The sequence below is a fragment of the Plectrocnemia conspersa genome, unplaced genomic scaffold, assembly GCF_051122295.1.
Source record: "Plectrocnemia conspersa isolate PC_06_02 unplaced genomic scaffold, ASM5112229v1 ptg000011l, whole genome shotgun sequence".
NCBI classification, from domain to species: Eukaryota; Metazoa; Arthropoda; class Insecta; order Trichoptera; family Polycentropodidae; genus Plectrocnemia; species Plectrocnemia conspersa.
This window is the reverse complement of record NW_028277175.1, coordinates 19,376,644-19,448,732: the sequence shown is the minus strand read 5'-3', so window position 1 is coordinate 19,448,732 and position 72,089 is coordinate 19,376,644. Positions and strand designations below refer to the sequence as shown.

Sequence of the window (72,089 nt, the reverse complement as noted above, 5' to 3'; positions counted from 1 at the left end):
GTCTTGAACGCTTTTACACAATGGCTACATTTAAAATTAAAGGAATCAATATGAACGTCCATATGCCGCGAAAGGTTGCTCTTAGTTTTGAACGGTTTTCCACATTTACTACATTCAAAGTCAAATTCTTTATGAATGTTCACGTGCTCTTTGAGGCAATTTTTATTTTTGAACGCTTTTCCACATTTGATGCATTCAAAATCGTAAGAATCGTTATGACTGTCCATATGATGCACAAGATATCTTTTAGTTTTGAACGCTTTATCGCATCTGTCGCATTTATAGTCGAGAGAATCGCAATGAATCTTCATATGCCGATAAAGATGACGTTGCGTTTTGAATGATTTTACACACATGCTACAATTGAAATTATAGGAATCAATATGGGTCTCTAGATGCCGTGAAAGGTTACACCTATTTTTGAATCCTTTGCCGCACGTACTACACGCAAAGTCATAAGAAACCGAATGAATAGAAAGATGCTGTAAAATTAGATGTCTATTTTTAAATGCTTTACCGCATATATCACAATGTAAAGCATTCGAAAGGTCTATTGCTTGTTCTTTCTTTGGAGCGGTAGAACACTGGGATGGTATGTTCACGTCGATAGTATTTTTGTTAAGTATATCTTTAACGTCGTGAGATTCTGAAAACAATTAACCGATAATTGAAACATAATGAAATGTAAAAAATAAACATTTATCTCTAACCTATTTCGATCCCGTCGTCTATATAATTTTTACTATGCTCTTCAATACTTTCCTTTTCTATTTTTACATTTTCATACTAGAAAAAACACAATTTTAATAATCAGTTATACATTTTGCATATCCAATTAATTCGTTTACCTTAACCATATATTCTATTGTATTGCCAGTATTACACGATCCTTCGTCATTTTCAATACCCGGTTCTACAAAGCAAAGAAATGTTTGTATCAATATTATATACATGATTTTTAACTTATCTTTAGGAGTCCTTAAGATTGCGCTTCGAGTTATATTTAGTTTAAATAATAAAATACGCTTCGTTTCCAAATAATATAACTCTCTTAAATAGCATTAACAGCTGATAATGCATAAAATACGACGAATCCAATACCTCCATAAATGTAGGTTGTCAATTACTGAAGAAATGAATTAAACGTTAAAAAGTTGTTTAAAATAATATAACAGCGAGGATCACATATAAATGATTTATTGAAAATATAACATTAACAAGATACCGGTTTTAATAAATGGCTGGAATGACATCCTAACGATTAGACATCGACTAGCTGTCAAAATAATTCTCGACGAACGAATGCGTTTGATTATTTGGTCTAAATGTTCATTATTTCGAGCAGGAGGAAAATAAACAAAATTACTTTTTGTTGATATAATAATATATTTTTCATTTAATAAGTGACAAGAACCAGATCTATGATCCGGTGATCTCAGCGCATTGCGGGGTTAATTGTTTTTTTTTGATAGGATAGGACTGATGGTATGAAACCATAACATATGATAAGCCTAGTATTTCATATATGCAGTATTGTAGTGAAGGGTATACGTAGAGATAGATTTATATAAAGAGAGGCTCTAGAACACAGTTCTTCCACCCGGGCTCCAAAAAAGTTTTTAAAAGGTTCCGCGTTTATAGGATAGACTACTGAGACGAAATTCAACAATTTTATTAATAAAACAGAAAAAAATCATATTGGATTTAAAATTTTGTTGATGAATCTTGTGATACCTCTCAAATTACATTGAGCTTATTTTATTTGTATTGTTGTATTCCGTAATAATTTTTCTGATTGTTGAATACGGATAACCAGTCAACTTGGATACCTAAAAATGCAGCAATATTTAGAATATCTTTTTTAGAATATATATATTTTTAATTACTTGTTTTTGAACAGGTGTCGTTAAAGAGCCATTATTATATTCTTCCGTTAAAACCAAATATACCGTGATTATAACTTGTTTAGTTTGACGATGTATTGGTTTCGATCTTGAATGATTCATTTTTAGCGTCTTGGGATTAATAGTAAGAACAGATCTGTCCGAACTTCACCACACTCGCAAACTGTCCGAATACGGACATCGGTCTTTTTTACGCTTCAGTTTAAAACAGTTGTCGGATGTCTCTTTCAAAATAGCAAAAACTTGTCATAAAGTAATAATACTTTATTACCAAAAAATCATTTAAGACGTATACCGTTGGCGGCAACTTTGGCGCAAAATAATAAAGGCAAGCGAAAATGGCCCGATTTTATGACCCGTCATAAAATCATTTGAGGGACAAATTTTTACAAAAAATACGGTTAGCTTTCGGGTGCGGGTATAAGCGCAGAGACATCTAAAACATAATTTATGGGTTGTACGGAACAGAATGTAAATATTTAATAATATATGTAAACAAAGAACAATAACACCGCGAACTTGTTTGAGCGCGAAACCTTATAGTTTTTAATGCAATTTCCAACGCATGGTCACCCTACTTTAAAAACAGCCACGATTTAGTATTGGTAACGTTCTCATATCGGTGTAAAAATATTCGTGGAAAACTGTAGGTGTGTGCATGAATGCGTACACGCACCCATATTTACAATACAACGACGATGAGCGTTAACATCTTGAACAGACTATACAGTCTTATTTGACAATTTTTCATTAAATATGTTTCCAAATGTTGAAGTTGGAAAACATTTTTATTCACCTCCCTCCCATAAGTAGTTTTATTAAAATAAACAATCTTTGTCTATAAAAGATTGCTTGTATTTTTTTACCAATGCCATGGTTAGTTAAAAATCATATTATTAACTCAATATTTGTATTTAATGTTAGCGGTCAAGATAAAAACACACCTTTAGAAATTTCAAAATAAGCAGTACAATTATTGTTATTTTGATATTTTATTTTTATTATTTTTGTTATAACGCTTTGTAATTTATCATATTTTTTAATCTGATTTTTCGTTCAGAAATTTACATTTTCATCTAATTATTCATTCTAGTTCAGTCAGTAATATAATACGTGACTGATATTTTTTCTTTAAAAATATGCTCGATAATTTATTTATATTTAAATACTATTAATAAAAGTTGATTACGTTGTTTAATTCAGGTTGAGTTCTGAAGAAACACTAAAGTTAGAAATTAGATTTCATGCGATATTTTTGGTATATAATTAGATGTTTGTAATTATGATGAAAATGAGGGATTAAAAACAGTTTTGTATATAGAAAATATATAGATTGTACACTCATTCAAAGGGAACATTCCTGTCATTTAAAATGATATATTTTTGTAAGTCTTGTTTTTGCTTATAGAAAGTCTGAATAAGACACGTTTTTAAATGCACAATAACAGACACTCGAATAAAAAGAAAGTCAGCAAAATATTTAAAAAAGTATTTATTTTATCTTTTAGACTCGATTTTATTTGCGCATGGGCGGTCATTCTCACAAGTGTGAAATGATCAGGGGTTTTTAAATTGTTATAAGAATTTTTAAAAATGTTTATAATAGTAAGAATAGTAGTGTTAAAAACAAAATAGGTATTAAGAAGAAAAAAGCAATTTGTGATAAATAGCTAGCTCTCATTTTAGCTCTTTCGGCGTTAAGCGTTAGCGTTCGGCCGTGTCGCTCAGTCGGGGTTGGGTCGAGATGCGGCGGCGGCGGTGTCATTGGTGACAGCGGGCGATATGGGGCGGCGATGGTCGGGCGCGCTCGGCTGCTGCCTGAGGCTGCGGCTGACGCCCGAGGAGCTGGAGCAGCGCGCCAACAGCAAGGACATCGACCGCGCGCTGGACAAGGAGCGCCAGAGGCGGCGCCGCCAGGTGAAGCTCCTGCTGCTGGGCGCCGGCGAGAGCGGCAAGTCCACCTTTCTCAAGCAGATGCGCATCATCCACGGCGTCAAGTTCGAGCCGGAGCTGGTGCGCGAGTACCGTCTCGTCATCTATCGCAACGTGGTGCGCGGCATCCAGGTGCTGGTCGACGCCAGAGACAAGCTCCAGATACCCTGGGAGAACCCGCGCAACCTCGACGTCGGCAGACAGGCCGCCCTCTTCTCGGCCGACGCCGTCGAGCCTAGGCTCTTCGCCCACTACGCGCCTCACGTGCAGGCGCTCTGGAGCGACAGAGCCATCCAGAGAGCCTTCCAGCGTCGCAGGGAGTTTCAGCTGGTATTTACTTTTCTTAGTACTTGTTCCTTTTCGACTGTTATTCCGGTACACAACATGCCATTTAATATTTATTTATATATGTATGTACAATTATATTTTCTTGTGTTTCAACACTCCATGAATAACTCTGCAACGAATCTTAAAAAATAGCATTTATAAATAAATATTTTTTTTTTGGAATTCATCTAAGATCTCACATGTCAAATAGTATTTACAAACATTTCATATTTGCAATGCGTTTACGTTCTTTTGGAAGTGAAAAAAATGTAAAAGCATAATATAACTAAAATTACGTTTTTAAAAGTTACAAAATATAACTATAACGGTAGTGAAACGGGCAATAAAATAATAATATCTCGAAAATAACAAGCCAATACCACCCTGTGTACTTGCACCTGCCAGTATATCCCTCAGTGCTACCGACTTATCGCTGACCACAAATTTTGCACTTACTATTGAAAATAAATAAGATACGCTATCCTTCTAAATTACAATATTTTGCCACGTTTCAATCGTAAAAATATTTTATTTTCAAAATATAAGGAAGGTATTGAAAAATCTACCCAAATATGTATTTAATATTATATTTTTGAATGCAAAAAGTATTTTTGCGAATGCATGAAAAAAAGCAATAGTTTCTTTCATTACTGTTTCGTAAGTGTTTCGTACACACTGTATCCTTACTGCATGTAGGGCAGATCCTTAAACTATGTTTCTTTTTCATTTATTTATTTGAGAAAATGATTTTTAATATATATATACATAGGTGTGTATGCTGGCGAATACAGTTAATATTTCAACTAAATAATTATCTAGAGAAGGAAATAAAGAAATTAAATATCGGCTATAAAACCTTCTTTAATACGTTATCGGTCTGTAAATCGACTACTTTCAGCTGTAAATAATCAGGAACATCTTCAATATTTATTTTCCCCTTAAGCTGCAAAAAATCCGCAGTGATGTATACTCAGTGTACATGTAAAAATTACTGATTTAAAATTGAAAAATCAATTACCAAATAAACAGTATAACAATACTAAGAGTCGAAACGTAACGCATATAGTAGTATAAGGGCTGAAAACGAGTTATTAAATTATATCAATTATTCTGTATAAATATAGAAATTAAAAGTACAAAAATTTAACATATCAAATATCTATTTACGAAAATAATATTGATGTAATTATCACAAAGCGTAGCAAAAAATACGTTTGTCTATCGCTGAATTGATACCTGATTTTGTGAAGAAAATACTTACTTTTGTCACTTCCGACAATACTTTTGTATTGTAATTATTTATTTTAATATGTAAGTGTATCACAAAGGGAAATCTAAAATTTGAACATTTTTTTATTGAAATATTCACATAATAAGATGATATGTATACCAAGTGTACGTACAGTAAAGGAATGCTTAACCGCTTAATTATTGACTTTTTTCACAAATAATTTTCCAAAATCTTGGACTTTTTCCGAATTATAAAAACACTGGGAAATGGTTAAGAATATCGTAAATTTAAATTTTCAGTTAGGGAGTAAAATCGGTTACGGGGAGTTTCGTCCATATTGTAAATCAAAGTCAATACTAAAACGTGTAAGTTAACTCCATGAGGAAATTGAATCAAATATTTTTGGCGAGTATACTTGTTCATGGGGATTAAGCAGTAAAGAACGAAAAAAAAAATGAAAATGATTAAGCACCAATCAATGCATTTTAACAGTACATTTATTGGTTCAACTTCTAAAAACCGTTTATGAATTAATTTCCATTTACTTTGTAGTTTTTAATTTAAAAAATTCATCAGAGATGTGACATTTATTAAAAACGCCAGCTGAAGAACGTAATCTGAATTTACCAGTTCTATTTCTTTACCCTTTTCCACCATAAGCATTTGATTAGTATTTTAACAAAAGCAACTGCTTAATCATATTATTTTTTTACTGTGTAATGTATAATTTCACACTGTGCTTCAATCTCGGTCACAAATTCTTTCAACTGACTGTGATACTTAATACAATAACATTCATAAATCAAGCTTTTGTTGTATTAGCTTTGTGTAGTAATTTACATTTATTTAAATGTAACTTATGACCGGTATGATTATTGCAAATGGCAGAGAATTTCCAGCTGCAATGCAGAAACTCAAATTAAGATATATAGACGCTATTGCTTGTAGAAAGATGCAGTAATGATCTATTCTGGGTGGATATACATACTCATAAGAATAATTCTCAGTAATTGACACCAGTGAAACGAAAATGATTCTAGATTATTCAAAAATGATCCAGAAGTATTACATATCATAGCAATATGATTCATCTTATTGTTTCATAAAGAAGTTTCTAAAAAGGTGTCTTGAATTTAAAAAGAGCACTGTAATATAATTCAAGCTATTCCTAGATTTTAAGTCTTGATTAATATCTGAATTCAGATTCACACCCAAAAGTCGTTGTAAATGAATCAGCAAGTCTTCAGAACATATTTAATGGTTCACACCAAAACTCCTCCAAAGTATTGTTTTCAAATTATATTTATCTTCTTTTAGTTTGTCATCAATTTTCGCTCTTCTGAAATATTCAAGACTCCAATACCAAAATAAACGAAACATTAACAAACCGCGATCCTTCTAGTGAGTGGATTATATGTGAATTGTGAAATGGTTTAACACATTTAGTTAAATATAAAACAGTCATAACACCAAGCCAGCAGGCTTTGAACGTAGTTTAGTTATATAATTATTTTTGTATATTGCTGTTTAATTTTTGTTGTTGTTAAAAAATTAAATTGCGGGTCATTTGAATTCAGAATGTTTACTAATTTGATTTGAGTTACACTTAAAAATCATTACACACTTTTTTATAACACAAAAATGTACACTTTCACAATCATCTTTGTTCTTTGGAAAGTCGCAGGTATAGGTTTATGTCTAATTTGTTAATCAATTCTTTATTGGTGGGAATAACAGCCAGCAAACACGCTCGATATATCCACATAAACGTAATATTTTATTTATGAATCACACCTTAATGTACATACATATGTATATAAATCAGTCATACATATCACTAACACTTATGAAAGTAAAATAATACACATTATGTGGTTACAGTACGGAAATATTTAACCAAAAATGTGATGAATTTCCCTCCCTGATTTCCTTTTGATTATAGTATCTAAAAATATATTTTGTATGTCAGAATTAACTAGAATACAGCTAAACTTTAAATCTGAGAATTTATATTTGATAGCTATCACATAAATAGTATGTCCAGTAAAAAATTTGCATTCATGATTGTTCCGAAATTGGTTTTACAACTACTCAATTGTACGAAACAAAATTTAAACCACCTCTATTCATCACCATCGTTCTCCAGTCATCTCTATTTATACGACTGGCACTATTATGGATCTCAATTGTTTCTATGATATATTCTATTCGATTCAAAGCTGTTATTTAAAACTGTTTGCTTACTTTCTTTTGCTATATGCTAATTCAAGTTTTGTATGAAATGAAAGTATATCCGAGAAAGGTATATTAAATAAACCATTCAAATAAGATATTTATTTTTACTTTTTGCCACAAACATAAGACAATTTATTATTTCATTAATTTTGTAAGATTTTTTTAGGTATTTTTAAAACTGGTGTTAAAACAGCACAAATTTAAGGCACTAGAGATATTATACTGATATACAAAAAATCGAAAAAGTATTAAAACATTAATATTAAAAACATTGACAATATCTAAAAAATATAATCTTGGAAAACTAATGATACGACTGATGTTAACATGTGATCTGTGTGGCAACCGTTTGCCAAACTAGGTATCAACGTCTATTTAATTGGAACAAAATTTCAAATTGTTTTTTAACAGTTCTCTGAATCATTTTATAACTGCTTTTAGAGTTAAAATAAGATAAAAAACTTTTTCTAAGAAATATTAAAAGTGTTGGCATATCACACGTTTCTGAGTGCTTCCGAAACCCCTCCTTCACCAGGCGCTATGGATTTTTGATCTTGGGTAGTTGACCAGGGCAGAAGACGGATGAGGATACTTTTTGCATTCATACTAAAGCCACTGCCTGCATCGGCGTAAGCACTAGTACAAGTTCTAACACAAAAATTTGGGCGCCTGAGCAAATACATGTTATATAATACAAGCCCAAGTGCAATACGAGTGCTAGCCCAAGCGCAAGTACTTACATCAACACACGGTACTGGTACCTTATGAGTCCACCTTATTGGGTGAGCAGCTGGATTCTTACGTCCTGGGAGCGGTCCTCACCCCTCATAGTACTGTTGATTTTAAGTTTTCTTAGTATATTCTCTGAGCAGTAGTGAATGGGTAAGAGGCAGTCTCTTCATTGCTATTGCTCTGACCCTCAAGAATTGCCCATGTGCTACTTTCAGGGGTTGTCAGGTACCATTAAGAGAGTCGTTAACACTACAACTATGTGCCTTCTTACGAGAGTCTGTTCACCTCGAAATGTGTTACTCATGATACTCTCCTACACTAGAATGACGGGTCAGCCGAGAGTTATTTTGTCCTCCTGAGCCCAATGATTTGCATCATTTTGTCCTCCTGAGGCCAATGACCTCATATGCGCCCCTCGCGGTTTTAACAGCCCCCTAAATGGCGCGTTGCTGAGGGTCTGTGCCCCCAGTGACGTGTGCTTTATGTAGGTATTATAATGTAATTCAAAAAGTTCTTTTCAAATTAAAAGTGGGTTGGATTGCAACAACACCAGCAACCCAAAATGCTCATATCTTTTTGTATTTAATTGGATATCCATATTGTATGTTATTTGAATCAAAATAAAAAATATTTCCTTATTTTTGATTTTATTTTTATATTATGATTTTCATAAAAAAAAATTTTTTTGCAGTGCGATTCAGTCAGTTATTTCTTTAACGAGTTGGACAGGATCGCCAGACCAGACTATGTGCCGACTAACCGCGACATCCTCCATTGTCGGAAAGCTACCAAAGGCGTTTATGAATTCACCATTCCCATCAACAATATACCGTTCGTGTTCGTCGACGTCGGCGGACAGCGGACGCAGCGTCAGAAATGGACACAGTGTTTTGACTCCGTTACGTCGATCCTCTTCCTCGTGTCTTCTTCGGAATTCGATCAAGTCCTTTCGGAAGATCGGTGGGCTGAATAAATAAATTTATTTATGTGTACATAAATATTAATTGTATTAATTCATTTCGTAATTTATAGGATAACTAACAGGCTAGAGGAAGCCAAGGTAATATTCGACACAATAGTCAATAACGTCAGCTTCAGGGGCATTTCCATCATACTGTTTTTGAATAAATCGGACCTGCTGGCCGAGAAAGTGGCTGATCCCGATAATGACCTCCGCAGATATTATCCACAGTTTCGAGGAAATCCTCACTCGCTTGAAGAAGTGCAAAACTTCCTGTTGGCTATGTTCGCCAACGTGAGGCGTGAGCCAAAGAACGTTTTGTATCATCATTTCACAACGGCCGTCGACACGCACAACATAGAAGTTGTTTTCAATTCTGTCAAAGACACGATATTGAATCGAAATCTAGAGTCTCTGATGTTACAGTGATGTGAACAGTGAATTCCAACTTTGAAGGCGGTTTATAACATGTCTATAGATTAAAGATCAATATTGTCATCGTTCTGTGATAGCATGTTCTGTGTCGAATTTTGCTGATCTTATTATCTACTGACGTTTCGTAAACCTCTCTCGTACCAATGATACAAATTTACATTTTGGTTCAACGTCAAAAGTTGTCTTTTTATCTAGTAAATTGTTTTATAAATATTTGAGGCTAGGTTGTTATATAAATTTATAAATATATGTATGAATAATAACCGTTCATAAAAAAAACGACTTGTATAATATTGACGATTACATAATTTTGCATTACGCTTTATACGTGTGAATGTTTAAAACATTTTCGAACTCTATATTATATTTATATGTTGTTAATATACTGAATATGAATTACAATTTTTTAATGCGAGTTTTTAAACCGAGTGTAAATAATACTCAAATTTTTAATTTATTTGTGAATATATTGACAATAGATTAGTCGATGAATTTGATGAGCGTTAAATTTGTAACGCTGTGTATTGGTATTTTTTTTATTTCGGCGATGTTCCAACTAGTGCCATGTTCAGATTTATTAGACTGATGGTTAGTTTTTCCATCATGCATCGTATTCAATATCACGTTTTTAGACGATTATTTATTATATCAAGTGTTTTATTATGGATATTTTAGCATGTAGTTTTTTATTTTATTTATTACATACGCAAAAGTGAATAGTTTATTTATTGTTAGTTTTTAACATTATACATATAACGATTTTTAATTAAATTTTTCGAATTAAACTTTGAGGACTTCTTGGTCGTAATGTTGAGTGAGAATACAATATATAAATTGAACAAAGGATTTTAAGAGCAAATTGCATTTTTGATCAAATATATTTTGGCTTAGATTTTTTGAATTAAATTGTTTGAAGACACTGTGATTGATAAAAAAAATATTTAGAGGAAATACTTAGAATTCTGATGAAATGCGTGCTTCAGTGCCTTTTTTATTACGATATTTATATATTAAAATATATCTATGTTACAATGCTTCGTTGGACGTTTCCGAAGAGTCTGATTATATACAATACGCATTCCTCGGATTTTTACACGTTTCCAAAATAAAAATTGCTCAACTTTTTTCTTTTATATATACATATGTAATATAGATTTTAACTACTTAAGATGCTACCGTCTAAATCTAAACGCATGTAAATTTTTACGCTGTATTCCTTATTCGACGTCGTCGTAATAGTTTTTACACCAAAAAAACGACTACGGGTATTCCATAGATTTGTAATGTATCATTTCTAAATTGAACTTTGTATTAACGTTGCTTTTTTGTGTTGTTATTCTATTTGTTTAACTTATCTGAAGACGGTTAGTCATTGTGGGCGTGAATCACTTTACAATAATAAAGCTGACCCACTGAGCTAATGCGAAAATTGTGGCGGTGAACAGAATGTCGTTTGTTACAATAACGTTTGCGATGAATCGTGATACGAGAAATTGTCAGTCAGGGGACCAAAAGATAAAAAAAATGTTGAGCAGAAAAAACGTATATTTTTGACTGAAACATTGTTTTTGGAAAATGTTGGTATTTTTGTATAGTGGATATTGTATAGTAAATTTCACCATAATTATCAAAAATGTTTAATTTTAATTATTATAATTGGTTTTATTGGTCGAGATATATCCGAGTCAATTTTTCTATACAAGTTCTATGAAATATTCATACATGAATTTTGGTTAATATATTATAGTTTAACTTGAACTTTAAGAAGTTATCTTATTTAAATTAATGTGTATTTACAATGAGTCATTTGGCAGTTAAATGGTCTAATAAAAAAAATCAATATATAATAGTTTATAATATAATATAAAATTTGGATTGTATGTCATCAATAAAGGTAATATTTTTGTAATTTTATAAAAAAAATATAGATTTCTGGCTATTTTTTGTACGGTTGTTAACTTTCTGGTATATCCATTTTGAGTCATTTGGCAATATACATTTGAATGCCATTATTTCACAATTTTATGCTTTAAATTGTTATGATTCAAGGGATATGTAGTTTTGACATCCAAATTTTTTTCTACTTGTTGACTCATTTCTACATATATTATTTTATAGCTGAATTAGTTTCGAGTGGACTATTTTTACAATGTGAAGCACAACATTTTTTGTGAAAATATCTTTTTAATTATACCGATAAGAAATAATGGCAAGGTAAATAAATGAGCATACTCAAAGCCTTGTTTATTTTATAGACTTGACATATATCCGTAATTATCATAATTTTTGATTTGATGTTATACACTTTCTACATTTAACACATTCTCATGTACCAAATGATTAATAATATACTTTTATCCGAGTAATACGTGAAAGGACTGCCACTCTTCATACAAATGTATATTTAACCTGATTATTGTTGTTGCATATCATATTGTATGTAATTTTTATATTTGTATATTCACCTTAAGCGATGTAAATAAAAGTACAGCACAAATATATTCTTATATATTATTATATGTATACACGTTTTATTATGTATTTATATTTATCGCATGTATTTAGAACTGTTGAATTGATATAATTATCATATGTTTTGTAAAATTTTATGTAAATAAATTGCTATTTTTATAGTACTTCAGATTTTGTTATCGTTAAATAATCAAGTTTGGCATTGTTTTATAGATTTATTCTCGCAAGTAAAGTATGTTATACATACCGGTAATGTAATAATGGCGACACAGAATTGTTACATTGACTAGATGATATTTAATTGGCTTTGTTTTTTATTATTAAATTATCACATTTATACTTAAGCATTTAAGATCTTTAAAAAACAAAAAGTACAGATATACATACATTATATAAAAACGATTCAATAATAACAATATAATTTATATACACAAATACATAGATAACAACATTGATTTATAAGTTTTAGCCTAAGGAATACAAAAACGATCATTGAAATTTTTGATTCTGATATTTTTTAATTTAATTAATAATAATGATTATAATAATGATGATATATTTTATTATTATATATACAAAAATACATACGTTGTTTATATTTAATGATGTATTATTTGCAATCGACTCATTTTGGGCTCATAAAATGAGGACCGTCATAATACATTTATGATAAAAACAGCGGCGTTTCTTGACAAAAAATAAGGGTTGCTGCCTGTGACGCTTATTACGTTGTTTGTCTGTGTTCCAAACTCAATGGATCCATAAATGATTTTGTATATGCGGAAGACGGTCTTATATAATGCATACAAAAATAGTTATAAGGTGCATAAAAAGTGCTCCATACCCAGAAAAGCAAGTTAGTTCGAGTTTGCAAGATTCTCCAAAGAAACAAATGTTGAGCAAGTTGAAAATTGTGACAAGGATATCACAATGGAGCGAATAAGGCCTGCAAGTACAATGGAGTTTAAGTACATATTTTGAAAGAAAGCAATCTGGCAAACTACTTGGCTTAGGCGATGCGCTCATTGAACTTGTAGAACATTAATGGCACAATTCAGTGGCTATTAACTTTATTTATTTTCGTTCACTATTCGATGAGAAGTCCTTATGAGAATCATTATATCATACTCGAGTTTGCCTATGTTATAAAATGTATGTGAAGCTGAATTAGAATATATCGAAACAAGATCGACGCTTACGGCTCAAGTCTTTATAAAAACACCCAAATTTTCTAAAAAAATGAAAGTTTTCATGACGAGTTGGTGGAAGAAAAAAGTCACAATTTTCGTCGCCGATAGATTTAAGATAGAGTCTGAAAGAAGCATCATTCAATTTTTAATTCCTTAACTTTTACATCAGCGGGTAATATAGAATATACACTCCGTATCTACCTAACGCTAATAGTGACTAGTATCAACTGAGAGAAGTTTCAATCTTAAATTAACAATGGTAAAATCTTACATACATATTTGTATAGCCTAGTATCAATGTCTTGCTGATATTATTATTAAATTGTGCCTATCTTGTATTTTAACTACAGTATGTACTATTATATGTTGTATGTACATATCTATATAGGTATTGTTTTATAGGCTAGCACACATTTATTTTTATATACAATTGTCCTGCATTAATGGCGGATTAAGGTAAATAGGGAGGGAAAAATGAGTTGCACAGGGTGTCGAAATTCATAGTTACTATATTTTAGGTGACCAGACATCCTCTTTTGTCCTTTGTTCACTTTCAGCAAAAAGTTTCAAAAAGATATTTTTTTGAGCGCCCGTAGCAATTTCTCCTCTTTTATTCTCCTCGGACAAAAAATCCATAATGAATTTTAAACAAAAATTTCTGTGATGACCTTTTTTTAGGTCCCATACCAATTTGTTCTCCTCGACCAAAAATTTCCGAGATGGTCTTTTTATTTTTAGTGTCCTCCTGTGATACTTTCAAAATCTGGTCACCTTACTTTATTATATTATACTAATGAGGTTTGGAGTATGACTAAAGTCCGCTTTTGAAGCAGACTAGTATACGTCACTTCGAGACGACAACGAAAGGCCTTAAAACAGATCCCCACCTTCGACACAGCGTAGCTTTATGAATTACTAGATTAAGTAAAAATCAATTGAATTAAATGTTGTTAATAAAATTTGTCCGGTAAGTAATTATTAATATAATTAAACGTTTATATTGTTATATTACTTGAAAAATAGAAAAATATGGCAATAAACGTCACTGACAGCACCCATATTTTTGTCACAACGCGCTATTGACATAAAAACATTTTTGGTAGAAAATGATAAAATTAAATAAACATATTTATATATTTTTACAAACACACACTATTCAATATATTTACACGCATGCGCGTTAATATTCAACATTGATACACTTAATATTATTAAAATCGTTTTGATTAAAATTGCATTAAAAATAATTATAACACACTCTTTATAAGCTCAATTAATTATTTAACAATAGCACATTTAATAAAACGTTTCAATTCGTATCTATCTATTTTTTTATTTATTAAAAGGCACTTGATTGTTCATCATTGTTTATGTCCGTCTTTTCGGTCGTTTCGGCCGAGTGATATAACGCAAAATGGCGGCGATTCAAAACCCATTTTATTAAACGGGCTCCGTGCGTTCGTAGTGCTTGTTCGGGGGCACCTTAGAATGCCGGCGCTACACCTGCGTCATGACGGTTTTGTCTTGGCCACCGTTGGCATCGGCGTCGCCGTCTACGTCTCTTTGGGGCAAAGGTAGCCATCTCGGTCTGAAGAGGTGAGCAAAAGTGGCTCTGAATTGTCGGCTCATCGTACAGTATAGGATGAAGTTGATAGCCGAGTTCACCAGCGCAAGCGCATCCATAAGGTCTCCTGAAAAATATAAAAATATCGTTAAAGCTAAAGCAAAAAGAAAGAAGAAAATTTACGCAGTTCATTTAGCTGACCATGAACACATTTTTATGAATGGAATTTCGTGCGAATTTTATTATGCCTCTTCAGCTTCAATTGGTAAAAATAAGGGCGAATAGCAGAGCATATCCCCAAATTAGGTTTGCAAGACGAGTGGCATAACACTATTCAAATTTATGTCCCTCGAATTTAATAAGAATCAGAGTGTTTTCGGCTTGGGTGGTTTCAATAAATTATATAATAATTTATTATAATTCTTTATGGAAGTGGGTTTTCTATAACCGATTGCTTTTCAGTGTAAATAAATGACACACAGATTGTATTTGAATGTATTTAAAAAATAAATAGTGCATTTTATACTTTTGGCCATAATGACGTATTAGCTTAACATATCAGGTCACGATGGTGATAATATTAATAAATAAATAAATAAATAAATATCATAGGAGAATGTGACATTTTGTGAAAAAGGAGTCTGGCACAATGTGACATCTTGTGACATAAAATGAGGGAGGGGGGGGTGGGGGGGGGGTGAAAAAATAAGAAAAACCTATGCACAATCGGAACGAGTCCCATAGATGCGCAAAAAAGTAACCGCCCTAATTTTGCCCATTCGATATGAACCAGCCAAGCAGTCCGGCTGAATCTTTAAGATTTTAATCCGATCTTTGGAACGACTACGAGACTACTCCACGACAGCAACATGGTAAGAATATAATGCAGAAACTCTACAGCCATATTTCAAATTAATTTATATATATATATATATATATATATATATATATATATATATATATATATATATATATATATATATATATATATATATATATATATATATATATATATATATATATATATATATATATATATATATATATATATATATATATATAAATATAATTAAAAATAAACGCATGTGTTATTTAGGAACCTAACATAAATTGTTAACCTTATTTATCAACATAAGAAACAGCAGTGGAGCAAGATTCTGATATGGCAAGTACCCTTTTGTGTAAAATCATAAATTCAAATTTATTGCTGGTTTTCCAAGTATTTATGGAAGATCATTGTTAGGTCACTGGAAATATTTTCGATTAAGTTTAAGTGGTTTACTTTGGATCAAGCTTTTTTGAAATCTATAGCAAAAAAAATGGTGACAGTGGAATGTGACTATTGTATATATAAAGTTGTAATTTTAATCAACGATAAATCGGATACATAGATGTATTTAGAGAAATTTTTAACAATTTAGTTGGTGCTGAAATAAAGCTTAAATAATTTTTCTAACGTAAATACATTTCGCTCAAAATTGCATTTAAAATTACGCGATACAGAATTACACGTCGGACATTTTGTATCAACTGAGTTGGCAATGCGCCACGAAATGGCGATTCATGAAAACGTGATTGATTAAAGAATGTGGCATTATAAAGATCCGCTGAAGGATATATTGCAATGTTTAAAATATAAGAGAAATGTTTTTAAAGCGATATATCGATATATCTGAGATCAACATTTATATAAACTTCACATGAAAGAGACTTAAAAAATAATTCGGTAACTATCATTAAGCGTGCCTATATATTATACATTATTAATAAATGCGTAGATCTGAGAAAGAAAAAAATAATTGTATTTTTTCCGCCATCAATGCAATTCTTTATTTGTATTTTTTTTTCCTGATTTCTGAATGTTAACTAGTGTTCAGATATACATGATACACTAGCAGCGGTGGGTCGGTGATTATATGATTATTATTAGAGGAAAATTTTAATTAAATATTATTGTGTAATTATTAAACGTATCATTAGTAATAAACAAGACCAAATAAATTAGATAAATGCAAATTGATTCATTACATAACCAAATTAAAAAATGTTGTAACAAAGTCGAAAGATTACCATTAAGTTTGCTTTCTGATTTTATTTGTTTTTATTCATAAGCAAACGTGGCAAGTTAAAATGAAATGCAACAAAATAAATCGTACCGCGTGAACTATATGACGCGTTTGCTCAGAGGTTCTGCAGATTCAACCACAAATATTTTTTAATAATTAAGAATCAATATTAATTTTTTTATAAGTAGTGACAGGAAAAGCGTTGGTCTAATATGATTTTTTACAGATTAAACAATTAAAGCATTATTCATTTAATTACCAAAAATATATTATATAATATTCGTACTAAGCCGACATTCGAGATAAAGTGTAGAAATCTAAAATAAATGAAAAAAAAGGTCAGACGAGCCGTATACCTGGCCTATAACTGTACGCATTCATTGCAAGTCGAGCCGATAATTATTTCTTAATTACAGCATTACAGAACAAATCTTATGATAAACTCAAAATCAGCGTTTCATTTTAGTATAAAATATATGTATATCGTACGTATGTGGATGGGGAGCAATACTTTCATAAGTACGTAATAGTTAATAAATAATAATGTTTTCATTGGCTAATCATTTTAATCGTCATTACGCTCTGGCACATAAAATACTAATTTTACCGCCTTTATTTCGTGAATTTTTATTCTTTGTAAATTTATCACAATTTACTTATATTTTGTATACCTAATTCCTAAAATATTCATTACTTGATTTTCTCCAAGTATTTTTGCGCTCTTATGACGTGCTCTTTTTTGTCAAACGCTCATATGACTGTCTGCGTATTTGACGCACGCTATTTTGTTACAGCGCTACTTTGGTAAACGCTCTTATGACGCAGCGCTTATAATGCAGCGCTCATATGACGGCGCTCATTTGACGCACGCTCTTTTGACCGGCTGAATTTTTTTATAATATATTTGAATTTTAAATGAAAATATTGTTTTTTATAAATAAAAAAATATTAATAATTATATTCTCTCATTCATTTATGGGTCAAAAATACCTAAGGGCCTTGGAGTGTATAGTGGATTTGAGGGACAGATGGAGGTTAAGTATAATTGGCAAACTTCATAATTGTCGATTTTATAGGAATGAGAATATATTGCGCTGTAAATTGAATATTTTTTCAATTTTATTGTTGTAAATATTTTATTATTATAGTAAATGTAATTTTCGTTGGAGTTTGTATTAAAAAGTAAATATTTCATTGAAATATATTTTGATTGTAATATATTGTAGAATTAATAAATATTGACAAAGTATCATTGGCGAAGAATATTTATATTGAATTATTGCTAGTCTAATTAATTTATATGACAATAGAGCAGTGTTTTGTATTATAGATTAAACTTAAGAGAATAAAATAGTATATGAATAAAGCAAAAATACTAATTTTTGTTGAATAGTTTATATAAATTCATTTATACAGTAATCCCAAATTTCTTTGATCCATCCAATTATGCTACTAAGAAACATAAATCTTCGTGTGCATTGGAACTTAACTGTGCATAAAAACACTGTTAACAAATTTACAGCAACAATTTTCACTGGATGTTCTAAAAGCGAAAATATCATTTGCTGTGCCTAATAACTGTTGTGACCATACATCATGTAATATAAGGTACAAGGTGCTTTATATTTATTATAGAACGCAATTATAAAATAAAAATAGTGTTGAAGCGATTTTTTAACAGACGGCTTTTGTAGAGCTTGTATGTTTTATAAAATGCTTGTATTAATCCAATAATCAGTGAATTGCATTGTGCCATTGTGAGTAATACTACTATTTCAAAAAATTTGGGAAAGCGTGAGAGGGTATACAACTCAATATTTGGGTGCCGCATCAATTGAACTTAGTATAACGAATTATGATTCGTTACTTAATCTTATTGAAAACGGGTTTGTACTCAAACAATAGTGGATTTATTTGAGTGTGCCCATATAAACTATTGCAAGATCTTATTTACTTCCAAAGAATATTCAGTAATTATCAACCAAAATCTAACATTTAAATTTTGTTCAGAGACAATCTCGAAATTTTTTAACAAAAAATCAATCCCAGAATTTTCAGAATTATGTTTACTACTGTAACTGCTACTCTTTCAGTGATTGGATTCCCTAGTCCAGACTTCGCACTTTCAGATTAACAAATATTTAAAGCTTTTCATAAATATTCAAAAATATTTTTCGCAAGGAATCCTTCGGCTACCAGAATGATGAAAGATAGTTTTTGAGTAAAATATCACATATACATGTTTAAACTTATTGAATAATTTTAGAAGCACTGAAAAAACGAGACATATATATGTACACGTATTCCGATCAAATATTGTGTTAAATATGTTTATCAAAATGCAAAAGCTTATATAGTTTGAAATTATTGGTATATTTACTTGATCTATGTATAATTTTATTTATAATAAAACATAAGTTTCGCATTAAATATATGTAGTTACACCAACAGGGGTTCTATGCCCTATGGTACACTATATATTGAAACAACATACATATGTACTGTGTAGTATTATAAAAATTTTCCAGTTCCTTTTTATGTAACGAATCGTAAACATGTTTTTTACCGCTAATTTTTTTGTGATGACATGATTAGCTAAATCCTCAATTTTATCAAGCAATCCGAAATGTAATTTGCTGCTGCTTCTAATTAAACCATGACTGTTTAATTGCACTTTACAAGATAAACCCAGAATTAAACATTTCCAAGATAATTATCGAATCAATGACCATTAATTTATCAACCATACAAAGCTTATCTTAAATTTGATTAAAATGTCATCTATTCTTGTTGCAAGGTCATACGAAGGAAGACCTTATGTTATGTCCAGTAATTTCAAATATTCGCACATGTTTTAATTTAGATTGGCAAGCTTCCTAAGACAATGTTGTTTTAACAAAAAATCTATTTAAAACATTTTGCGTTATTAAATATCGATTGAAGGTTAGCTTATTCACGAATGTGATCATCTATATTGTATTTCTCCTTGAAATTATTTATTAACTCATGCCGTTGATAGTGTACAAAAACACCAACAGTCAATCGATCATTACAGCTATAAATCCTTGTCGATCAATTCGTCGACATCTTTTAAGATCAAGACTATTATTTATTTTGCGTTTCAACGCCAATGACGAGCACCTGCTCAAAGTACTGTTCAACAGGAATAATCTGTTGAGGTAAAGTTTGAGCAATGTTAATGTTGGGAAAACAGAGTCCATAAATAATTAGAGACCATACTTTAAAATATAAGTATAAATAAAAAGTGTGTTATTTTTATTTTTAATAAATTTATAGTTTATTTATTTTGTTACTCCACACCTAGCAAGCGTATAAGACGATTTTTCTGTTAATTATCGGTTTTAGGGCTGCAATTGCAGCAAGCCTCTTGGATCTGAGCTCCACAATATGCTTAGTAAATTTAAGCTAGATGCTTACCCAGGTATTTGACCTTCGACCGCAATTTAATGCAGTTTCCTTAATAACTTTTAAGATGTGAAGACAATGGTTATTTGCTAGTTGTTAAAAATATTTCTTTAGTTTTCTTTCGGTTTATATTCATTTTATATTAAGGTTTTATAAGATGTGTGCACTTAATTACAATTGATTGAAGATCGTAAGAATAATTTATGACGATTATGTCGTCAGTGTAAAACGTCTTATAATATAAAAAAAACACTGAGAGATGATCCGATACAATGCATTCTTAAGATCTGAGGGTCACCCGTGACTAATACTATGTTTAAAATTGACGATGTAATGTTATAAGTAGGGCAGTGCGTTGGTGATTTTGCGTGATGTATTCTGCAAATTTCTAAACAGCACCCTTCCGGATCGATTCGCACCAGAATAATAACTGAGCTTCCAAGTCCAAACATGGCATCAAAATCGCTACAAAATTATACTTAAAATATGTTCTATAGTTCGGCACGCAGTTTTTAGCTGACGATTTTAATATTAAAAACCAAAGTTGTGGGTCATTTTAATCGCAGTAAACATTTAAAAAATATATGTATTTAAGCATCTTATATACATTTTACTAATGTTTTCTCACTGCAAAATATAACGTTTGTCGATGTACTATTAACGAATATGGAGTGCATAATATACTATAATATTCAGTAAATAAATCGATAGGAATTATTTTGGCTCGAAGCGTTACGCGGAGCCTAGCGAAAACAGCAGTATAGCCAACTGAGTATATCGATTCGATTTTATTTTTACTTTGTATCTTTGCTTTCTGAATACATGATAGATACAGATTATATTTGAAGCACGAAGTAGACAGAGATCTAAACAAAGCGGCTCACAGGTACTCGAATAATATTTACACAGGAGCAGGTGATATTTGGAATAATCCTTCTGTTTTGTTTGTTCAGACGTGGTCCTTGCACTGTAAATATTCATTTTGATCGTGACTTTAAAGGTACTGTAGCAATTCAGGTTTATTGTGGTCTTGAGATCTGCGATTTTTCATTTTAGCTGAATGAGTGAAAAATAGACAAAGGTGTAGATTTGTGTCGCTTGCCAAGTCGTAAATTACGACGATGGGCGCCTTAGGGTTTTTTCGAACTCAACGATGCAAATAAAATTGAAAAGATCTTCAGCGTTATTAATTCTATTATGTGCGTTTACTTTCACTCCTTCACGAGCGTGTCATAGAATATATTAAAAAAAGTTATTATTGCTTTTTTAAAGATTTTTCAATGATGTTTTAACGATGCTATGATGAGTATATCTTATATTTTCCACTGCTATAGGGAAGTATAAGTAAATATGGGCATACATAGATATATCATTGTTTTTTACAAATGGTTAGTTTTGCTTTGAAACTATGAGGTAAGATTAATTTACCATCTTGTGTAATAGTTTAACTTCTTGCAAATTGTACTTCGTAACTAAATACAAACTTTAGTAAATACTGCTTAGCACGCTTTGATTAATCCGTTTCTAGTGAGTGTGATGATATATTACATTATCCAAAATATTCTTCGTTAATAGTAGCTTTGGCTTATAATTAATAAACTCTCATGCCATCAAAGCGTTCTGTTCACAACTTTGTGGTACTATTTTTTCCTCAATATCCAATAAAAAAATCTTTTTGGTGTAGACACATTAGCTACAGTCTATATTTTAACCTTCCATTATCTATCTATGTAAGAGTCGACCCTCTTTTCTCCATTTAAGTGATGTGGTTTGCTGATTTTGAGGTTAAAGCCCGAAACTAAGGGATAGATACGGTATAATGTAATGGTATTGTAAAACATAATTAGGATAGGTATCGCATAAAATCGTATTCTATTATAGTATATTAAAAAAATAAAAAGCACGTACAAATTTATATCTCGTAAACATTTATCGTAGTGTGTACAATGTGGGACTAAGTTCATTGGTTATACAACCTCACGTCTTATTTTATTAACGTACACTGGAATAGTGGTTCCAAACCGTTTATGACTTGGTTATCTACCCCTTGGCATGTTTGTATTTATAATTATTCAAATACACCTACACGTGCCGGGCATGCCAGCTTTATGGCGATGCACACTGCACAGAAAAAAATCGTATAAAAATATTTAAAATAGTGCGCCTTCCAACTGTGAAGAATTGTTTTAGATCTACCGGCTTGCATCTACCGCATTTATGGACCGCACGCCACTGATACATACATATGTACAGACGGCGGATAGACACATCTGTGGTTTTTCACAACACACACGATCGGATTTGTCCGCCGGACATCCATCTCGGACAGATCCGTGCGTGTGTAGCCAGTTATACATATGTATGTATATATTATATAATATAACAAACTATGAGATTAACTATATTTTCATATATGTGCGTATTTCAATGTAAGAACTATACTATCTAACAAACGTTAAAAAAGTTATTGTTACTGTATTTTATGATTAATACAATCGTTATTCTAAATCTTTAGATATATTTTGTAAAATCGACAAAAAATTCTCACCAGTGAGTTATTTATCCACGGTTATTCAGATTATTTTTTTAAATCTGAATATATATTGTGCTTTAAAACGAGTATACCATGATCGTTTTAATTTTTTATGTATAAATCGGAATTTTATATTGAACACGAATACGATCTACATCGTTAAATTTTCGATCGTTTTGTTCTTTTCATATTAGCAATTATATTGAATTGGTACTAAAAAAATCGGCTTTGTTGCAAAATGAAACAAAGAGAGTAAAGCGAACGAAGGTTAAAACGTTCATTTACACTTAGGCTAATTTAAACGGCAGATAAAATTCAAGGATACAAATATATAAAATATAGCAATGTAAGTTTTAAAAGGTCCTTGTTATTGATCATGGTAAATACATTTAACTAAGCTAAGCTTCTTGTTGAAAAGTCAAGAAAATAAAATTACCTTTATGTTTTTATTACGAGATAACAACATTAAAAGATAATTCATTTTTTAGGTCATCTTTAAAATAGCACACGTTTAAATCTTAACGAAAAATAGAGACTGCCCTAATAGACATTTAAGAGCAGTTATCACTTTATTATTATATAAGGCTAGAAATAGAAACATACCCATAATATTGACAAAATGCGTAAACCACCATAGAGCTTAGTTTGCAAATAAGCAATAAATATTTGAGATATGTCAAAAATTTACCTCATAATCGGAGACAATGCTGGTAATATAGGTAGCGCTACTTCGTTGCTATACTTAGTAAGCTAGTTATATTTGCTGATGATAAAAATACAATTTTAGTAAATTATATGCACACAAGACACAATAAAAGTTTTTCATTCATTAAAAATTATCCACATACAATCTAGTAACTTTTTGGCTTTATGATTTACGACAAAATATTTATATACCAGATAAAAACTTTTTGCTTAAAAAGACATTCATCTATGACAGCAGAAAGCTAATTCAATTTGATGAGATTATTACATATTTTGTATTGATAACGTTCTCTAAAAAGTATTACATAAAAAAATATTTACGGAATATACGCTTATTTATATTTTTTATATATATGTTACATATGTGATAACCATCGACTAAGTATAAAGCATTAAATTGACGCGCTGACCGTGATATGAGTACTCAGTGCACATACGCGTTAAAAGCGCCATAAACATAATGCCATTAGTCTTTACGCCTCACTGACAAGTATCATTGTTTTGCCAATAAATGCGTTTTGTACATTTTGTGGAGATTAGCTAAAATCATCGGATCAGTAAAAGTTCAAGGAATTTACTGGCAAGAAATTTTTCCTAATATCTCCGACTTTGGACATCCGAACTTGCGTCAACTGAAAATGACTGAATTATTCAAACGCAGACAAGGCTAAGACAACTTTACGTAATTATAGAAACTGTATAAGGTCACAAAAATTGCATAATAATAATTAATTATAACTAAATAAAATTTCCTTATAAAAAAACAAACACGCTGACATATAAATATTATTTTTAAAGGATATTTTTTTATATAATATGTATCGTAAAAATATACTTTTTACCGTATTAATTCATATCTTTGTACTTGAGTTTTCAAGTGAAAGATGGAAGAGATACGAAAAAGAGGAAAGAAATCCAATATGTTTGATATATTATCCATCAACCCGGGCAAGGTTAGATTATAGATTTATTTTCGATGTGCATGAATAAAACATGTATTACTCAATTTGCATAATTACATATATCAGAAAACGTAAGGTTTTCAAATTTTAACTATAATATATCGAGATTTTCGAGACTTTGCTTGTTCTCGAAAAAAACTTTATTATCTTACAACTTTTTTGCGGTAAAGCATTTACCTCGAGACTCAAAAACTTCGATAACGTTTGTTGTTTGTTTTGTTGTGTTATCGAAGCTTCTTCTTATATGTGATAAGACTAATGGAAACACATACAGCGTCATTACCCAAAATTAGCACTAGTTCTATTAAACGTTTTCTTGGTTTAATATATTATATATTATTCCATCGGCAAATCTAATTTAGATTTTAATTCACATTAAGCCCAAATAATATTAATGTAATGGAAAATTAAAGCGGTATAATTGTTATAAAGAAGACATTTGCTTTGATGGCAATAATAAAAGTTCGACGACGGAGAAAGTTTTGACTTTAAAATTGCCTTGTAACAGAACTGATTAGAAGAAATTTGGATGGGAGGTTAAAAGTCAAGTTGAATTACATTTAATGCTGACAGTTTTTAAAGGAATTACAAGTGCACTCGTAGAGTAAGTCAAGCTTGATATATTCTCCTGTGATATAAGTAATCAATGGGAAAAATAATATTATGTTTAATTATGTATAACTACTTTTTATCTTAATTTATCTCTGTATCAATATAAAATATTATCAATTAGAATTCAATATTTTGTTAAGTCTGCATAACGGATGTTACATTAACTTCCTTTAAAAAAGCTTCTTTCTTTGGTGGAAAGCTTATTTAGCGGTTATTTTGTCAATGTTTTTTGAAATTAAATTCGCTGAGGAATGTACACTTGTAAGGCCTTATGGCATTATTTTTATTTATTTTAATTTGTTAGTATATTTATGCAAATACCTTTAATATCCTGGGTAATAAGCAGTTTCTGCGAAGGCGTATAGTGCCTACGGATATTATTTTTGTTTTTATGTATCTTGTAGACGTACTATAAGGACCCCGCGATTTATTAAAAAAAACGTGTAGTAAAATAGAATACAAAAAATAAATTATGTAATGTGGCTGCATGGTTCTCTGATATCATAAAACGTTTTAAAAATATTAAACTTACTATAGCTGAAGCTGTTATAACTTTTGCACCGCTTGTATATATACTTAAAATAGACAGGTGCCATGGATTTAATCCTTATCGTCGTTAAATCGAATAACCATTCTTCGAAATCAGTCTAACCATCAACGGAGAGCTTGAGCTTGAAAAAGGATATCTCATCAAAGGGATTAAGGTGTCCTTTGATGGTTAAGATTATGTCGAATGTTTTCGAATACTTATCCAGCTTACACGGTCCAATTGCAAAGGTACAAATTACGCCCTCTGCTCAAACACTTCTACCCCTGATTCAATTTATATTCGGGCACCATTACCCCCTAGTCTAGAAATTTATTAACGCCATTATTTTCAATGTTTTTTCTTCAAGGGTCGCGCCATTTCCCCGATTTGTACAAGTATTGATGTTATATCATTTTTTCTTTAGATTCGATCGAGTCGGATCCAATCCGTTTAATTAAGTGCCAGACATTAATTACGCCGAATAAAATTTGCGTGAATTCAGCGTTAGATTCGAATCGTATTAGATGAGGTGTCTAAATGAGCAAAGTTTCGGTTCGGATTTGTCGCCATTTAGCAGACCTTTGTGGGTACTTCGACTTTTCATTTCCTCGAGTGATGTCGAGCTTTGAGGGGAAGCTTGGGTATGAGCTTTTAATTAGTGCTATCACCTGAGGCGTGTTCGTATTTAGCGAACGCAAAATGATATTTCATTATAGAAATTAAGCTTAAAGTATAATTTTGCATTATGGTCGTTATCAGAGAATATTAATTAATTTATTTATATTTTAGGGAGCGTAACCCTAGGGGTGGTTGACCTCGCGGCCAATGAGACTCCTGGTCGAATCCTATTAGACTGTTTATTATTTTATATTTACAAGTTTGTTAATGGACGAATACGGCATGACGTTTCTCTTGATGTCGGAGTTCGTGCAGTTGATGATGCTCAGGATGGCTCAAGCTGCATGCGACAGGTGTCAGGAATGTCAGGTGGGGGCGCGTAGCTGGTTCCTCAGAAAGGCTGTTGGTCGTCGTTTGCCGCTGACTCCACTCTCTGGCGTCTGGTCTGTCTCGTGCCTCAGCGTCTCGCTTGATTGCCTCGGGCTCTCTGCCAAGGTCTTGTGTCCACTGCGGATCAACTCGGATCAACTGCCTTTTCCTCACCGGAGTCCGGGCTTATATTCTTTTAGGGGATGCACCCTTGCTGGCCAATCACGCTTGTGCGTCGATCTCCTAGCCAATCGCTGGAGTCGCTTCGTAGAATTCGAGAAATCGGATGTTGCATATTTGGAAGCGAGTTTTTGCTTGCTCCGACTTTTGAATTCTACGGAAAGGGTTTGCTGTTGTGATGATTAATTGCATCCGCACCGTTTAGTCACAAAAGGGATTCTCTTAACGACCCGTGTTGTGTCGTCAAAAGAAATCCCTCTTGTGCCATGATGTTTGTCTCATTGTTAATGGTGAACATTCTTGGTTACGGGCATTAACAATGAGACAATTGCCATTTTTTTGTGCATTACTATTCATGGTGGTCGACAGTCGCCACAACATCTATCACTTCAGCTTCACAAATATTAAAGGTATTCGTAAATAATTATTTTTTTAAATATACGTGTTAAGTGCATGATTTATCAACAGCATTGTTTTCGCGTATCGAGATCAGTAACAAAAAAATATGATATTGGAAAACTACTCTGGCTTTAAAAACGCTTATAAAGTTCGTCATACCTTAATTCTAAAAAATTATAGGTTTAGGTTTACATATAAAATAATCAATTTTTTGCTCTAAACAAGTTGTTAAAATTCATATTTATTTTGTTTATTACTGATATTTTTAAAGTTATTTATAACTCCACATTATTGAAGTTTCCATAAATTAAATTAGAATTGTCCTCAATATAGATTCAATGGAGGATTGTAAAAACTTCAGTTAAAAAAATATTGTCAATTATTTTAAGCTTACGGAAATTACCTAAGATACAGGAAAACTGCGATAAACTAGTATTGTGGTGAACGTTATGATTAAGACATAAATAAATAAAGACAGTTGTTGTCACTAGAGATTTATTCCCAATAATTCCCGGGACTTTTATAAAAATAGAAAGACTTTATCATTAGAAATGTTTGCTGCTAAATAAAAAAGAAGAATGAAGAAGACAAGTTTAAAGACACGTACACGCGCGTCTAAATTCCCGCGAGTGGTGCTCGCGGATCTAGCAGTCGTTTAGAAGTACGTTCAGATTCTAACGCTCCCCTCCAATGGACAGTTTGGGATTCAGTTCACGATAAAAAAACCAGATCGTCTAGATTTCACTAAGACTCGACGCATGGACTACTTCATATTTCGCTCCACGGACTTGCGCCTCACCTTCTGTTTGAGCATTACTTCCAAGATACGCTCAGATTCACTATCGAAGCGACCTGTACGCTTCAGTTAATATATATTTTTTTACAAAAGCCCTACTTTATAAACTATTTTTGAAGTTGCTTTTAAAAATATATATTTTAATAATAGGAAAGATTTATTAAAACAATATTTTTCTAATTTTGATAGTTAATAATCAGATACTAAAATAGTTAATGAAGAAAATGCTAACGACGATTTACATTCATTGCATCGAATAAAAATTACACTCACAACTAATAAACCATCAGAATATTTCAGTAAAAAATAATAAATGTAGTCAGCGAAATGAATTTCAGAGTTATGCTATGCTCATAATTAAGTCAACATCAACGGAAAGCGAGCGAGTTTTATCAACGGCAGAAATATTCACTACTAAAATTAGAAACAGTCTTTCTAATTCCTATTTAAATGCACTGTCTTTTTTAAACTTATTTTACAACTGCTGTTTCGTATATATAGTAGTTGAAAAAAATTTTTTTTGTAGATGTTATAAATAATAAATTAATACAAAAATATGCCTTTTTTAAATATAGCAATATGTTTCATTAGAAATATTTTTTCGCTATCATTTTACCAATAAGCAAAAAAAGTGTTGATGACATTTATGTATCGATAAATTAAACAGTTACCAATAGAATAGAGATTACCAAGGAAGATGCCACATAAGAATATTAAAAAGCTATCGATATTTAACTGAAAATATTTATTACTTCTAAAATTCTATTGCAACATAACAGTCGTTAGCCCAATGCGTTACAAAGGGGTAAACACAATTAAAAACTATTAAGAAAGTAGTAAACTTTATTTAAATAATTATAAACTATTATTATAGCTTATAATCAATAGATGTCACAACGCACAATAAATCGACTTTTTGGTTATTTAATATGATATTTATCTGTGATAAAATCTAAGAAAATCTAATATGTGATGATCGTTCACAATTATAATTATGAAATAAACACTTATTTCGATCTCACAAAATTACAATAGATATTGAAAAGCACAGAGTACATATGATATATTTAGTCTACCTTGCTGGTGTTTTAATGTACACAAGTTATTATAAAAATAAGATTTATTTTAAAATTATAATCCTAAATATCCAAATAAGCATTTTTTAGCTTGTATGCATAACAAAACAGAAAATATGAATAAAAAACATATTTCGTTTTTCCCATCTGTATACAGGAAAAAGTCGAATCGGCAAATCAATACACGTAGGGACTTTGTGAATTTGAATACTTCTTTAAATATAGAGGGTTTGAGAACACTTAAGCGCTAAATTTGTCTACTAGTTTTCTCGATTGCTTCGTGAAAAATCATCAATTATTTATTGGATTCTCACAGAATTTCTAAATCAAATATTCTTGTGCTGTATGTCCTCTCCTTTCAAAAGTGTTATTTTATCATATATAAATATTAAAGTAAATGTAATATTAACATCGTACATTAAAGGCTTAAAAATATATCATTGACAATTATAAAGTTGTATGTGTTTATAAAACATTCCTGATCCTTGATACTTTAAAAATAGCATCGGCAAGTAATCGATAAAATTAAGAAATTGACTCAAGAGATAATGCCAGTTTAAGCACGTTCATTGTACTCAAATAATAAAACAATGGATAGAGAAGAAGCTTTAAGTTATTATGTTGTTTTAAATTTATTTTTCTTTTAAAGCTGGTGATAAATTTTAATTTAAGAACTGCAATTATCATCAGAATATCATCGATTCTTAGCAAATTTGTATTGTCTTTACTTGTTTTAAATAAATGTTCGTTTTGTTTATTTTATTTTATAATATAAATAAAAATAAAATATAACATTAGTGATTATAATTTAATAAAATAAAATAAAATCCTTTGGTAATTTGATAAATATCTTTTTTATTAACAGCCATCATATATCATTCGTTGAATTGTATATGTATTAACTTACTATTTATTATTACAGACAATTTAGCAGAGATGTTATTTAAATCTACGAGACGGTTCGTTTAGGAATTAGCGAACTTTAATTATAATTTATGCTCAGATTTGCGCTTTGTAGCTTGAAACGTAATTCGCTTACTAATAATGTAAACAAGACAGATAAAAAAAGGTTCAATAAATTTTTTATAAAATATGAATCAAATACACCCGAGGTAATACTCGTATTTTTCTAATATACCTGACGTAAGTTGGAGTGATCAAAGTAATATCAAATAAAGAGAGAAAGGTATTATACATTTAATACCATATATAAATATTTTATTTAATATAAAGTCCATATCACAAACGAAAATGTTCTTAAAAAATTACTTATTTATTATTATAATAACATAAAAATGATAAATACCTTTTTTTAAAGCAAAGTATTAACGTTAATACTTTCTTTGTTATAATATAGTATCTATTTTTAGTTTTTGTCAAATAAAAACCCTCGAGCGTCTTATTTTTTGTTAAATTATCAAGAGTATTTATTTAACCATTAATTATATTGTAAAGCCTATAAATATTTATATAATTTGAGCTTTTGATTGACGCACCTGAATTTATACATTTATACATAAGTTGATATAAAAAATGATAAAATAAGATAACCTCCCTTTGATTAAAATTGCAATTAAAGCTCTTATTATTTATTTATAATCGTGATACTAATTATTATTTTTTAGCTTAGAAATATATAAATTATTCAAGCGTTTCTTCTACCCCTTTTACTGACACATCTTCATTTGTACTAGGTATGATATAAATCAAATATAGGTATGATATAACTCAAATAGTGAAAAGTTACATTAAAATTTCTACAAAAACAATAATAAAAATGAGCAAAAGTTTAAAGTACAAATTTACAAAAAAAAATAAAAATAGGGAGTAAAATATTTTAAAAGCAATTTCAAAATAACATTTATAATTCATTGGAGAGAAAATTTTAATTAGGTCCTAATTAGGTATATTTCTTATAATAGCATAAAATCTTTCATTTATAAATATATATTTTATAATATAATAACAAGCTCCTATATTTTAATATTGAGTATAAAAATCACTCGTGTGAATCAGTTATAATATAAAATATTTCTATCAGTAGTAAGTATATATTTTTTTTTAGATCAAATACAAAAAAAGTAAAACGTTACATCAAAATTACCACTAAAACAATAATGTTATTTATTTTCGAATAAAAATAGTCGCAAGTTTAAAATGTAAACTCACAATGTTTAAATAATAAAATAGTGAATAGAATATTTTAGAGATCATTTCAAGGTCACCGAAAAAAATGAAAATACTATTTATAATTCATTGATGAGGAAAAGTGGTAATAAAAAACCAAGGTATATAGGAAAAATAACAAAATGAATATATTTAGTAGATTGTAAACTTAAATTTGTAAAGTCACCTATGTGTAATTTACAACGTTTACATAAATAAGTATTATTATCTTAAAATCTTATTTTAATTAAATTATGCGTGAATTATACAAACAATAATATAATAAATTAATGAGCAACACTAACTAATTGAAAAATTCGACTAAAAAGCGACTAGAATTAAATGTTTATTTGAGAGTATTTATTCACCGAGCATTAACGGATTGTCGACACCGCCCCTTAGCAACTTTAAAAAGTTGCTAAAGGCCGCCTTCATTGCTATTTTAAATGTAAGATTATTAAATTATTTTGTTATTTTAATTTAAGTTTATTTTATTAATTGAATTACTACCAAAAATATAATTTAAATGCTATCGAGAATTATGATATAATTTACCACCCTCCGATAATTATTAGGGTTCATATAAAAACAAACGATCTGTGTGGTTTATACAAATTTAATTTTAGAGTTTACGACTGGAAATCAGTTCACTCTCAGAGTCGGTCGACGAAGGGTATAACTACTCGCCGACCGACCAGTTGTAGATCTTTCGTGTGTTTAAGATTGCAGTTGAAGCTTAATGTACTTTACTGTGCAGCGTGCTTTCGCAGCTTGTGGGCAAATATCAGCTAATTTTTGGGGTCAGTCGACGAGGAGCTTAACCACTTGCAGATCGACAAGTTATCTTACGTTCCTTACGTTTTTAAGCCTCAAGTGTTCATTTTGCTATTCCGCATCAAGATTTAATTTATGAAAGTCAATAGCTATATATTGGAAAGACATTTATTTTTAATCACCCCGTTTCCATCGAACTTTTAATACGACGTTTTTATCTTCTTTCCATCGCAAATGATTAACAGCTGCGTTAATAGATTAAGGGTCAATTTATCGTTTCATTTGAAGGTTATTACGGATATAATATCATTGATCGCTACAAATATATTTTTTAATCACTGATTTTGTATAGTCAGTATAATATTTTACAAATTATATAATATTATAATTAAAAAAACATTTATTTAACACCACAAAAAGCGTAGTTATCTAACTTTTTGTACATGTACGCTCTTCTCACGTATTTTATGTAGCACTCATAATATCATACTATGTATGTAAATATAAATTCATATATAAATGTATCACGTTTGTAATTATAATGCCCATATTACGGTGGCTATGCAAGGATAACACTAAAAATAAATTTGATTATATACGTTGTTTTTAATTAAAAATTAAATTTTATTTTATCTATCAAATTATTAGACTGAACTATTGCTTATTGCGGTAATGCCTCAATAGCTGCTTAAACATAATATGTATGTACGTTTTTATTGAGCGGATTAGATGCATATACTTCTTGCTTACAATATCTCCATATATTTGATAATTATTAAATGAATGGTATGTTTTTAAATGTAAGTTTTAACAGTCAGTTTTGCTTTGACCGTTGATACCTGAGTATTGTACATATTTTATTATGTATGTATTATTGCATACCTAGACTCTATATTTCGATATTAAAAAAAAATGCGTCCCAAAATTTACAATGGCAGAATTTTTACCAAATGGACAATTTATAAAAAATGTATGTTATATGAATATTGCTGAAAAAATTGCAACTACGGCCATAAAAAATATTTTTGAAGTCAAAGGTGATTTATTAAAATGATGAAGGTCAAAATAAATTCGTAATGTATTATTTTGTTGTAGCTACAAAAGTATTTTACATTATATTAATCACATAGTGTTTTTACCACAGTAAATATTATATGAAAAATTCGGTACTAGAAAATTAGTGAATACGATAAGATAGATTTCCATTAGCGCCTAATTGGAAAACGTGTAAGAGCTAAAATAAAATTTTATTTATGAATGAAAATTTCAAACGAATAGCTAAATTTATATCGCCAAGCTATATAGAACGAGCACGATAAATAACACCGTGAAATATTTTAGTTATAAAGATAGATTGTTATATTTAAAGGGTAGCTGTGATTTGGCAATGAATCATTCGGATATAACTAAATTTAATATTAAAGCTCAATCATCCCAGGGGCTAAATTGGTCTCATAATTCACGAAACGTCTGAAATACTATAAATACTAATAAATAATTATATTTTAAATAGCAATATATGATATGAAAATAGGTTATATAAGATAATAATTTTTCATTATAAATCTATCCTCGTATGCACAAATTTAATATTTAGAGCATTCATATATATTAATACATTTTCTTTAGTAAAATAATTTGCTGAAACGTACTTGTAATACTCGTAATAATTGCCTGTTATGTAGCTTATTAATATTTAATGGCAGTACGTCTATTGAATGTTCCAAAAATAAGCAATGGATTGTTGTATTTTAATCATATGTAATTACTAATCATATTTATTAATTATGATATATGTAATAAAAGTTTAGAATTTTATAAATTATTATTATATAAAAAAATCAGTATTAATTAATATATAATACTTATACAATTTATCGTCTGAATTTAAAAAAAAATATCAATAATATATTTATTATTAATGTAATATAAATTCACAGTTGGGTGAGCTAATTTATATGACAAAATAATATATTATACAATATTTTGGAAAATGGTGAAAGCACCGTTTGTTTAAGGATGATTCAGTGTATCTAGAAAAATTACCACATACATAAATAATAAGATATAACATGTACTAAAGTTAATATGTAATTTTTATTATATACAAGAATTTTCATTTATATTTTTACTGCAAATTTAAATAAATGGCGTCTCAATGCAATTTTAATAGAATAATTAAAATATTATTTATACAGATCTTCAAGATGCGCTTGAATTTAAATAAAATGTGCCACATGTGGAATTTCAGCCCTAGATCTCTCATGATGACAAGTGATAAATAGTGACATAAATCTTTGATGTAAACAGTGTTCTTTTTATGTAATATTAATAGATTTTTTGATGTTATTTTTAAGAAGTATAAAATATAAAAATTTGTATGGATTGTATCATATATAATATTTTTAATTACCCTTTTTCCTAATAGGGCAAATTAATTCACATATAGCAGTTGGTGGTATATGTGACCCTATTAGTGATTTGTCAGTTTGACTAATAAGATAAACACAGTAAATTAGGTATAAGCAATCTATGTGCTATAATTGTAAATAATATATAAATTTCTAAGTCAGGTCTTCCATTAATGTTGACGCTACCCAGATCGATATGAGAATGCTACAGTTCGCTCATTACTGAGATAATCCCGTGTTTGCTCTATATAAATGGAATTATATCATTTTTATTTATCATTACTACGTGATTGATGGTGTTCTTACTAGTGAAGATAAATAAATGGAGTATATTTATTTATGGTTGTAATAGAAAAAATATAAAGAGTATAAAACAAATATTATATATAATATGTATAAAATAAGATAAACGTTAGATTGTTACGTATGAAATTTTAGTGCAATAACAAATATTAATTATTTGGAATTCATATGTATGTAGTACATATGATATATCAAGTTCTGTATGTGTTTTTCGTTTGATGTGTACAATACGCTAATTCAAACCGCTCAAAATCACTCGTGCGAAATAGTATATAATGCGAAACGTTTCTCCAAAGTCAAACAAGACCTGTCGAATGTTTCAACAAATTTAAACTGACAGTTATGTTTACGGAAAAGGATCACACACATTGAAGACTTTCAAAAGTTGAATTCTATCAAACAAAAAAGGAAGAGTAGCATATTGTTAATAATTATATAAACTCCTTATGTGTCTAAAGAAATTTAACAATCAGAATAGTTTTCCATTTATTAAAATGTTTGTATTAATATTATAATAACAGATAAAACAAACTAATGAAAGATTAAAAACTTATTATTACCGCTGAAAATGAATTTTTTGACATTTTTTTATCAAAGACAGTGAGACATCATACATTATAAACTAGATTCATGTGTTAAAAATATTTGTAAACCGTGTAATTGATTATTGTTTTGCCATAAATCGCCATAAGTTATTCTTCTAGTACTGTAGAGATAGGGGTTCATAATATGCATGTTTAGTTGAAGTGCAGAATCACATTAAAACATGTAAAGCTGATGTAACAGTTCAGACGTGTGTGGCGAAGCTCGGACAGATCTGTCCGGGTGCCCGTCGGACAAATCCGTGCGTGTGTAAGAACGTAGATAACTCTATTCTGGTATCGATATTGCTATCTTACTTGTTAAAATATATTTTTATTTTGTTTTGCTACAGATAAGTAATTGCTATAAATAGGCAGTGAGGGACAAATTGCCTTTTAAAATAAATAAGGATATTTTTTTATAGCACAATAAAAATAATTTGATAAATTAGCATTACATTTGACGTTTATTTGCCTGTTTAAATTAAGCTCAATAGGATTTAATTTCGATAGTAAAAAAATCTTCTGGCAATTCATTAATATTAAAAGTATCAAAAACACAATAGTTAATATTATTGTGTTATGTGTCAAAATTTATTTTAGATTAAAAGAGTAATTTTTTAATGACTGAATGCTTTGAGATGATGTCTTATATTTTTTCAAACATACTCTTAAATTTTACAGTACGATTACTGTTAGAATCGTAACGCAATTAATATTTAGCCTGGAAAATATTTATATTTTTACTTTGAAGGAAAAGAAAATCTTAATTCAATTTTAGGAATAAATTTGATAAAAAAGCAATTTAACTCAATTATTTCACGTTTCTGAATCGTGAATTAAGTTGCTAATTAACAATTTACATCGTGCTATGTTATTGCAAATTCTTTAAAAAGATTATTATTTTTTTATTTATTTATGTTTATTTTTTTATTTATTTATGTACAATCTGTTTATACATGTAACAATAAGTATTTTTTGCTTTTGATATTGCGATGTAAAGAAAACATTCCATCGAATGCTTCTCCATATTTATTTATTCAAAATATAACGTCAGAGGTAACAGGCTTATCGGTTTATACGACGCTGTTTTTTCGAGTCGTTTTTCTGGTTTTGTTATCATTATTACATCTGTTACTTTTCTGTTTATATAGAAAATGAATTACTATTTCCGCCTGTAAAATTGTAATATTACTCTTACTTAATTCCTTAATGCAAATTTATAATGGTTATAGAACGTCTACCACGTTATCTAAAATTGAAAAATTAATTTATTTATACAAATTTTCCTGACTAAGCTTTTCAAATGCAGTTCTTAATTTTTATAAATATTTCAATCATAGGTATCAAAAAATTTCATCGTGTTTTACAATTTAATATTAAAACTAGTACGTTCTAAAGTATATTTATGTGAAATATCTTTTCTTACACGAAAATATTTATAGTATGGTTCGATTTGATGAATATTTTTTAATATACTGGGTATGTTGAAATATATATGATGTCATCATACCAGGAATGTGAGATAAATTTAAATAATAATTTAAACTGCGGCGAGCATATTGTATGAGACAGGATGTGATTACTTAATACTAAATTAAGATATATTTTTAAACAAAGAAAAATCGACGGCGGGGATGTGACATCATGATGAGATGTCAAAATTATAGAACAGCGACGAACATATAAAACTTAATTTATGGGCTATAAAGAAAAATACGACGACGATAATATGTCGTAAAAATTATCGGAAGCTTGTTCGAGCCTGACAACACTAAAAAAACAGCAGCGTTACCTTTCGGATTTCATTCAAACACTCCCGGCACTAATAAGAACGAACTGTTAAATTTTTAGCGAAATCAGTTCAGTAGTTTTTGAGTCTATAGAGTACACACATACGAACATTGCCTTTTCATTATATAGATAGCCAGTATTAATAATTTATTATATATATTTTAACCTAAGGTCAATGTTATGTTGAGATATGCTTAGCATAATTATACATGGTCATTAAAAAGGTGACAACAAAACAAGTCAAGCATGCTCTCCGTCACCGCTCTGTCGTTATTCCTACTTCGTTCGTTACTCTGATTACCTTCGCGATCTACATACAATTAAATAGGTTCATTAAAAGTTATTTATTTGGAGTTCAATGTTCTGGACAACGCTCGCTCGCTACTGTTCGCTCGCACCTACCCTGTCCAACAGTTTTGGTGCGAGCGAGATGGGCAATAAGCTATTTATAAAATAATTAATTTATTGCCCATTTATATATATAAATGTAATTATGCTTTTTAAATTCTTATGATCGTCCTATATTTTAATTCTGATCATCGTATATTTTTATTCTGACCATATGCTATTTTTATTCTAACCATTTGATATTTATTCTAAACCTGAATAATATAATTATATTTAGCCTGTTAATAAAATTATGGGCGAGGTTTGATTTTTATTCTGACCATTTAATTTGCTGCTTATAATATTTAAGTAGTAATAGAAACAGCAATGGATTCTTGTGGTAATATTAAAAAATGGTTGAGCACCGATTTCAGATATTTTAATTCGTCCTAGCAAAAGTATGTAATGTAAATACAAAAAACGACAATAAATATTTCAAGATATATAAATAAACATTTTATTATTGTAGATGTAAAAAAATGTTTAGAATGAAAGTGAATAATACTCTTTATTGGGTTTTGATCAATCATATTTGTCGTTTTTTCATGTGACACAACCGGAAATTGAAAGTTAAATATAAATAACCTTTATTCAAGAGCTCATACGAGAGTAAACTTAATTTGTGAGATACTTTCAGTTTTTGTGCCTTCTATTGGAAAAAAGTTGAGACGTAAACGTGATGTATACGTGACGCTAAGCGGACGCCTGCGAGTAAATATCCCCAGATAATATTGTATGTGTATGCGTCGCTCGACCGATTGACGTATCCGTGCTGCTAAAACCGACGTTGATTGTTTATCATTATCATCGTCGTTTTATTTTCTTTTCCATAGTCTATCAATTAAGTCAGTACGTGATGGAAGTCTAGTGGGTATTGTGGTATCAGCCGTGCTGAAGTTGATTGTACCCTGTCCATTAGCGTCCATTGTCGTAGGATCTTGGGCTATAATCGAACCTTGACGAGGCAATTTCGGCACTTCGTTCGGTGCTAATTGCATTTCGGCACATCCCGCCGGCGCTAAATAGTGAAATTATCTCCGAGACACGTTTTCGTTAGCTGTCAACGACGAGCGCAAAGTGGAAATGGTATTGGCTGCCGAAGAATATTCAGTGAAGAATTTAAGACAGTCAAATGGAAAGAGATATAGCATTTCATTTAATATTTGATTTTACGAATAATATTTTTATTGATAATACTCACAGAATCTATCAGACTCTAGTGCAACGCTTCCTAAATAGAGCTCGTTAGGAAAATTCAGGGTTCCGTGAACAAATACACATTAACTGCTTCATGCGCAGGGCGAATTATTACTTCATCGAAAACTGATATTTTTGGAGCAAAGTTACAAAATACTATTAATAAATAAATATATATTTTATGGTGATAATAAAATATTTATTGTTAATATAAGCACATAATACATAAAAAACATAAATTATTAGATTATGTACTCTATTACTTATTATTTTTTTCATCAAAGTCGCCGCTGTCAGTATGTGAACTATGGCAATCGTCGCTCCGATGAGAATTTCGCTCATTTTGAAATATCATAAGGGTCCAATGTTGGCCCTCTGCTCTTTTTGCTATTAATTAACTACATACATGTGAAAATTATTAATTTGGAATATTTATTAAACGCTGATGACTTAAATCATGTTGTGCCATGTTGTCACATTTTCCAGATCTATTTGCTAGGTGAAATTTTCTTACAGTTTAGGCAGATGTGTTTTAAGTATTTATATATTTCCGTCGATGACTTGAGAGTAGGGTTTCTCTATTCCCGGGACTCGATTCGCAGCTCGGGATCATTCATGGAATCCCAGATCTCGTGATATATTGATAAAAAAATTGAAATAAAAGATTTTATGTTTATTTTTTATAAACATTGCTAATTTTAATTCAATTAAATTGTTATTTATATTTCCAGTAATTGAAAAAACTCTTCAGTTTCAAATGATGTCGGTTTTATGGTCAACATGAAAGCTAAATTTTTTTGTAAAATATGTGTTCGCTCCCCTGTAGATTCATAGGATTTTATTTATTTTTTAAAACTAAAAATATTTCCTCGCACATTTTTTTTTATTTTGCTTCAACAGCTCCACTATTTAATTCCTGACTCATTGTAATATCATCATTATTATCTGAATCTACAAGAATTTCGTTCATTGTGCTATAATTTGTAATTATAGTTGAAGGATATAATCTCATCATCATTGTTTCTTCATATGATATACGTTTACCTTTGGTGCAACTTTTAAAATATAAAATATTATTTGATTTGAAATTTGAGTTATTTAAAATTTGTGTTAAAAATATTAATTTTTAATTTCTTCTTTCTTTGATTTTACTTCTTAATTCGTGAAACATTTATTTTCCTAGAGAAGTATTTATTGCAGAAATCTTTTTCATTGAAAAATGAATGAATACTTCAGCTTTTAAAGTGTTGGTGTATATTATATTTAAAACTTCAATACCTTTGCCTTTTAAAGCCTTTTTTGTGCACTTCAGCTGGGTTAAAAATCGCTCAATCTTTATTGCAAGTGAATTTTACCTTGTTTTAATGTCTAATAATAACATTAGTACCATATTAAACTCTAATTTGACATAATTTTAAATTACTATATTTTTGGCAGGACATTTTCTACATAATTTTATGATTTTTAGTGTCTCTTTAAGGACTTTTACATATTTTGGTCTCATAAAAAAATTCCTAGAGTTATCATTTTTTTAATACAATTCGCCGATATTATCTTCATATTCGTTATCACCATAATCTTCGTTATTCACATGACTATCGTTATCATCATGATTTTCATCTTCTACGTCGAAATCAGCTGATTTATATTTTTTTACGGCTAATATATTTTTTTAATAAAAATACAATAAGTATATTATTATTATAATCGTTTAATAAAAAATCCATAAAACAAGAATTAATAGATTATATTCCGTTTTATTAAAAATGCTTTTACTACTTGACCCAAATATGTAATGTTTGCATATTTTTTAGATATTTTCCTACACAGAAAATCATATAAATCCACCCGATTAAAAATACAGAGAAAATGCAAATGTTCCCTATATTAAAAAACTTTTATTAAAAATATTATAAGCACTAAATGTTCAAAGCAAGCTATTTTATTAAAAATAAACACCATTAAATGTCCGCAGCAAACTATTTTATTAAAAATAATAGCATCATTAAATGTCTAAAATAGAGTCGAAGGTAAAATAATAAACGAACAATTTGGTTTTAGTGAAAATCACTTAACAACCAAATAAATAGTCTTACATAACACTTTTCCGTAAATGTTAGTTAGAATAAAAGCTCAAGGTTTTATTGCTTGATATAGAACAAGCTTTTGATACGACGTTAATCTAGAATTATCTTCTTTACACAATTCGCTCATACCTAGAACATAGAAACTAGTCTATTTCAGTAAATAATGACGTAAAATTACAGCTAGCTTTTTGTATGCAAATGATATTTTTTTTTTAAATCGCTTATACAGATATTAAATTTATTTTTACTGTCTTAAATTATACAAATTATTTTAAAAAGTAAAATATCAATTAACCAAGGTAAAATTAAAGCCATAACAAATAGATCATCTTTGCCTGGATTTCTTATAAAAAAATATAATAATTTTATAAATTAAAAAATTAACATGGGTTTAAAATTTAATATAATACTTAACTCTTATAGCTATTGTCGTATTTAAGACCTCTTATCTAAGTCGTATCTAAGACCGATTTTTTAAAAATACATTGCAAGTTATCACTCAAACATAACTAATTGGACCAGTATAAGTTTGCTTGAAGTGAATTAACATCAGTAAAATTATTTATTTTTCACCCTCAAGTATTGCAGTACAAAAATAATATAAATAATTAACAATACACTAACCTTTAAAAGCACTTTTAAAATTGATTCAAACTAATAAGAAACACTATCATTATTGAAATATTTCGCAAGAATATTTACTGCATGGGTAATTATCTCGACATTTTCTTTATGGAAATGTCAGTCATTAATTTGTAGCCCGAGCCTGAAAAGTTATCGACCGTTGTGTTTATATGTATAGTAGTGTTTGTAGTATGAATAATATTATTTAATAATATTATTACTGTGTAGTAGTTATTTCACAATGTATTTTATGTTTTTATTAATTATTTTAAGATTTGGGGGAGGGTGGTTGAAAAATTTATTTTTTGACTTTTCTACGCTTTGAATGATTGGACATTAGATTATGGGTGTCATTATATATGCACAAAGGATATTCTGAATTAAAAATATATATAAAATCAGTAAAATATTTGTTAAAACTACCTCTTGGGTCTCATTTACAGCTACATTGTCTTTATGAAACGGTTATCGAGATATTATTTTGTATATGTCCTTTAATTTTTTTAACCCGTTTAATTTATTTATATTATAGGGAAATGAACTGTTATTTTTAAAATTAATTTATATTAAAAACCTTTCAATTTGAAACTCGACTCGTTGAAACTTTTGTACAGTATAAAACTTTCGAAAACAATTTGTTTTTAAAGGTCACTCCAACGACCATTTAAACAAACGAAAAGAGCGACCAACCCACCTCAAAAGTGGGGCCACACACAATATATTGAAAGAGAGATCTCGTGACTAAATAAGTAGGGCAAAAAAAAACATTATTTGTCTTCACATTACTATAGTGAGACTTTGAACAATTTTTTAAGGCGTGAACGAATTTTAGGGGTGTGTCCAAGAAGCGATACAATTCGCTCACAAATATACTCATCTGCAATTTAGCAGAGCTGGCTCGAATCAGCATTATAAATATGTGACAATTGGTGACAGGGTGAAGAGACGTCACAGAATCACAGAAGCATAAATGAGACAGGAAACTGCACTGAGACGAGAATAAATCACGACGAAGCGTAGTTGCTCCACCGACATCATAGCCGACAAAAATGCAACTTAACATTCCAACCAATTTTCCAATTAAATTCGATATGAATTCAAATACCATATTTTAACAATTTTACAATAACATATTACACTCCGAAATATATGTGTAATTATTTTAAGTTTAATTTATTGTAATATTGATTCTAAATTGTATTCCTGTACGTTATCAAATTTGTTGTTACAAATAAATTTTAATAAAAATATTTATGTGCTTTATTCCTTCAATGCAACTAGTGAAGTATTATATAATAGTGATTTTATCTTTTTCTCTTGTATGATAGAATTTTTATTTAATATTTATATTTAATATACGTAGTGCTAGGTACATCTCAAATTTCAATTTTGAGTAATTACAAGTAGATTGAATTTGATCGTTGTTAGATATTGGAAAATTACCGCAGAAACCTAAACTTGTTTTTATACGCTGATAGAAAAAAGGTATAGGCTCTAAAAGCGCATTTAGTTATTAATTTATGGCAGTGTTCCAGATAAATTAAGCAGACGACGTTCTTCCATTAGGTATACTCGACAGGTGATCAAAATCAACTTGAGCGTCTGAGAATGACTAATGATATTTAATATAGGTACAATTATATTAAAAATTATTCAGACATATAAATTATGTTGTAAGAATATTTTTTTCTTAATAAGTTATGAAGGTTAATACTTAATTATTAAATCTATTAAATATTATATATAAATCATTATACATTTTTTTTGTTTTTATGTATGTAGCCTAATGTAAACCTTTTTGTTCGGAGCGCCTACTTTGAAAACAAACTTGTTACTTTTAGACGTTGAAGCGCTTTGGAAAGATCAATACGGTTCAATAAGCAATGCGAGGTATTAGGTATCTACGTGATTGACGGCGAGCGAAGTAGTATTATGGGTGTTAAATATTGATGATATGAAACTATTACGATATAATCATATTACACTTCAATCTTAGTTGCCATCACATTACTAATTTCAATTGCTTATATCAGATCTCAAAGCAAAAAGAAAATTGAAGCAATTACTTTATATATTATCTTGAATATTTGACATTTTAATTAATATTCATACAAAAGATAGACGTATATATCAACATATCTATATAGATATTACAGAGTGTTTAAGATGCAATTTTAAAGTTAATTACATTGGATATATCTAAATATCTCGATACTACGTTAAAGTCAGGTATATGTAAAATAAATATTACACACTTAACCCTGTGTTTATTACAAGTCGACTGCTGAATTCGTTTTAAAAATTTATATAAATTGTGTGCAATAAACGTCAGAGAAAATACATTAGACCAAAGTTGAAATAAAGTGCTGAGAATAAACTTTCAAAAAGTAGTTTCGTTAACTTGGTTAACCAAGTCTCGAGTGAAACAAATTTTAGGGTTTGAATTTTATATTAATGTCTTGAAAGTAATATTTTAAAATATATTAGAATTGCCATTTCATTTCGATCTATAAATAAATTTGTAAAATGAAGTTAACCGTTATTTAAGAATATAAATTTGAGAATTGCGCTGAACTAAATGATGACACAAAGGGTTAAATGAAAAATCCATTTATCGAGGATGGACGGAAATTTTCTTATTATGCTAAATAAAAAATCCGTTCGTATTTTCTCCGGCGACGACATTAAGCTTGAAGCGAATGTGATTAATGAAGGATAACGGAAAAAGGATTGGTTGCGGTTCAAATTTATGCTACAAGAGTACTTTAAGCCTTTTTTGCTACTAATTAAGCGCCATGCGTCACCTTATTTTTTCTCCTAATTCGATAATCTTCTTTTGGATTGCTTTTAAAATTTATTATTTAATTAGAATTTTTTCTATTATTATTTGCACAGCTCGAAAGCGAAATTTAATTAAATTAATTTAAAATTAATAATTAAAAGTGATCCGAATCTTAATTATATAATAAAAGCAATTTTTAAAAAATTAAATAGACTTTGGTCATATTTAAAGATAATAAGGTTAAAGTGGTTTACATTTTTAAGTTGTGTCTATAGTGAAAAAGCTCTTTCTGCATGAATAAAAGCAGATATTCCTTTTCACTTTCGTGCTGAAAAATTGATGTACTATGTTTCATAGTGTGAATGTTAATGTAGTTGTAAAATAATCAATTAAATATTTTTTAGTTTTTAATACTAAACGTTGTGGTTAAAAAGAATAAACTTTTTAAATAGTTTTGATTTTTAAAATCTATGCCAATCTTTATTTAATATTTTTTATAAGGGCCGAGTTAGCGTAATTCGTATGCGAGAGGTGAAAATACTGAAAATTATGAATTACAAAGTGTAACTTTATGATATTAATTATATTATATAATTAAAAATCTAATTATAAATCTAATCTGGTATAATGTGAACCAGAGGCTATTTTAATTAAGAGAAAATCTAAACAATTGCTTGAAAATCACATTTAGATAAGGTAGGCTTCCTTTTAAGTAAATTATGGTCAATCCTTTTTAAATTAATGTTTCAATTTGATTTGTAGCGTAGAATAAAAAAGCTTTTAAGAAATTTGGCTTCACAATTTAATTATGTGTTGATTTTAAAATTAATCTAATTTATAAAATAAAATAATATCGAATTATTATATAAATAAAAATATGTGTTTTTAACATTTATGATTATAATAAATAATTTAATTTCCGCCAAGCTCAAACACAACCACAAAAAACATTTATTTATTATTATACTCCTATATGTTACCATTTTAACTTGCTTAGAATAAAACGCGACGCGAGACGCTATTTCTTTTCAAGCATATTAATTTTTCATTTATATACATTTTTTTCGAGAGACATTTATTTCGTATTTTTTTTATATATGTGCGCCGTTTACTTGAAAATTCTATATGCGAGTAAAATTAACCGTTATATTTGCGAGAGAAGAAATAAACTACTCGAGTTGGAACTCGACTCGTTAAAACTCGCATTCTGTACATTTGCGCTTTCGAAAAATCTAGGCGATTATAAAAGTTTGCCTGTTATTAACTCGCATATTATTCCATAGGGGTAAATATTGAAAAGTTGAGCTTCTTTTACAGTATTTAATAATAAAATAAAATTTATCTTCTAAAAGATAAAATTCTATAAATAAATATTTATTTAAAGTATAATTTTACAACATAATTCTAATGTAATTTGTGAATTATTGAGATTTAATTTAATCCCTTTAATAAAATATAATGTATTTATTCATTATGTTTGGTATACAATATAAAATAAAATAAAACAATAATCAACGTTCGATTTTTAAATCAGTGGCTTAGCAACTGCCTTTGCGATCAATGTAATCTGCAAATCGGATTGCTTTGGCTTATGGCGAATTTAACAGTTTGTTTAATTTTGGTTAAAATTGCCTTTTTTTAAGACCTTAACTGTAAATAAAATTCAATTTTAATTAACACCTTACACGCGGCACCCGATTTCGACTTATAGACACAGAGCGGGGACTATCTCATCGTCTTTGAGATCAAGAACAAAATTTTTAAAATGCTCATTACAATGAAATATGATATATATAATATTATGATAATAATGAACTATATACTAATTAAAATAAATCTAAAAAAAACATTTTGATCGTATTAAAAATATTATGACACGAATTAAAAAAACAATGTTCGAATTATCCGGTGATTGCAACAGCAATAGACTTACACAATAATATAGACTCACATACGCATACGTAGCAAAATGCATAGGGCTGAAACAACTCGATATAAGATCTTATTATTATTTTGAATTATATAATATTATAATGTCTGAATTCCTGTGCCTAAAACGAAAACTTTTTTATATTGCTAAAAAAAAAATAGTTATTAAAAACTGATATTATTGTTTCTAAAAACTGAACTAATGAAACTATTTGATCAACGTATACAGTACCTAATATGTTTTGCAGTTTCCAGGATATAATCAGTATCTGAATAAGTAATACGTATCGAGTTTAAAACATTTTTGAGTCTGTTTTGAACAAAACATTTTTGATTAATTTTTGAGTTTAGGATTTGTTTTAAAGAAACATAAAAAATCCACAAGTTTTAATATTGATTTTTGAGTTAGTTTTGCATAAAAATCAGATTTTTAGCTCAAAATACTTATGATATAGTCGTAAACTTCGCAGAGGGTACAAGAAAACACATTTTTTGTACAATATCGTGTACCTTATAGATACTATTTACATCCATATGTAACCTAAATTTACATCTGTATTCATTATTAAATATTAAATGCTGGGTACTAGCATCAAAAGCCAAAATAAACATCTATAATGTGTTTACAATATTATTTACCAAAATTAATTTTATCTGATGGTAGTTTATATTCCCTTATACCCTTCGCTACAGCCCTGCAGATAGCAGCAGAAGAGAGAATATTGAAATGTGTTGTTAAAGGATACGTAAAGAATACATTGGATAGCACAAATGACGAACGTCTCCATTTTAGAATATTTGAAAGACAACAACGTACATGAAGAAAATTCTCCAAATTGTACGAGTCCATCATATATTGAGTTTCGCACTGGGAATATCATTCGGCCGCCCATCATATGATGTGCGTAGCGTGGAAAGGGTTAAGGAAAAGAGCAAGTGTAAATTTTTTGATTGCAATGTTAGATTTACTTAGCAAAGTACATATATAAAATACAAATAATTTACAGTTTTCTTCAGTGTGAAAGTGTGTTAGTTAGAATTATAAGCGATCTTGAAAGCAATAAAAATGTATATGTATACTTTTAATATAAAGCAATTCATAAATAATAATATTTCATATGAATTACGTTTAATATTACAATATTAGCTGTTTAATAAAATTCAAAGATATTTTGAGAATTTTAAATGTGAAAGTATGTCGTTATATTATGTTATACATATTTATTAATTCGCTTTATAATACCGTTAACAATTTATTAAAATTCTTACTTTTTTAATAGTCAATACAGCATAATTTAAATTCCCTATAAATATTATGTAGATTAAAATATGTCTCTCCAAAATAAAAGGTATTGATCGATTCGTTTTTAATAGCAGTACATAAATATATGTATATAATAAGCGATTTTATAAATAAAATATTTATGTATAAAGCATAGTTAAATTCGTATATTTTATCGTAAAATAAAATAGTAATTAGCGTGCACTGCATGTAATTTTAATGTGTTAAAACTTTGCGAAATATAATTAAGACAAGAAAAGCTTTTACACACAATAATCTACATATATTTTAAATATTATAATACATTGAATATGTATGTATCTGAATCAGTGATTAAATTATTTTGTTTATAAATAATTTTAGCGTATGAAAAAAATCATTAAAAATGAATTAGTGAAGAGGTGTTTTAATTAATTTAAAGTACTTAATTTTGCACACGCGTGTCTATGAAAAAACTAGCATTACCTTAATTACAACACGTTCAGGTACGTTTAATGAAATTGTTTCGGTTCAATTTCAAATTTGTGTGGAATTTCGGGTCAAATTGTCCCTTTGACTTATAAACATATGTCCATTTCAATGACCATGCTGCTGTCGGATAGGAATTTTTCGATATGCTGGTTATTAAAAATTTTTCTTTGTGAGACACACCGTTTCTGTGTTTATATATGTACATAATATATGATAAAAAGTATTTTTAAATAATTTAAGTATGTATAAACAGTATAGGTAATAGAAAAAAAACATTGAGTGGCAATATTTTATTTTTTTCTATAAATGTTAGACGTGTCTGTTAATAAATCAAATTACGTATTTTCAGATTAAATAGTAGTCATGTGGTAATGCTATTATCAACTTGTTTAAGCTATGAAAATAGCTCGCTATATTCTTTCACAATGCAAAATACACATTCCTAAATTTTAAATGGCAAATTGCTGTAAAAATATATTGCGCAGTTTAATCACGGTAGCAGATGTTTTTTTTCTTTCTAAATATCAATATCTATTCATTGATTTTTTTTACACAATAGATAATTACGATTATTTACAATACTAGATCAAAGCTATTAAAATTAATAATAACTAAATTTAAACCTAAAAAAGCAACCTCTGGATTTCTAAAACGTAAAAAAATAATGAAAATGCAACATTTTTATTTTCATATATGTATGTAAATATTTTTTTATGTATATTAAAAAATATGTTTTAAAAGTTATAAGATGTAACAGTAACGATACTTTTGATCGCATTTGATCAGGAATTTCAAATATAAGACTAGCGATATGATGCAAAAATTATCTACCCGACGCAATCCTTTTCCTTTAAATGAAAAATTTTCAAATAGGATTAAAATTCAGTGAGCATGTAAACATGTGTAAATTTAGAAAAATAGGATAATTATTATGATAATATTATTTGAAACAATTTAACAAGTTATAACAGTAAAGGTATTGTATGTACTAATCACGTGTAAATGTATTGGCCTTCACAATTATTTATATAAATGCAGAAATTAAACGTACGAAATATTTTTAAAAAAAAATCATTAAGTTAAGAACTTTTGTACTAGAACATCACTCCTATGCGAAGCACAAAATCAATAGATCAATAGTAGCTGTATTGGTGAATTATTTTCGTTACCAAAATATTTATTTTTGTTACTTTTATATTGTAATTAATGCCTTTTCTCAAAAACTCTAAATTACAAAATAATGATTTTTTTTAGAAATTGTAAGCTTTGTCAACAATTCTTATAAAATAAAATTTTGTAAAAAAATAAATTTATATAAAGATTTTCAAATGGTATATAAAAACAAGTAAATAGTTATTAAAATATTCTTAATTCATAGTTGCATTCAAATTAAGTTGTGAAAAAAACGTTACAAAAATATTGTTTGCCAATCAAAGTTTTTTGCCTATTTCTAGGAATAACGACTAGTAAAACATTTTGTTTCAACTTCCTTATAAATTTTATGTTTAAAAAAAATAAAAATGCGAAAATTATTAACTTAAGAATGATTATGTAAGTATATATTTGGCAAGGACTTGTTCTCCGATTAAGTAAAACAAGAGGCAATGATTTTATGTAAATGCTATTGTATGTAAATCATTAGATAATATGTCACGTGACCGTTAATTAAACATTAAAAATTATGGCGTACACCATAGTCAGTCAAACACAGTAATTTATTGTGATTGAACAATGCCAGCGAAAACTGTTCTTTCAAGCAGGTAGCAAAACCTACAAAAAATAACGTTGCATGTTTCATGGTAATAAATAATTTATTGAATCAAAATGCGATTTGTGGAAATGCTAAAATTGCTACAGATCTACTGAAGACTATTTAATTTGATCATGACTAAAATTAAAATTAATTTGTCTTTCTGTAAACGCCAGTAGAATTGTTTGGTTATTTGATTCTCAAGAAAATGATACAAAGCTATCTTGAAGTGTATTACAAAGCAGACAAATATACAGTTGCGACTTTGATGTCGATTTATAATTTATGTACGCAACTTGCAATACGAACGTAGAACTTAAATTGAATTACTTAGTTCACAAACATAAACAGAGCCATTGATATATAATATTATATACGACTTTGAAATTGCTATTATACTTTTGATAGAAAAATATTTTAAGCAAACTAATTAAACCTGATCTTTAATAAAGATTCATTATTTAATTATTGGAACGATATAGTACTAAAGCTAATAAAACGGTCCATTATACTTAATAACTTTATTATATATTAAAAAATAATAAACATTATATGAACAGTTATGTATTATACAATATGGGTTATATGGGTGGTTTGACGTTTATGCGATAATGATAATTATGAAGTACTCTCTAAGGCATTTAAGGTTGTTGTATATTTACTAATAAGTTGCTGTGCTTACATGGGAATAAGAAAACCTAATTCGGCTAGCTCTTAAAATATTTGTTCCAATAGAAATGATATTAAATACTGTGAAATGAAGGGAAGTACGTTATTGAAGTAACGAGCAAACAATTGATTTATATTTAGTATTTTCTTAGTAACTTTTTAACAATAAATATATTTGTGTAGAAATATTCATAAACTTACTTTTATATTATTCAATGCGAGTTATTTATATACCATTATGCGCTACAAAGCATGCACATCTGAATGCACAATAGGAAGCTGTATATTATCCGACAGAGCAAGCATTTAAATTGCTGTTTATATTTTTATAAAATACTGTATATTTTATTATAAAACGTTTTTGTAATAAACAACAACAAAATAATAAAGTTACATATTGCATCGATTGACAACTTAAATCGTTTATTAAAATTATGAAAATATAGTGCGAGACAAATATGATAAGGGTACTTATATTGCTGAGAAAATTGAAAGAAGATTATGTTATAGCTTTAGGAAATACAATACATAAGAGTATATTATGATACAGCCAATAAAGAATCTTATTCGAGAAAAAATAATTATAAATATTTTTCTGTTATTGTTTTTTATATTTTTTTGATATAAGAGGAAAATATAAAATTTATAACGAAAGCTCATTCATGAATATACAAAGTTGTTATAATCTATCGTGACTTATAAATTAAACGAAAGGCAATATTCGTTATTGAGCATTGGTGTTTTAAGACATTTTATAGCACCGTTTCGTTTGGCTCTCAGACTTTGAATAATTATGATGTATTTTTTTTCTTATTCATAACCAGACGCGCCGCTTCGTCGGTCTCTGGAGAGAGCGGATCGTTTAGTGTTTTCGGTGAATTTCTCGCGAGATCGACCATATTTCAAATTCACGCCTCGGCAAGAAATAGACTTGAAGCATTTTGTGGGCTGCGGTGAATTTAGTGTTTTATAAGAGCTTGGAGAATTTCGGAAATATTTTTTATTTTACCTTAGGAATGCAATATCTATTAAATAAATCTTTGAAATATTTCATTCAAAGGTCTAAATAATTAAAAAAACAATTTATAAAGAGCTTTGTAATCAGTACCTATATTTAAGATTAATTTTTTCTAATATAAAATATCTTAATCCAATCTAAATCAGCTGAATTTTTTCTAGTGTTTAAGGCAATCCTTCTTAAAAAATAATAAGCTTATCCATAATTAAATTTTAAGATTATTAGATCATTATCTGTATTGTATAAGATATGATAATGTAATTACTATCTGTTTCAAAGATTTAAGTCAATGATGTACGATACTGTTTATACCTATTTTGAGAGCATAACTAATGATTTATATAATATATAAATATTACATTTATAATTTAAAATGTAATGAAAAAGTACGAGACTATACTTTTGCATAATAAAATATTTTTATTACATTAAATTTCTATCATACTTCGGATCTTTCTTCGCATATGAGTTAAATGGAAAATTTTTATAAAATGTTAAACGTGTTTCTAGATTATGTTTTCCGAACTCTGGAGTGGAATAATATAAGTTTAAATGTAAGATTTCGGTTCAGGGACGACATTGTTTGTTAGCTAACGATGTTGTAAAATTAGAGTAGAGAATACGAATTGGGAGAGCTAAAAATAATATGTACAAACAAAACCAAGGTGATGTTTAATATGTGTTTTACGCGAAAGGGAATTAAACGTGGCTGGGCAATTAAGTAAATATATACTTTGAAAAATGTAAGATTAATTTATTATGAGAAATTTTAGAGTTAAAAGCACATTATTGGCAATAACAATAAACGTGCGGTTCGATAAAAGGAACAAAGGATTCTATGTTATTGAAGGGTTTAATGGTGTGTAAAAATAATTAATGGAATTGTACCCGATAATGGCAGAATACCAAAATAGAGATCGATTGTCGGTTGTGCAGATAAAATTAACGCAATATACATCCATATTTTAGATAATAATGCAGAATGAAAATAATACAATATGCAATCATTTTATAATAAAGTTTTATACAACAGATATAAGTTTTACAAATTTTTGATTTTACTAAAGGAAATGGTTAGAGTGGGCCTTATTTTGAATTAATAAGATATATATTTTTTAAAACATTAAAAATAAATAGAATTATCATAACATACATTTTCTGTTCATCTTCAACGTCTATTTTACTTTTGATTCTTATTTTATTATGATATGATATTGGCTTTTGAAATTTCGTACCGACTTCTTTTGAGTCACCTTTATTAATATAATATCAATAGCCTTAAGAGTAAATTGGTTAGCACCCATTGAGTGAAATGACTAAATAATAAATGCCATTTAGCTCTTACACCGAAATCTAACATCACAATATTAAAAATAATTATAATAAAAGGATTTTAAAAATATTTAACCAATATAGCACAGTATTTATTGTTCTCAAATAAAAGTTAAAAAATTGCTTTAATTATTTTTCTTTAAATCGCTCTCACTCGTGCTCAGGATCGTGACCTTTCTGACGCGTTTCAGACCCATAAATATATTCGTAGAATATTTTGTATTGTTCTAAATGAATTTTTGGTTTATTGTTCCTGTTTGTTTGAGTTCTTTTTTTATCAAGTTCCATGTTTACAGTTCTTTCGACAATCTCTCTGTATCATATGCTATCACATTTATATCTGTTTCTAAGATGTGTTTGCGTCCTCTTCTGGATTTATTTCAAACTGGGAATTAATTACTTATCTCTTATAACATTTCCAAACCCTTTTATTTCTTACGAGGTTAATTTAAATGAGTTTTGATTTTCTACTTCAAGCTTTCGACAAGTATTAGTACCCAGAAGTTATGTCGTTTTTATCAATAAAACTCAAATATTTTTTTCATTATTTTATTATAAATTATATAGTTTTCATCTTTTTATAACTTTTTTAATTATTAATTTTCTGTTTCAGAAATAAAACTTAAATTAAATGTTTTAATTCACTATTTTTTTTAATTTAATTTCTCTCTCAATAAAAAATGCAGCTATAAAAGAAACAAGTGGTAGTCGGAAGCGGTAAAGTCTATAATAATAGAGGCTGCAATAAAAACATGCCAAAACTAAGGTTTCAGAATTTTTGTGGAGCCAATTTAGCAGTGTGTTGTTATGTTGGAGAATATTTTTATCTCTATTCAATAAAGAATGTCTCTTTTCACATGTTTTGGGTTGAGTGAAAACTTTTCTATACACTTTTGACATGTTTTTAATACCTTAGAATCCTACCAAACATAAAGATTAGCATTTTTATCGTGCAATCCTGATTTAGGGGATGGAATTGCTTCTTCAGGCACGCTCAAATAAATAACCAATTTTTCGTCCCCAGTGATGTTGATCACTATTTTTCTGTAGTGATATGATTTATGGGGAATCCAAAAACGTTTTTTCAGCTCTATCCAATATTTTTTTAAAATATCTTTGGTTAGTAGACTACGAAGTACCGACCTTGTTTGATAATTCTTCGATGCTTTAGTTTCAATTTGTATGACTATTTCAACCACCAAGTTGTGTGGTCTACCTCAAGGTTCATCCATAAAATCATATTTATTTTTTAATGCATAATTGTCTGACATGAAATATGTCACCATAAATAGCACAAATATTATTAGTAGCAGCTGTTGCAATTTTTATTTGAAAATCATGCAAATTGCAGCTCTATAATTTTTTAATGGACAAATTTATTCCATTGTTATTTGAGCAGATGAATAGGTTATTATTTTTCATTTAAAAGAGATCAAATATGTCCATAGCACAAAAACTTGAAAATACTACTCAACGGTCATTATTTTCAAAAAATGCTGGAAGCACGTCATTATTTTTTAGCTTCATTAATAATTATATTCTGGTTTGAGCCGCAATCTGCACATAAATAAGTTTTTTGTATTTAATATAGATAATTTTCATGTAATATTAGTAGAGTACGCTCGGGATAAGGATTCCGGTTTGTTATGGTGTGCGTGAACTGTGTGGCTCAAAACAATTTCGCTCAAAATATTTAATTTTTTTATTTTAAAAGAAAATATATGTTTATTTAACATACATACATCTGAGCTAAGTTGGAAATTTTAGCAGACAATTAAAAATATATTATATAATCGAAGAAACCAGACATTGATGTCATTAATTAAATATTTGCGAAATTCAAAATCTTTCACTAGTCAAAAAAAGAATGAAGTCTTTAGCTATTCTTTAAAAGCAAAAAGATATAAAATGGGGAAAGAAATTATTCGCAAATTGTATAATGGCTCGACGACTCTATTAAATCATTAGAATCCATTGAATAAATTAAAAAATTATCATTGGCCAACGATAAGAATAATAACTTTTTTTAGCCTTACAGAGAATAGTGTAAAAAAACCAACAACGTACGGATTAATGAAAAAATATTTAAAATATTTTAATTCACGGGTAAGAGAACGAATAACTTACAGTGTATATTTGAAGCCATGAAATCAATTATCCCAGATATGCCCAAGAAATTTTGTTCTCTTAAAATTTCATTTATGAATAAAAAACAGTGGCACGAGTTTAGTGACCTACCCATGGGAGAGTGGGCATATCTGGGTTTTAAACCAATATCAACACAAAATTACTTAAAATAAATCACTAAGGAAGATCGAACTTCTGTGCCACACTGCACTTTAATGATGAATACCAGCGTTGACAAATCAGCGACTGTCCTTAAAAGAGAAAGCGAGACAATGAAGTACACGCTAGATCGCTTCTCCCTCTCATATACATGTACACGCACACAATAACAAACCGGCATCCTTATCCCGAGCGTACTCTATCATTATATAATCTATAATTGCTTAAACATTGTATTCATAATGAAGTAATTATTTTTAAGGCAGAATTGAACCAGTCTTAAATATTTAACTGGAATCAAACATTTATATAATTATTTTAAAACATGGAATACTTTATTCCTATACACGTTAATATTTCACCTGCAGATTGTTATTAATCTGAAAATCATTATAGACTTGCAATTTATTTTCACCACACGCTAGCGCTTTTCAATTTACAATATACTGAAAAAACATCAGATAATCACCTCACATTTTTATATAAAATTCATTCCATATAAAAATATATTTAAAACTTTTAGCGCTGTTTGTTATACAAAACAAGCGTTTTACACATTTTGAAAGTTTCTTTGTAACGAATATTGAATTTAAAATATTTTTGCATCACGAAACATTGTGTGAGTATTGTATAAAAATTAGTATAGATAAATATTAAATTAAAAGCGCGTGCTTAAAAATATAAGCATTTCATAATTGATAAAAATAAAATGATTCCACGCAATCGAATCCCAAAAAATAATATCGGTAATTACTCACTATCTTTAGAAATAAAAATATATTACATTGATATTGTAATCTATTTATATACGCAATAAGCTTTTATCTGAAGGCTCTCATCAAGAATTTTCTGTCGTGTAGATAAACACTCGAAAATTGGAGAAAAGCTCGTAAAATGGCGCTTTATTTTGCGACCAAGCCCATTAAGGTATAATGAAAACATTTAAACTGATGCGATTCATGTATGCGAGATATTAAGATTAATAGTAAGTATGGGATTAAGACATGTGGTGGTTGGCTTTGGGTTGCTTTCGGTTTAACGAGCGAACGTGCGGTCTGAAAGTATTGTAATATTTTTTTTATGATCTTTGCTTAGCTCAGGGAATAAATGTGATGAAAATATTTTAGGTTACAATTATGAGCGCATGAGTTGCTCTTTACGACTTTTCCCCAAATTGTTAATGGTAATGAGAATAATAAGTTGGGCTGCCCCTAGAAACATATTGATATTTTGTATGTGAAACATTAACAAAACAAAATCAACAGTAAGTAATTTTAATGTAATTCAGTAAAAATAATCTTTTAATTCATTTTATTTTTATTTTTTATTAGGCTCATTACTTCTATTATGTCTGAAACGAAGAAAATATAAATTGAACAAGAAAACAGACGGTTTCAGAGTGAATGGGAAAAATTGTATTTTTTCGTTTAGTTGAAAGACAAAGCTACGTGTTTAATTCGTTTTAAATCTACTTTAATAATAATACAATTTGAAAAAACATTATGAGCAAAACATGATGATATAAAAAGAGTCTTTGCATTTTTTAAGGTGTGGGTTAAATGAGTTAAAAATTACAATGTGTAGTACTTTTACTAAATTATATATTATCCATTTATTTATAATACTATTATTAAATTTTTTGTATTTTTGGAAGCAATAGATTCTTAAATAACGTTTTTTATATCAATTTTTGTAAACTATTTTTTTCAACCCAAAAACTGTTTCAGAGATTTAAATAAATGAGCTCTCAAAAAAATCTGCAAGCTGCATCTGGAGCTTGGAAGTGCCGCTGTCGGGGCTCGAACCCGCCACTACAGGTTTATTAGTCTGAGACGTTGCGGACTGCACTATTCCGTCCTAAATACGTCTATAATTAAATAAAAATAGACACAAATTAATTGAAGCCTAATGAAGAAACCGTTTATAAACATCATTTAATTGCATGTGCTTGCATCTCAGATAGTTATTTATAGATTATATAAATAAACTAGAGCACACAAGTATTATATAATATAATGTGGTTGAATACAAAATTCTAAATCCATTAAATCGATGTACGGTCACGTTTTTAATACTATTTTATTTCCAGATACACTTTTGATACATTTGAGTTTTCTTTTTCTATTCAGTGTGTATTATGTAATAATTTTTTTTGTATTGAATATTTGCTTGCGTGATTCTTACATGAATAAGAAGAAAGTTAAGATACAGCAACCTAAAAGATGAACTCATATTATACACGATTGATGGATTCGGAGAAATTGAAAACCAGCATGGAAATGTATACGTATATCTGAAATATACTATATTGGAAAACGTCATGTATAATTCATTTTTGTACTTTCGATTTGGATTTATATATTATATTTACATTTTTATGGATATACAACACAGAAAAAATATTACCTATGCATTTTATCAAATAGGAATAATCTAAAAGATATCTAATATAATATAATAGCACTGTAAATAAAATTTTGACTTTTTTGTCGCAATGCAAAATAAATTGATTTGTATGAACAATTACTTATTTTCATTTCTCTATATATAGATTTTTTATAAATATATATATTTTATTTTGAAAACATTTTTCTAGAGCTTAAAATACTAGTTTTCGGAAATTGGTACTATAATTACAGAATTAAAGGTAAATATATTTATCATTACCGATATCACAGTAAATTAGAAAATAATATTTAACTGAAAGTACGATATTATATGACGATGCTTGCAGCGGACAAGATCGGAGGGTGTAGCAAAGACACAAGTGTTTAGGGTTGTAATTCGATTAACTATCACAAGAATCACACAAATTTAACAAGTACACCCATTTTTTTTTGCACGGTCCAAGAAAACACGGCAATTATAATTTTACACTGATTTTTTCCATTACGGTTACGGTTACAGAACGATTATTGATTTAAGTGAAAATAAAAAAAAAATTTTAAGCTAAAAAATCGCCAGTTTCCTAAGTAGCAATGAGAGGAAAATTCAGAAAAATAAAAACCAATAAGGTAATAGGAAGTTAAGCCACTAATATCATGAAAAAATTGCAAAGGAATCTATACAATTAATGTGTAATCAGAGAGATAAAAAAAGTCTGTACAAAACTTTATAACCCTTTACTATTTTGTTTTTATACAATATTGAAAAAAATCCGGTAGTACGATAGGGTCAATATGATAAAATTCTATATCATAATTCACTAAAATTATGACAATTTGTAACGAAATAAATAAAAAATACGGACAATAACACAATATTTTTTAATAAAACTACGTGAGGTTTTCGATTTTTGTATTAGTCTGCGTGTCACTAATACTTACAGAAATACAGTCGTGGAAAACGCATTAAAATAAAATTAGAAAATAACATATTTTTATTTATTCATAGATACAAAATCTTTATGCAAGATCGCACGTTTGCAAAATTTGATTTAAAAAAAAAGCTAGAATAACTTTTGATTGTGTCTGTTTAAGTGAATGTGTATTTGTGTGAATTTTAATAAATTTAATTTAGTTTTGGTTTACAACTAGTAATGAAGTATTCGTAATTACTTTTTTAATTTCGCCAAAGGTTATGGTTTTATCAACATTTGTATGGTGGTTTTCGTCGAAATTATGGTTTGCTAAAAATGATTTTGAAAATTGAAAATTGAAACTTTAGAAAAGCTTTAAAAGTGAAACAATTAAAATAAATTACCTATTAATATTCGAGTAATAATTAAAGCCTGATATTTGTAATGTTTCAATTAGTGTTTTAGTATTTTTTTATTATGATTGGAGTAATGAAACTCGGCATTAAAATTCCAAAATGAGCGCTTTTATATAATTTTCTGAAAATTTTTAACCGCACTTGCAACGTTTCAACCGTAATTACCGATATAATAAAATTACTTTTATATTGCTAATTAATACACACTCTGGTCGTTTAAGTGTATGAAAATATGCTCAAGTAAACATTTAATTTATATTACATATTATATTTCAACTGTATTGTTATATACATTGTTTTTCTGCGAGTAAATACGGGTGTTTGACTTTTAAACCATCGACTTTTGCAACTAAGACAGAATTGCTTCTTTACTGCGCCCTTTACTCGAATTAATTGAAATTCAAGACAGCAATATATATAAGCGTCTATTTTTTCGATTAAAATGTATTGGATTCTGTGTGTAAATATACAAATAATAAAGCGTCTACGAAGTAAAGATGAAAATCTGATTACGTATATGAATCAAATGATGACAATTTTATAGCGATTCTCGGTCGCAGAATATTAAAATTTTTTTTTATAAATCTGACCATCATGATTTGACAGGTTATCCTAATGCATTATAATGGTCATATACAAACAATAATAAACATTTAAAAAAATTATGGTGCATATCTAAAATAAATGTACGCCATTCCACATATTTTTTTCTAGTTCCTCTTAACTATCGATGAACATATCATTGTGTTCGGCAAGTTCGTTGAAAAGCTGGATGGCTCTTGCAAAAAGACCATCTCAAGCACTGACGTTCTGGCCGTAACAGACAAGAACAAGGAACGCAATCGTGACTCTTTTGGGCACTCTAAAGCGCGTAGCCGAAAATAATGGGTTGGAATATTAATGACGCGGACATTTGATATTTTTAAATTATGGTTTGTTGATAGAAGAGTTGTACCGACGCATAAAATTTATTACAAATCTTTACAGGTACGCCTACTAAGTCATGATAGCCATTCAACAAAAAAAAATATTCAATATTTTATACACATACATACATATACTACATTAACAAAAATCGTGCATGCATATACATATATATTCTCAAGCGCTAACGTACTGACCATGACGGTCATGAATAAGGGACGCGATCGTGACTATCTAAGGCCCACATTTTAGACCTTACGACCACTAAACTTAAAATTTTGTATCCCGGTAACACTGCTATGGGTTTTTCATACAAGTAATATAATAAAAATTAAATTGTAAGTAAGTTATAAGTTTCATAAAATTCAATAACGAATTTCATGGAAAATTTTGTCAAATAGTTTTTAAAAGTTAGTAGCCCCTACAAACGCCTGGATTTTAGAATTGAGGGATTTCGTCACTACGCTCGATTGGCACAAAAGGTAAACTTCCTTTTAGAATTCATATTCGATATAAACATTTATCAATAAATTTCACCAGTTACTCCTGACTTGAGATACACGAGAGTTTATTCGAACTCACACCATGCGTAACTATGCCAAGCAACTAACGAAACCTAAAAGGCGGAGAAAGCATCCGACAGTGATTGTAGATATTTTGGTTCATTTCAGCGATTCAAGAAATTAATCGATGTGCTGTTTTTTACCTCATATCTGGGATGATGATGTTTACTTTATCGAAGAGTGATGTGTCCGCAATGTTTGACGTTAATATAACTATTTATAAAGTTAATAAAATAACGTTGATGATATCACTACAAACGTGCGTTTTTTATCCAACCAAAAAAATATTTATTGCTAGGATAAATCACGTGTGAATTAATTTTAAAATGTATTATTTTATTATGTTATATATTACATACACACAGTTGAGAAACTGATGAATGCGCAGACTCTGACTTTAATAATAACACAGGTTTTGGAATGACTGCGAAAAAATCTTACGTATGTTTATACATATAGGTGTATATAGCTAGTAAAATATATTATACTTATCTCTCTATGGCAATTCTAAAAAAAAAATTTTTGTTGAAGAAAATTAAGTGTTTATTATCATTTCAGAAACTTGTCACTGAAAATGTGACGAGTAGATACTGCAAAATATAAATAAATCTAAGGTTTTAATAACAAATAAGTTATTTACGCAGTTTGAATAGACGAGTTTTCGTTAACATAGTGAAACGTGATACATCACCTAAAACGATAAATGGCGAGGACAAACATATCGTGAGATGTTTACTTTGAATCTTTGACTATAAATGTGTGAAAGAGGAGCGAACTTGAAAAAAGGTATAGATACATATATATTTTATGGTAACATTCGAAACCTTGTATCAAATGGCAAGAGTTACAAAAAATCGATTAAACCATAGGGATAATCTTGTTTTTGGATTCTTACCGCCAATGACTGAATTTTAAAAGCATATACTTAAGATAAGTATTTTTGATACAAATACCCTATGTTAAATATATGTTAAATTTTGTAAAAACTTTATAGTAACGTGATGTATGACTTTTTAATTTGAAACCACTTTTAATTAAAAGTGTCTATAAAATAAATTAAAATATAAATTCGTTTTAAGCATCTTAGGTATTTCTCAATTAAAATTTGTCAACAAAATTATTTCTAAGCAAAAGTGTTAATTAAAAAAATTCTTTGCATTGACTCCTGAATTAAAAATGATTTTTGTAGATAATTGATTAAAAAAAATATTAACATATTTTATTAAATTTATGGAGAAAGACTGTATGTTTTCGTAAACTTAAAAGCGATCCATCAATACTGTTTTACAATCTAAAACTTTTGTATTTATATCTCGCATTAAATTATTTATATCGCTTATGGATGGTACAGCAAGGTTGGAGCGTAAAGTAATTTATATAAATAGGATAATATTTTCCGGTTGATCTAAATACCTTTCTCATGATTTTAATGGCTAAATTTGGAATAAAACAACGCAAAAGTAATTTAAATTCAGTCAAAAACTATTGTATTTATACTTAAGTACATATGTTCCGGAAAAAGGTTCTCTGGCGAATGTATGTTAGTGTATAAATTTGATTTAGATCGAATGCGAGAGTTAATCGCCCGAAGCGATGCTTTCGGTAAAAAAATGTTATATACAAGCCTTGGAGTCCAACTTTTACGCAACATTGAACATTGAATGGAAAATGAAACCAAAAATGACCATTTTCTTTGTTCACGCTTGAAGGAAAATTATATTTCCCAAACGAGCGTAGTAGGCATCTCTCTGTTTATTTTATTGAATTATATATGCAGATTTGTTTTTTTAACTTAGCGTTATATAGGTATACAATTTAGATGAATTTGTTTACTCAGGTAGCAAATAAAAATATTGTCTCTTTATCAAGGTCAAAACATACCATATAAACATTTATTTCCCATTATTAAGAAATACGATCGGAACACAAATGTGTACATTCCGCTTATATGAGCTGAACGTAAAAGAGGCGTATATAAAATCTAGTAAAGAAGCTCTTTCGAAGGTCGTACGACCTAAAAGTGCGAACACACGATGACGAATTGGACCGTATTATTATAGGAAAGAGAGTAGTTTCTTATTTATGAATACTAAAAAAGGACACGTCCGTGCCTATTGATATTAAATACTACTTTTAATTAGCGGCATTTCATTTGGCAGTAATGTTGGATTATAAAGAAAGTCGTTAAGCTGATGCTTTACTTTTATTAGAATATGTTTATTGATAGGTAAATTACTAAGCAATTAATATCATTAAGTAAGTAACTTAATTGTTCGTAAGTTTTTTAAGTGAAAATAATGATTAAAGTTCGATAATATGAATTAAAAAATGATATCAGATTATTTTTATAACTACATATTAGATTGTTATCATTATGAATTTGCTTGAACTGTAAAAAGATTAATAGTCTAACTAAAGTTTATATAAGATCAAGGTTCATATTAAGCAAGAAAGTTCGCGCCGTTATTTTTCAAGATGTAGCATAAGTTTTCGATAAGATCTGACATGACTGTCAGGAAACTACGAAAACTACTGCCTTTAACATAAAGCTCAATACTTAAATCATGCATCTAGGACCGATACTATGAGGACGCTTATTCGAGGTTGAGAGTTCCGTAAGGAAGTATTCTTGCACCTATATCTATTTTATTACATCATGTTGTACCAGGTTTATAATAATAAAAAACAGTGTAGTGCCCATCTAAAATTGATAAACACCATCTCACATATTTTCCATCTCCTCGTAGGTATCGCCGAAAACATCTATGTGTTTGGCAAGCTCGTTAAGAAGCTGGATGGCTCGTGCAAGATGATTGGTGTTTTTAAATTATGGTTGTTAGATAGAAGAGATGCACCGATGTGTAGCAGTTATTTATTTATTACAAATCCTTACATAATGACTGACAGTCAAATAAGTCACGGACACGATCGTGACTATCTAGGGCAGGGGTTGCTAACTCTTTGGACCTTACGGACCATTAACTCAATATTTTGTATCCCATGACCACAATTTTTTTATACAAATAAATTGTATTTGTTTTTGTACTTCAAGCCATTTGCAAAAATAAATATCATTATTGGATATATAATGATGATTTAATAATTTTATTATTATAAAAAAATATAATAAATTTGCTCTAAAGTTCGCTGCTGAAAGTACTTTCATAAATTTATAAAGTGCTTCATTAAATATACGCTATGCCGAAAATGCAATGAATTATGTTCGAATCTCCTAGAAAAGGCAATATCTCATAAATTTTAAATAAAATCTATCCAACAACAAGGAGTACTTCGCTACTAATGGATTCCAGACAATGAAGCCATATTTGAGGACGCTACGAACTAGCGTATTATACAGAACGAATCCGAGCATCCTCGACGCTTTATCGCAAACTATGGCGATGTGCGTTATCGACGAAAGTATTCCTACTTAAAATACATAAAAAATGTTTCAACGTAACACTTGGCGATGCTAAAAAGAAGTCGATTGTCGATCGACTACCTCCACAGCGACTTTAGATCTTCAAGAGTTAATCTAAATTAGTGTGAATACTTTAAAATACATTAAAGTCATCAGCATATAATAAATATTTTCATTTATCTTCTAAATTGTTACTTAGTATTTTAATATATTTTTTTAAATCCATACTTTATAAATTTGATTAAATTTAATTGCCATTAAATACTTATCTCTAATATTTTGCTATCGCGTCGATATGAAATATGGCTAAATGTTGAGCATACATACATAAATAAACGATTCTCTAACGGATACAACTCCCTTTGGAATTAAATTACGTGCGATAAATGTTATTAGGTCAACTTATTTCAGACTGTTCGATTTATATATTTACGTTTCAATGCGCAATATTTTATCGCGACATTTTTATTCTTTGACATACATTTTATGTACTAGTACTTATACACTACAATCGACTGATTTGTGTTATTACGGACGTGTGAAATTTACTATTGAAGATGTCATCACACGGATCGTTTATATCAATTGCAGGACAGTGTTCATTCAGGCAAATGGTCTCATTCTTTCTGTACGCATTATATTATACCTATAAAATATATAGGTTGCTTATTCAACTCCAATTACGCTACCCTACCGTACTAAAGAAATCATTATAAACTACTGCATCATTTATACTCGTCAGAGATTTCCACGAACGTTTTTCATGCAAATTTTACTTTATTTTATATAATATAACACAATAAAGGTATGGCACAAATGACGTAAACGTTAACGATGAAATTATATTTATGTAATATTTTTTTACGTCACGTGTAGGTGGAATGTACGTGTGTTGATATTAAACTTAACACATGGATATAGATATAGAATATCATATTATTGATTAAATTTGTTAAATGTGTAGTGAATATAAACATGTATAGTTTACGGTGTTGCAAAATAAAAAAATCTGTGAATTTGTCTGTAGAAATGTGTGGGAAATCTTAAACTTATAATTATTACTATGGATCAGTACAGTCTGCTATATTGAAGTTTCAGATGCTTACTTTAGTTTTTTATATGAGTTTTCTAAGACAGACTTCTATCGAAATGAATTCTAAGATATTTGGCGAAGCTCACTTGTGGTAGCTAATTCCAGTTAAGGGATATCGGAAGACAAATATCTTTGATCAGCGTATATTTAACATTAGATGTTATTTTTGAGAGTGTCGTCGGCAGATGCAGCAATTATTGTTGATTTTGTCTAAAGAAAATCTATCTTGTATAATAAATACAACATCCAAGAACGCTACCCTGAGACACAGCTAATGATATTTAGTACAGTTTTATGTTGATTTCTCCAATCTTAATTTAGAAGTGTTATTAAGAAGATGTGATAAGCATTCTTTTAATTTTGAAATGTGCCACAATTAGTCAAAGACTGAGGTTATAAAGCAAAATAAAATAATATTAAAGTAATAAAATATAGAATTAATACAAGTCAATTGTTAAAAAATTGCCAAAATATTGACATAAGGAAGATGTTAAGTAAAAGCTGTTAAACTGCAACATATGTCAGTGAAATTATAATTATTTTTTTAATAAATCACTTTTAAAATATATGTAAGTCGTAAAAATATACTCTTTGTATAAAATATAATTCGTGAAGATATTTTACGACTAGTCATATTTAATCGCTGGAAATATTGATTTATTTCCAGGTCAGAAATATGGAAATATAATTTTATGTCTATAAAATATATTTTAAATTTAACTAGCAATAAAAATATCTTATACATCAACTCTAAATGATATATTAAACATCGATTCTCATAAATAAAGATGTACAAGGAAATATCAGAAGAAATTTGTAATATATATATGTTAAAAAAAAAATGCATTTTCGTAATAAATTTATTAATATTGCGTTTTAGAAATAATAAAATTTTAATTGGCAAAAAACGGGAATTAGAAAACTATTAAGTAAATTTTAAGATTTAATTTAATAAAGAAAAAATGTTCCTACATTTTGTTTTATCATTTATAAATAGAATATATGATACATTTGTATAACATTGTATTTGACACAAAGCTGTAAATTTTTTTTTAATAAGTTTGTGTTCCTAATATAATCAATTTTGCTATGGTTCAAATTCAACGTTTTCAGTATTGTAGCGTAAATTAGCAGAAGTTATTACCCATATACAATATAATTTATTCATAATATGTGCATAATTAAAAAAGTGCAATTATTACTGAATTTAAATAAAAAAAAACACTGAATTTAATAAAACAATTATCGAGTGAAAATAACATTGCTGTATAGCAAGAAAATAAAACTATAAAACATATTTTTTATGTAACTAAAACATATAAACGAGCAAAAAATAATGCAAGCTTAGCCAATTTTTAAACCAAATTTATTTCTTAGACGTTTTAAATGGGTTTTCATGTTTTATCTATTTATACTTTTTATGGTGATAATTAATTGCACTTTAATTTAAATCATTTTCATTTTCATAAAAACAATTTTTACTAATAACAAATATATCACACGAAAAATAAATTATTCCACTATAATTAATTTTTTTCATTAACATTGAAAAAATATAATGCAATGCACACTCATATAGTCTTTAGAAAGAACAGAAATTTGGTATTTTTTTCTAATTTTAGATTTTGTAGAGCTTATAAATTTAATCCGTTTTTAAAGTACTTATAAAATTATCGTTACTATACATAATGGGTTGTTTAATATCATTATTTGAATCTAAGTGATCTTTCAATAAGATAAACATTTCAGTTATTTTGTTAATACCATCTGTATTCAATGAATGTAACATATTATTTGTAAAGCTTGGACATAAAGAATGCGAGTCTTAATTTGCATGAGCATTCAAGAGAAACATTGAAGCAAAACTGCCATACATGCTTAGAATATAAAATCCACATAACACGATTACAATGATTTTTAAAAGCGGTTCAACAGCAAAATTGACTCAATGCAAGCTTTAAAATAAAACTATGTGAACAGATCTTTTTGTCTGTGAAATAATTAGGAGAAAACTAAAAAAAAATAAAAATTGTGCCGTATATACAAATGATAGATCTGGAGAAAATCTTACGTCTTTATAATAATTATTTAGATAAACGCTTCATTTATTAGTCAAGATATGTTATGTAGTAGCAAATTGAGTTTCTTAAAAATTAAGCAAAGCAGAAATAATTTATCCCATTTTTATATTCCATAGCTTTTGATATGTGTGGATATGTCTCAATTGGAGAATTCAACAAATTTAATATTACCGAAGAACTGACTGATTAAGTTTCATATTTGCAACAGTTACAGAAACATTAGAAAGATTTCGCAACATTTACTTATGGCTGGATAAAAGAAAAATTAGCGAATGATACAAAAAGATTTCGATTTTATTAAGTATCACTGCATTTTACATTAAGAAAGCAACGTTATTAAAACGAAAAAAAAATCGCCATTGATTTCAAGTTTCTGAATACTATGGAAACAATGAAAAAATAAATATAAAGCTTTGAAGACCCTATGTACTTTAATGCAATAAAGTGCTTAAGTCATAAACGCAAAAAGAAAGCGGCACTTAAAATTTTTTTTTGACTATCTAAAATTGTGACTATCTAAAAATAAGAATAGTAACTTTATTCACTTTGAAACACTATCTGAACAAAGCTACATAAACAAAAAAATAAAAATAAAAAATGTTTGTTCAAGTGTCTTTATTGGACCCTTATAAGTCTATAATTGCAAAATGAAGAAAAATTAGCAATCTACAAATATATATTTGTCCATAATGTCTCTTTTAGAGGGTGTGTTGTTTTTTTTCCGTATGAAGCAAACATTTTTTATAGGCGAGCATCTTTTAAATACTCTTTGTATTACTACCTATTTTATTAAACCGGATATTGAAACACTGATATCGGAAAAACAAGCTCAATGTAAACATTATAAATAATAAGTTATTGTTTTTTTATCAAAAATAATGTTGTAATCAACGCTGTCGTCAAAGACAAGTATCAAATTATTCATGCAGCCATTAACGATTGTCGGGCGACGTGACTTAGAAAATCATACCCCTGATATACATACATATAATGTAGTAAAAGTCACTCACCTAATGTCACATAGCACTGCACGAAAAACTGCTCCTTGAGAAAGCAGGTGATCAGTCCCAGAATTCCTTGAGGAAATTCGGTTAGCAGGAATAAAAACAGTACAGCCAGCAACATCCTTGTAGTTCTGTCCGTCTGTCTCTCAGACTTTCTCCGCGCCTTGTTAGCGACTGTTTCCACTCCGTCTCGACTCGGAGCCATCAACTGTTGTCTTCTTTTCTTCGTTTCCACCAGTACCATGATGAGCAACGAGCTCAAAACGGTCAGCAGAACGCAAGGTATCAACTTTATGACGACACTATATATCCAGAAGATAACGCTTAACATCCAGTCCGGGCCTGTCATCCCTACGAAATAAATTGTCACATTCTGCGCTGGCGGATCTAGAGTGGTTACATTCTGCGATTCTTTAGTCGGTTGTCCTTCCGCGGTCAACAGCTCTTCCTTACTGTCTATTGCAAACGCAAAGAATAACGGCACGCAGAGGAGAGGACAGAGCAAATATGCCCCCATGATTGTGAGAGCTGTGTTCTTCATGCTGCACCATCGCCGATTCATCTGCGGGCAAGCTATAGCGACATACCTCCATACTGCCAAAGTGACCGTCAGAAATATAGAAACGGTGTGCAATACTTGAGTGAAGATTGAGTGGAAGTAGACGAAGCAAGCCCAGGGGTAAGTGTATCTGTCTTTGTAACTTCTGGAATCATGCGGCCAGTACATGTGAAACGCATACGGTATGTACTCCAGCATGACAAGTAGATCAGCCACTGCTAATCCAGTAAGAATGGCGTTTGTAGGCGATACCATCTCCCTTCTGGTCAACACGGCTATGTTCAGGCTGTTGGCCACGGTGCCGAGGGTGCATACCAACAAGCTCACATATCCGTGTATCGAAGAGTACCAATTTTGAAAATCTGCCGTGCCTTGGCCACAGTACACCACTGTAGAGTTGAATTCCGTCTCGTTCATCTTGATATTATTGGAGAGTTTGCTTCTAGGGAGATAGGTTACGTGTCATCGCTCATCTTTCTTTAGGTCATATGAGGCGTGCTCTTAGACTAGATCGTAAGATCGACGTTATTGCGCGACGTCATCTTATTTTTTTATTTTTTGCTTTGCACTAAACGTGGGAGTGTTGAAAACACGCCGAAGAGTCTCAGCTGCCTGTAAAAAGAGAACACAAAACAAACGTTAAAAATACATACATTAAGTGGAAATGAATACGACGACATTTTAATGCGTATAGTGTGTTTCGAGTGCAAATATACTGATATCGTAAAGTTTTACTTATATATTTATTATTTATGTATACATAAGTTTTAATTTAAAAAAGAATGATCTAATCTAACTTCAATTAATGATTTCTCATTTCCGTTAAAAAGAAACCCTCTTCTTCCAGATTTAAATCTAGTTCTTTATTCATTAAGACTAACTCGCTAAAAACATAAGTTTATTCAGTTTGCATACTCCCCCGAGTACTTCCATACATTTCTCATCGCAAATATTAAAATTTTACTCAAAGTATCAACATTTTTACTAGCTTTAGAAATGTAATACTCTTTCCAGAATTGCTTTAACGATTTGATCTTATAATACATATACCCCAATAAATGTGTTATATCCTAAAAAAACGTGAAAATAAAAATAAAATAACGATTAAGGTTGCTGAAAGTGTTTATTTTAAGCTTATTTTTAATATTGAGTAGACTTGCAGCAATTTTAGATTTGCACTTGTGTTGGGCAACACTTATTTTTAATTTTGCCCATAAATGCTCAACAGGATTTAGGTCTGGTGACTGTGTAGGCAATATTAAAAGCGTCAAACCATTTGATGCAAACCAATCCCTACTTTTTAGGAAAGTATTACTTTTCTTGGGCAGTTGTCTTTGGTCTTCTTCCAATTTTTGCATTTGATTTGTAAGAACCACATTCGTTGAACCGTTTCAAAGTATTTTGTAAAGCGTGTCGTAAACAATTAATGTGTTCACTAATTTCCGATATATTCAGTCAATATGCAATAAAATTATATTTGCTTTTTTTGCTTTGCTTAATACTTTACTTTATAATATACAAAATAACTTATTAAATAAAAAAAATATAACGACAAATAAAGATAGAAATCACGCAACTGAACAAATATACATGCAATATTTTTTTAATTATTGCATTGATCATGCAATTTTCTTACATTAAGCGAGACTGAACAAATATACATGCAATATTTTTTTAAAAGTCAGATGAGCAAATATGAACGACAAATTCCTTTGTATAGTTCTCATAATTACGGTTAAAACTACCTGCCCAAATATTTCGGTCAGACTATGCACTTGTAAAGAGTAACACAGCATTTTAAGGGGTGCCCCATTATTATGGCCAAGGTTGTATATGTGTTAGCTAGAGTCCCCAATTCGAGTAATCGAGTACTCGATACTCGAGTATTTTTGTCTATTTTTCAAGTACTTGATAATCGAGTATTTTGAAAATTACTCGATTAATACTCGAAATTGAAAAATTTTGAAATATTTCAGAAACAAAAATAACTTTAACTCGGTCCGGTAAAGGTTAACGTCTTGCTTTTATTTGGCGTTTATGCCCGAAGTCCCGAGTTAGAGCGGTTACTATCAGGTATAATTTTTTCATAGTTCCATAGTTGCATAGTTCCGGTCGTCGGCTATGTTAGTGGGTACGGCGGAGAAATTTCTTTTGTGTTTTCTGTTCGACAGTCCCGACTTATCTAATTTATGGCAATGAACAATATGAAATATCAACAAAAATTTTTTTTAGGTTTTATGACTATGCAGTTGTAGCGTAAAGTGTTGTAAATTTTTTATACTGATCCCCCAGCTTAACATATAAATCAAAACAATTGTGTGTTTTAAAGGCATTTAAAGTAAAGTCAGTTCTTTGCGAACCGTTTAGCTCTAGAGTGAAAGGGATTCACCCAAATACATCTTCGAAGGATATAGATTTAAATTCTTCGCATTAATCAGAAGGAGTAGAATATTGTATATTGTTAAGAAAAACAATCTATTCAAGAAGAATTACAAAATGCTATTTTGTCAATAGTCGAAGGAAATAAGAGAAAAGCAGAGAAGGGAATGAAAGAAGAGAACATAAAAAGAGAGTTCAAAAAATTTTATATCTATAAAAAGCGAACAGATATAAATTAGAAGCCCTATCCAACGCGTTAATGACAATAAGACCAACATCAACAGCAACGGAAAGGGTTTTTTCCATAACGGGAATAATAAAACCAAAGGTTAGCAGTAATATTAAATTCGAGACACTTTTTGCATTATTGTTTTTAAAAAGTATGTTCGTGAAGTTAAAATAATTGTAAAAATTAACATACTAAGTATTTTATTTATTTATTTATATGTGCACGAATTTGAATAATAGCTATTTTGGTACATTTGGTAAATACTCGAAAGTACTCGAGTACTTGAGTATTTTAAAATTTTAATATTCGATACTCGAGTAGTTGATGGTTCGAGTAATTGAAGACTCTAGTGTTAGCATTTCTCTTGTTCACAAAAATAAGTTGCTTTTAATCATTGACACGCTAAGTTTCACTAATTGCGTATACAATATCATATTAAATAAAGGGCTATTACACTTTTAACATTATTCAATCTCTTTCATAAAATAATGACGAAACCAATCTTCAAAAAAATATTTCTGTTAACCATGTTCTTTTATTATATATTCATATAATAAGCAGAAAATTTTTGGAAATATCATTAAATGCCATTGTTATTGTGCTGTTTTAAATAAGAAATGTTTTGGTTTATCTTTAGATACTGGGTTTTTCTTGTTGGAATATGTATGACCAACTTGAAATAAAATTATATTAACTGCGCAAAAAATAAAGTTAAACAATGGTTCTACGTAAAAATACTTATGAACATGCTTACTACACTGATTATAAATAAAAACTAAGCCCAAAAAACACTTTAACATAAAAAAATTGTAGTATCTATGTCTTTTCTGATTAAACAATTTTACTGAATATTTTGGAAAATCATCTATTTTTTAAACGATATATATTTTTTAAACATTATATATAAAGTAGCGCAAAATAAACTAACAATTAGTTAAAAATAGTTCACCATTTTTGTGGTTGTTAATTATAGAAATATACAAAATTGTTCAAGAACAAACTGTTAAGTTAATAATAAGTAATCC

General features: G+C 29.1%; 3 protein-coding genes and 1 long non-coding RNA gene across 6 annotated transcripts in view; 1 reads left to right on the top strand and 3 right to left on the bottom strand.

The window, feature by feature from the left end:
* LOC148229829 (uncharacterized) overlaps positions 1-1,298 on the bottom strand; it is a 2,011-nt gene extending 713 nt beyond the window's left edge. Inside the window, exons 1-5 of one of the 3 annotated variants that reach the window (XM_088197939.1) lie at positions 1,226-1,294; positions 1,102-1,126; positions 849-913; positions 711-786; positions 1-646 (exon numbers count right to left, since the gene is read on the bottom strand). The exon at positions 1-646 is cut by the window's left edge and continues 713 nt beyond it. In XM_088197939.1, the coding sequence (XP_088054065.1) occupies positions 1-646; positions 711-786; positions 849-857 (731 nt within the window). In that variant the 5' untranslated portion in view covers positions 858-913; positions 1,102-1,126; positions 1,226-1,294. The other 2 variants (XM_088197938.1, XM_088197937.1) reach the window with 2 other exon arrangements.
* A 2,332-nt stretch (positions 1,299-3,630) lies between these two features.
* Positions 3,631-12,393, top strand: cta (Guanine nucleotide-binding protein subunit alpha cta). Its single transcript, XM_088197950.1, has 3 exons — positions 3,631-4,166; positions 9,053-9,321; positions 9,394-12,393. Exons 1-3 carry the CDS (start codon positions 3,687-3,689, stop codon positions 9,749-9,751), a joined length of 1,107 nt encoding a protein of 368 aa, XP_088054076.1. The 5' UTR covers positions 3,631-3,686; the 3' UTR covers positions 9,752-12,393.
* On the bottom strand, positions 5,212-10,695 carry LOC148229828 (uncharacterized). Its single transcript, XR_015811417.1, has 2 exons — positions 8,763-10,695; positions 5,212-8,713 (listed from the first exon to the last, which is right to left on the bottom strand). It is a non-coding gene; the product is annotated as an uncharacterized LOC148229828 (long non-coding RNA).
* Positions 12,394-14,746: 2,353 nt separating the features above from the next.
* On the bottom strand, positions 14,747-69,012 carry LOC148229826 (G protein-coupled receptor dmsr-1-like). The gene is made up of 2 exons (XM_088197948.1): positions 67,904-69,012; positions 14,747-15,110 (listed from the first exon to the last, which is right to left on the bottom strand). The coding sequence occupies exons 1-2, from the start codon at positions 68,871-68,873 to the stop codon at positions 14,917-14,919; spliced, it is 1,164 nt and encodes a 387-aa protein (XP_088054074.1). The 5' UTR covers positions 68,874-69,012; the 3' UTR covers positions 14,747-14,916.
* Positions 69,013-72,089: the final 3,077 nt, after the last annotated feature.

Excerpts from the sequence above, each read along its gene's own strand:
- LOC148229826 (XM_088197948.1), bottom strand. The coding sequence starts at position 68,873 with ATGAACGAGACGGAATTCAACTCTACAGTGGTGTACTGTGGCCAAGGC. Across the intron at positions 15,111-67,903 it reads GCAGTGCTATGTGACATTAG|GAGACCTTATGGATGCGCTT; the intron begins GTGAGTGACTTT and ends TATATTTTTCAG.
- cta (XM_088197950.1), top strand. The coding sequence starts at position 3,687 with ATGGGGCGGCGATGGTCGGGCGCGCTCGGCTGCTGCCTGAGGCTGCGG. Across the intron at positions 4,167-9,052 it reads GTCGCAGGGAGTTTCAGCTG|TGCGATTCAGTCAGTTATTT; the intron begins GTATTTACTTTT and ends ATTTTTTTGCAG. Across the intron at positions 9,322-9,393 it reads CAAGTCCTTTCGGAAGATCG|GATAACTAACAGGCTAGAGG; the intron begins GTGGGCTGAATA and ends CGTAATTTATAG.